Source organism: Gossypium hirsutum, chromosome D12, assembly GCF_007990345.1.
Source record: "Gossypium hirsutum isolate 1008001.06 chromosome D12, Gossypium_hirsutum_v2.1, whole genome shotgun sequence".
NCBI classification, from domain to species: domain Eukaryota; kingdom Viridiplantae; phylum Streptophyta; class Magnoliopsida; order Malvales; family Malvaceae; genus Gossypium; species Gossypium hirsutum.
In genome coordinates, this window is record NC_053448.1 from 47,539,236 (window position 1) to 47,611,324 (window position 72,089).

The following is a 72,089-nucleotide window of genomic DNA, read 5'->3' on the forward strand; positions in this document are numbered from 1 at the left end:
AACCTTATTTGAAATTGTGCATTAGAACCTTTTTATTTTTAAATGTTTTTCCTTAGTTTTTAACCCTTAGTTTTTGATCATTTTTAAACAAAAAATATTTTCCATCACCAAAGTGTTTGAACATTAATTTTATAAATATTCTTTTTTACAATCCCTTTGGGTACGATAACTCGACATTTACTTGTCACTTTATTACTTGTTACGGTTGTGTACACTTGCACATTTTCGTCGTTCCAAGTTTTTGGCGCCATTGCCGAGAACTGTTTTAAAAAAAAAAGCTATTATTTGTGAATCTATTTTTACATTTTGGTTGATTTATTTTCCTGTTTAAATCTTTACTTACTTAATCTTTCTGTGATTATTTCAGGTGTTTATGAGTATTGACCAGATTATCGATTTACTCCCTGTGGATCCTGAAATAGAACGAACCTTTCGACAGCGAAGAAGACAAGCGAACCAGAGAAGGACCGAAGAGATAAACTTTGAGAATATGAATCAAGGAAATGGAGTAAAACTTGCTCAGAATCTAATCCTTATTGCTGATGATATGGATAAAGCTTTACGACAGTATGTTGTGCCAGTATTTAACGATCTTATGGGTATTAGGAGACCCAAAATCGAGGTACAACAATTCAAGCTGAAGCCGGTCATGTTTCAGATGCTTCAGACTATAGGTGAATTCCGTGGAATGCCTACTGAAGATCCTCATCTTCACTTAAGACTATTTATGGAAGTGAACGATTCTTTCAAGTTAGCCGGAGTACTCAAAGATACATTACGACTGAAGCTGTTCCCATAGTTGCTAAGGGACAGAGTTCGTGCCTGGTTGAACTAATTGCCACCGAACTCCATTTCTACATGGCAAGAGTTAGCCGAAAGATTCCTCATGAAGTATTTCCCACCGAGCAAGAATGCCAAGTTGAGGAATGAAATCACTGCCTTCCAACAAATGGATGATGAGTCCCTGTATGAGGCATGGGAAAGGTACAAAGAGTTATTATGAAAGTGCCATCATCATGGAATCCCACATTGCATTCAACTTGGGACATTCTATAATGGTCTCAACGCTCACACGAGGATGGTAGTGGACGCCTCTGCTAATGGTACTCTCCTTTCTAAGTCTTATAATGAGGCTTACGAAATTATTGAGAGGATTGCCAGCAACAATTATCAATGGCCAACCAATCGAGCAGCGTCAGGAAAATGAGTCGCTGGAATACATGAAGTGGACACTCTCACTTCACTGGCATCTCAGGTATCTTCAATATCCTTAATGCTTAAGAATCTTACCACTAATGGGTCTAATAGTTTTGCAGCCCAACCACCTAACCAATTTGAGAATATAGCCTGTGTGTATTATAGGGAAGGATATTTGCTTGAAAAATGTCCATCGAACCCCGAATCCGTATATTACATGGGTAACCAAAACCAAAACCGAGGGAGGCAAGGACTACAATCAAATTTTATAACTCATCGTGGCGAAATCACCCGAATTTTTCCTGGAGTAACCAAGGGGATGGAACCAATAACACTTTCACCCAACCTAGACCAACTCAGCCGCCTAGTTTTTCCCAACAAGTTCAGAAACCAACCCAAGCGAAACCATCCAATAGCTTAGAGAATCTATTGAAGGCATACATGGCAAAAAACGACGCCACTCTAAGGAATTTGAAGAATCAAGTGGGCCAGCTTGCTACTGAACTTAGGAATCGACCACAAGATGCTCTACCTAGTGACACAAAGAATTTGAAAAATCTGGGGAAGGAACATTGTAAAGCGTTGACATTAAGGAGCGGAAAGACAGTAGAGCCTAACAATGTCGAAGTTGAAAAGGAGCCAGCTGACGCTCAAGATTCAGGAGAAGTTCAACCAAGTGTTGAAATCCTAGTTTCACCAGACAGAATCTGCAAAACACAACAAATTAACCTCAAGACCAGCTAATTCTAACCAACTAACAATGTCGTTAGATGCAGAATTACCGCCAAAGATGAATCAACCAGAATCAGTCTCAGTAATGAAGCCACCACCACCCTACCCTCAAAGACTTCAGAAATAGAAGCAGGAGATTCAATTCAAGAAGTTCTTTGATGTACTCAAGCAACTTCACATCAACATCTCGTTGGTTGAAGCACTTGAGAAAATACCGAACTACGTCAAGTTCATGAAAGATATCTTGTCTAAAAAATAAAGACTTAGAGAATTTGAGATAGTAGCTCTGACAAGGAATGCAGTGCATATCTTCAAGAAAAACTACCCCTAAAATTGAAGGATTTTGGATGTTTTACCATACCGTGCAAAATTGGAGCAACGTATTATGGTAATGCATTATGTGACTTAGGTACAAGTATCAACTTGATGTCTATGTCAATATTTAGGAAGTTGAGGATAGGAGAAGTTAGACCAACTACATTTAAACTTCAACTAGCAGATCGATCCTTAGCACATCTAGAAGGAAAAATTGAGGACTTATTGGTACGTGTAGATAAGTTTATCTTTCCTGCTGAATTTGTAATTCTATATTTTGAAGTAGACAAAGAAGTACCAATCAGCCTAGGAAGATCGTTCCTAGCAACTGGAAGGACCTTTATTGATGTGCAGAAGGGCGAGCTCACTGTGCGTGTTTAGGATGATCAGGTAACATTTAACGTCTTTAAGTCTATGCGATTTCCTGACACAATGGATGATTGCTCTACAGTGTCCGATTTAAATGATTTAATACTAGAGAAGGAACTCAACTGTGTTGAGGACCTACTGGAAAGAATTTTGACATTGGATCCTCTAAATGATGAAGATGAGGATAAATACTTAGCTCCGCTAGAAGCTAATCAAAAGGGATTTAATCTGCAATCCCATTTTGAATATTTAGAGTTAGAAAAGAGAGACTATTCCCAACCAAAAGCGTTGATCGAGAAGCCACCTAAATTAGAACTCAAGGTATTACCTTCTTATTTAAAATACGTTTATTTAGGTAACGCTTCTACTTTGCCTATGATTATTTCAGCAGAATTGACCACTACACAAGAAGAAAAGTTTATCTTAGTTTTAAAACAATTGAAGAAGGCCATCAGATGGACCATAGCCGATATTCGTGGCATTAGTCCATTTATATGCATATACAAGATTATCCTGGAAGATGGGAAAAAAGGGACGATCGATGGACAACGGAGACCGAATCCCATCATGAAGGATGTAGTAAAAAAAGAGATCATCAAGTGGTTAGATGCGGGTATCATCTATCCCATCTCAAACAGTTCATGGGTAAGCCCGGTCCAGTGCATGCCAAAAAAAAGAGGTATCACGGTCGTAGAGAACAAGAACAACGAGTTGATACCGATTAGAACGGTTACAGGATAGAGAATCTGCATCGATTATTAGAAGCTGAACAAGGCGACTAGGAAAGATCACTTCCCTTTGCCGTTCTTGGACTAGATGCTGGATAGACTCGCAAGACGAGATTACTACTGTTTTCTCGATGGATACTCAGGGTATAATCAGATTACAGTAGCACCGAAAGATCAACACAAAACGACATTCACCTGCCCGTACGGTACGTTTGCATTTAGACGCATGCCATTTGGTTTATGTAATGTACCTGCTACATTTCAAAGATGTATGATGTCTATTTTTACTAACATGGTTGAGAGATATTTGGAAGTTTTTATGGATGATTTTTCAGTATTCGGAGATGCTTACGATGATTGCTTAGCCAATCTAACTAAGGTACTAAGGCAATGCGAAGAAACAAATCTCGTACTCAACTGGGAAAAGTGCCATTTTATGGTACGAGAAGGAGTTGTTCTAGGGCATCAGATAACGAGGTAGAAAAAGCAAAGGTAGATGTTATTGAGAAACTCCCACCTCTGACATCTATAAAGGGTGTTAGGAGTTTTTTGGGCCACGTCGATTTTTATCGAAGATTTATCAAGGACTTCTCCAAAGTTGCTAAACCCTTATGCAAATTATTGGAGAAGGAATTTATATTCAAGTTTGATGAGGAATGCTTAAAAGCCTTCAACGATTTGAAGAGTCGATTAGTCACGACACCCATAATCGTCACACCAGACTGAGATTTGCCATTTGAATTGATGTGTGACGCAAGTGACTTCGCAATTGGAGCTGTCTTAGCCTGCGAAGGAACAAAGTTTTTCATCCCATCTACTATGCAAGTCGAACCCTAACAGGAGCTCAATTGAATTATACGGTAACAGAAAAAGAGTTACCTGCTATTGTGTTTACTTTCGACAAGCTTCGATCTTATCTGGTACGTACCAAAGTGACTGTCTATACGGACCACTCGGCAATTAAGTATTTACTTGTGAAGAAAGACGCTAAGCCGAGGCTGATCCGATGGGTACTTCTACTTCAAGAGTTCGATCTAGAAATTCAAGATCGAAAGGGAGTCGAAAATCAAGTAGCAGATCACTTGTCCATATTGGAGCCACAAGAAGGGAATTCTCCTCTTATACCAATTCAGGAGACGTTTCCAGACGAACATATCCTGAAGGTAAATCATGTCCATAATACTCAATGGTTTGCTGATATTGCTAACTATTTAGCTTGTGGTTTGATGCTAATTGATAAAACGTATCAACAAAGGAAAAAGTTTCTTCACGATGTGAAGTATTATTTCTGGGAAGAGCCATATGTGTTTAAAAAGTGTGCAGATCAGATGATCAGGAGATGCGTGACAGAAGATGAAATACGAAATATTTTATACCACTGTCACTCAGCTCCAAGTGGGGGACACTTCGGAGGTACACGTACAGCGGCCAAAGTATTGCAAGCTGGATTCTTTTGGCCAACATTATTCAAGGATGCATATGCTTATGTGAAGAGTTGTGATCGATGTCAAAGGGTTAGAAATGTCACCAACAGAAATGAGATGCTTCGAACAGACATCATTAAGGTAGAGTTGTTCAATGTATGGGGTATTGACTTTCTTGGTCTTTTTCCTCCGTCTTGCTGTCACAAGTACATACTAGTAGCAGTAGACTATGTGTCTAAGTGGGTCGAGGTTGAGGCATATCCGACAAACAATGCTAAGGTTGTGATGAAGTTTCTGTAGAAGCATGTGTTCACAAGGTTTGGAACCCCAAGAGCTATCATCAGTGATGAAGGACCCCACTTTGTGAACTAATGGTTAAAATGGTTATTAGACAGGCACGGAGTGAAACATAAGGTTGCAACAGCTTACCATCCGCAGACGAATGGGCAAGCTGAACTGGCAAATAAGGAGATCAAAGGCATACTTGAGAAGGTAGTCTGCCCGAACCGACGAGATTGGTCCACAAGATTAGATGATGCTTTATGGGCTTACAGAACAACATACAAGACACCGTTAAGGATGTCACCCTATAGGTTGGTCTTTAGGAAAGCCTGCCATCTACCATTGGAGTTAGAGCACAAAGCTTACTAGGCTCTTCAACAGCTTAATTTGGATCTTAAGCTCGCGAAAGAGAAACGGATATTCCAACTCAATGAGTTAGAAGAGTTCCGAATGTTCTCATATGAAAATGCCAAATTACTTAAAGAAAGACTCAAGAAATGACATGACAACCACATTCGAGTTCGAAAATTTGAAGCAGGTCAGCAAGTCTTGTTATTCAATTCCAGATTGAGGTTCTTTCTAGGTAAGCTAAAATCACGTTGGTCCGATTCATTTACGATTCACCAAGTCTAGCCAGATGGAGTTGTTGAACTCCAAGGAAAGGGAGGTAATTTCCGAGTTAATGCTCAGTGCCTGAAACATTATTAGGGAGATAAAATTGAACGGGATAAAATCTCGTTCATTTTATCGGATACTTAATTTTTCATTTTTCTTTTTGAATAAATGATTTAGGGTATATTTTCGGGTAAATTATGTTTAAATAAATTCTGTCTAGGAGATTGGAACTTAAGCGGGACCATTTGTGACCCCTCCAAACTTTCCTGGGAATTTATTTTGACATAATTTTCCAAGAAATTATCCCCCAAATGGAAAAATAAATTTTTAGTTTCAAATAAAAGGGTCAATTTTGATCCAAGTTTTAATTTGCAACTCAATTTTAAATTTTCATTAAGTCTAGGGACTTAATTGAATTATTTTTAAAATTTAGTCACTCTTTTCGTAAATAATAAAAAAATTAGGTGCCTTTCTTTGTGAATATTTTCAAAAAGCATCTATAATAAATATCTTTAATATTACTAATAATTTGATGAACTTTAATATGTAATTATATTATTTATAATTTATATATTAATTTTTACCAACTTAGCTTAGAATTAGGATTAATTAGGAATTTTTTATTTCTGCACAATAAAATAAGAGATGGGAATCAAAAGTAAATATGGACAAGTAGTAAAGTCTAAAGTGTGGCAATAGGTATATACATGTCTAGGATTAGATCTAGGAAGAGCTTGGTACTTAAGCAGTCAAATTGACTCACCTCCTCTTTTCTGGAATCCTACCTGGTGTATAGTATCTATTCACTTTAAACAATGAGGACATTGTTCATTTTAAGTTGGAGGGACCGAAAATTGAATTTATTTCCACTCAGAATAATTTTTTTCTTTTAATTATGAATATGATATATTTTTGTTCAATAAATTTGAATTTTGTTAAGTATGCTAAATTTAAGTATGAATAAAGTTTGATTATTTCAATAAATTGTTATATTAGCTTAATAATGACATGAAATGTATTTCTAATAAAGCACGCAAATCATACCATAAAATTTTAGTTCTTTAGGAAAGTTAGGCATGCATGAAAGTTTATGTCTTTAGAATTAACTTAGTAGTATTTTGAGGTGAAATCCTAGGAAGCATGGAACATTGAAAATGATTTAGGCAACTGTTGTTTGGACCGTTTGAGCCTTTCAAGCCAACCATGATGAAATTTTTATCCTTTGAAACCCAATTTTGAGACTTTATGGCCTAATTTTATTTGAACCCTTACAAAGTTAGCCATCAGTTTTCTTAATTATCTTAAAAATGTCCCAAACACTAGACTCAGTACTATTCAGAGTATTCTTTGAAAATAATTTTGGGGGAGTTGCAAAGAAGTATGAAATGCTCTAAAAATTATAGTACATGCAGTAAAATACTCGAAAAAAAGCATATGTACTTGAAGTAAATTGTACTAAAGAGCATGTGAAAAGGAAAGAAAAGTTGATGTATTGAAGGTAATTATTTCGAAAGGTCCGATACAAGCTGAGTTTAGGGTTTTTTTAAACATAAAATTATCTATCTTTTACCTACCCCTAAGCCCAACCACGTTACAACCTTGTTAAAGACCTATTGATTTAAAGTTCCAATGTTACCTACATTAGTGGAGAGAAATTGCTCTGTTCAACATATGAAGACATTAGTTAAGCTTAATATTTGCAATTTAATTTTGAATAAGGGATTAAAATCAAAATTGGTAGGGATTAACATGTCTTTATTAAGAAACATTTAGTCTAATTTTGCTATTGTAGTAATTGTTGAGATTAATTTGAACGAATATATACTTGAGTAGCATAATTATCAAATTTCTTGTTTTTGAGCATAAGTATATTGATTTCATGATATTGGGAAGAATGTTGTTCTGAAGGAGTTTTCAAAAAGTGTTTCTGAGAAAATTCTTTTCAAATTTGTGCATTACTCGGGACGAGCAATGAATTAAGTTTGGGGGTGTGGAAACATGAAAATTTATGTGTTTTTACATGCCCTTTTTAACTTAAAATCATGCTATTTCGGTTAAATTCTTGTTGAAAAATAATTAAATATTATAAAATAATTAAATTATGTTAAAAATATGAAAATGATGAATTTAATTAATTTTATAGTTAATTTTGATTAATTTTGACTATTTTCGACAAATTCGCACAAAGGGCAAAAATTGGCTCGGCAGACAATGCTCAAAGAATAAAACCGAGAAGCAATTTAAAGCATCGAGGCAAATTTATTTCCAGCCTAAGATGGTCCAAAAATGTGTGTTAATTCATAATATAACTAATTTTAATTTATTCCCAATTTAAATTGGGATAAATAAATTATTATTAATTAATTATGGAAAAAAAAGGGTCTAGTTGAACCACATTGGTGGAACCGAATCTAGTGAACCGAACCAGCCACCAATTGGGCTGCCCAGAACCGTTTATATGCTGACCCAAATCAATATTTTAGTTGACTAAATAAGCTTGCAAAGAAGCCCTTGAAGAACTTTCAACCTTGCATTCAAACCCCTCCAAAAAATGTGGCTTTATGGATTTGCCCGAGGCTATTTTTGGCAAAGTTGAATCTCTCAACTTTGTCATGTGTGTGGCCAGCCAATGGGGGTCTCTTTGGCTGATGGAATTTGCTATTTTTAGCAGCCACAATCAGCTATAAAAGCCACCCCTTGGTGATCATTCAACTCATCCCTCACACTCTCATTCTCTCTTTTCATCTTCTTATTCTCCTCTCATTTTCTCTTCAAGTGCCGATTTCTTCTCTTGGGAAAGAGGACCTCATCAGCCATTGTTGAGGTTCAATTAAAGTGTTCATAAGCCACCTTGATAGCCGAGGACAACGGAGAATGAAGAACGGAGAAATCAGTTAAGCCACGGAGAAAAACCGGATTTGCTTCTTGTTCCCTATCTCTTAAAATTTCGTTGTTGTTTTCACAAACATGTTTATGAATATTTATGCTATTGAAATGGTTATTTTAATCAATCTAGCTTGAATTTAATCCATGTTGGGTTGATTATATTTTGCCTGCTTGAATTATTGAAATTGTGTTTGTACTGTTATAGGCCTCGGTAAGATGCTTGATTAAGTAAAAACATGCCTAAGTTATTCTTGCAATGTTAATTGTTAGATAACTAATGAATTAATTATTAAATCGTATTGAAATTTTAATTAGTCGACACAATACTTAATCAGTGCATGTTTATTCTTCTAAGGTAGCTGAAGTTAATTTAGCATTGTATTTGGCGATACATATGCCTTGCATAACTTGTAAGATTATTGTGATTAAACTGTTTCAATGTAGAAATACTCTGTTACCTCACTTGATCTTTTATATGCTTGTGAAGATTGATTAATCGCTTGGATTGACATTGAAAAATGTTCAAGAGATTGATTAATTTAATAAGTATGGATGAGTAGTAGTTAACAAAGTACCGAGTTGCCGTGAATTTGTTCGTAGCAGTATAAACATAAGTTTAATAATTGTAAGTTAAAGGAATGTAATTAATCCAACACAATTATATCATCTTGATTAAACCTTATTTGAAATTGTGCATTAGAACCTTTTTATTTTTAAATTTTTTTTCCTTAATTTTTAACCCTTAGTTTTTGATCATCTTTAAACCAAAATATTTTCCATCACCAAAGTGTTTTAACATTAATTTCATAAATATTCTTTTTTACAGTCCCTGTGGGTACGATAACTCAACATTTACTTGTCACTTTATTATTTGTTGCGATTGTGTACACTTGCACATTTTCGTCGTTCCACTTACCACCAATGATAACCCTTTGTTTAACTAATGTTAAGACGAGAACACTGAATTCACCAGTCTGAACCTCCCCCTACGCCCAAATCACAGAGAAAAAATATTACCACTTCAGTTGTTAAGAGATTCATGACAGAAACGAAGAGAAACACTTACCGAAACTAAGCGAGCATTAACCGTGTGCGAAAACGAAGGAAAATAAATGGATTAGGGAAAAATCAAGAAGAAGAAAAAGAAAGGAAAGATGGAAAAACTCAGAGAATTTCGGCAAGAGGAGAGGGAGAAGAATAGACGGCAGAATTTTTTTAGAAAATAGAGTCAAAATTCGATTATGGGAAAAAAATCCCGATAACCCCCAAAATCCCTTAATCTTCTCCTCTAATTCCCACTACACATCCACTACTCAGAATCCCCCTATTAAACAACTCTATCTCGAAATCTGAGCAAAAAAATAATACCCTTGCCTGCATAAGGATTCAAACACAAGACCTCCACCACAATATCATACCATTTAACCACTAGACCAGCAGACCTATTCTGATGTAATTTACCCAACAATCAAATAAAAGCCTACTAAACAAGAGTAAGGCCTAATTCATTCAAAATACCAAAACTTTCCCAAGCGAAGGCTTGAACTTGGGACCTCCTAAACACTCCCAGAATACATAACCACTAAAGCTAACAGATATTTGTGTCATATTTTCACAATAACGAAATTAGAAATTTTGGGGCATTACAACAACCCCTTACCACTCGAACCAGCAAGCTCATTCTAATATGAGTTTACTAAAGATAGAGTATAACCCAATCTACCAAGGGTAAGGCTAGGATTAGAAAAAATAACAAAATTTGCCAAAAATGAAACTTGAACCCAAGACTTCACACACACACCCAAAACACTTAATCACTAAAGCAGATACTCATTATGTCAGGTATTTATAGAAACATAAATAAGTTAAGCGGGGCGTTACAACATCATTCCAGTTTTGAGGCACTAGTGCCTCAATTTCTATTTTTACATTTCCATAATACTAGTAATTGGTCCACCTACTAATTATCTCGATGATCCATCGCATTTCGATGCTCTTCCTACAAAGCATCATTTCATGATCCCAAAGGCAACTTAATAGACTTTGGGTGGAGGGGTCTAGATAATTCTAAGGTCTAACCCTAGTTTTCTAACCATTGCCCAATACAAGGTCCGTTGACCTCGAATCATCCTCGAGTTTTCTTCGTGTAGATAAAGAAATTTTTCGAGTCAATCAGAAAACATCATGTGTCAAGTCGAAATTATCACGAGTAAAGCCAAAATTATCATGAATGAAAATGTTGACATTATACCTGTGTCATAATTATTTTTCTTTAATTAATTTAATTTAATTAAGAGATAAATATTAAAGATTTATATTATCACTAATTAAAAACAAAATAATTAAGTGATGATATCAATTATTATTTTATCCCTTTAAATTAATTAGAGATAAAATAATAAATAAAATAGTTTAAATTTTTGTAGAACAATTAAATGAAGCAGTTTAAATTTTTGTAGAACAATTAAATGAAGCAGTCAAATTCTACAATAGCTCTCTTTTATTCATGTAATTGACATTATAAAAAAGGGCACTCCAAGCCATTCTATAGATTCACTAGTTCAAGAAACCCATAAAATCTCTATAGAATTCTCTAAAGAAGCCCAAAAACTTAAAGATATTTCAAAGAACATCAAATTAGTTCTGAAGAGAACCCGCCTTCTAATCCAATTCAACTGTAGAGAAGAAGCCAAAAGTCATTTCTAAAGAAAGCCGCCTTTTGATCTAAAACAATTGAAAAAAGAAGGTTCATCCATTTCAAGAGCAAGTTGCCACGACACTTGAAGCAATTCACATCCGTCCAATACAAGTTAGATGACCTTTGAATCAAAGTCAAATTTAAGAAAATAATCAAAGGCGTTTTCTTTGTAAAGAAATTCAGAAATTACAACTTTTCTTTCAAAGTTATCAATAAATTTGACTCCAAATTTTTTAAGTCAACTTTCAACTCGAAATTTGTGTGTACATTTCTTAAGGAGACATCAAGCATCCACTTGAAATAAATTTGATCCAGAACTCGAAAAATATAGATTTGTTACTAAGCATATATTAATAATTAATATAATAATATAATAATATTTAAAATAAAAATAAAATATAAATAATGATAAATTTTAAATTATGAAAATGTATTTACAAATATCATATAATTATATTAATAATTTATTAATAATAGAAGTAATTAATAATAATTTTTATGTCAAATTATAAATCAAAATATATTTAGAAATTTAATCATAAATAAAAATATGTTTAACAAAATCATTATATATGTATAATAAATATAAAAATTAAAAAATATTTAATATTGTATATGTGAAATTATTTTTAATTATTAAATTATTTGCATACGTGAAATTGAAGAGAATGAATGCCTGATAACATGCCATTAAATGTTAGTATGAAATATTGAATGTAAGCATCGATTGATGATAAAAAGCATAATTTACTAAGTATATGTGCATAAGAACATGAAAATGGTACGGAGGATGGAGGAGTTCCATAGGAGACAATGACAGTTTAAGTCCACACCGAAAGTTAGTATTGCACAAAGTAGGGGGCAATGCATCCAAAAGGGATAAGTCGGGATGGTAGGTTGATAAACCACTTAACCGAGTCGATCAGGATAATAGTTATTGTAGTAAAAAGCCATCAAAATCAGGCAACCGGGATGGTAAGTTATTGTAATTAAAGTCATCGTCATAGATGACAAGTGAATGACCATCGTCACCGGAAATCAAACCTGGGACGATCAGTTTTTGATATGTGGGCTGTTGGTGTGTCAAGCAATGCTCGAGGGCAGTTACGATGGACGGGTAGGAAATTTGCATTCGTATTACGTCATAAATATATTCTGTATAGGCATTGATTTATTATATGTTCTTTATATTATGTTTAAATTGTTATTATGTTATAAATTAAATATTTTACCGTTTGAACGATTATATGTAGTGGTTTAATATTAGTCTCACGTTGAGTCGTTATAAACTCATTCTCCCTTTCTTTCCTCTCACGTAGCACAGAAAACTAAGGACTCAGAGTGGCATTGGAGGAACCTCAGATTAAGCAGCTTATTTTTGCTTTTAAAAGTTTCTTTAATCATTTTCTCTTTTGGGTTGTAACTATTAAGTTTTCCTCACTTTTATATATTAGGTTTAGGAATTTTTTAGCTTATTTATTTTAAGCATGATACTTAATTAAAACTCTGATATTTGCATTCTTTCGGTTTAGAAAACCATCACTTTAAATGTTTCCACTCCTTTGCAAAATACTTTAAATATTTGATAAGTCTTTTCCTTGAAAACCTTAAACATTTTTCAAAAACGCCACAATAATAATATTATAATTGAATTGTTAAGTAAAGTCGGTTTAAATTAATGAATGCTTTTCCTAAAAACAAAAGAGCGATTTTCCATACAAATCAACAAAAGTAAAAGAGAGGTTTTACAAGATCACTTCGGTGATCAAATGTAACGGTTTCGACTTAGTCGGAACTCCTAGGTCGGGTTGGGGGTGTTACAACCCTAACAGGTGGCCAAAAGTGAATGACCCCTTTTGCGGGTGGTTGGTCATGAATGACCAGTTGGATTCATGATCCATAAGTTGCCTCTCGTGCTACCACGTGTTCAAGTCAGGGTAGAGGTATAACAAAATTGAATTTCAAAAGATAATTTTGAGTAAAAAGTAGTTTAAAATCATGTAATAAAGCACGTACAAATACAATATCCATAATCTATCTATATATTTAAGTGTTTTGTTGAGTTTGTGTCACTTACTAGATTTCAACTTAGTTGTGGAGTAATAAAAAACCTTTTGTTTTTATAAGGCGTGATACCAAATATAGCCCTCAACGTTTACATTTTTTTCCAACTTGGCCCTTATTATTTTTTAAGCTAAATTTGTTTTTTAACCTTTTAAAGAGTTGAATTTGACCCTTAATCTTTCAAAAAAGAGTTGAAGAATTATTTTTTTTATTAGATGACTGACTAAAACGTTAAATTTTTAAACATGGCAACCCGCATGACAATCCACATGTACTTCAATTATTTGTTCAATGTTTTTATAAATTTTAAATTATTTGTTGATGTGGCATATAAGACAAATAATGCCATGTCTACATGGACTACTACGTGGGTTGCTATGCCAACATCGTTAAAAATTAAAGTTTTAATTATGTTAAAAAAGTAATTTAACTCTTTTTGAAAAGTTAAGGGTCAAATTTAGCTCAAAAAAGAATAAGAGCCAAATTGAAAAAAGATGCAAACGGTGATGGCTAAATTTGACATTATGCCTCTTTATAAAGTAACAAATATTATTTTGAGGGTAGTATTGCCCTTTTATATAAAACTACATGCGTATGATGAAATCCAAACTTAAGACTTCATTTATAAACTCAACTTTACCATTTCAATTAAATCCACATTTGATATTTATTTTAATTCTTTTTTTATAAATTTATTATATAATATTTTTCCACACTCAAGTGTCCCATAATAAAATTTTATTTTGGATTTTGAAATATTTATATTTAAGTTAAATAAATTATAAGAAATACACACTCTAAATGTGTATATATTGAAATATACATAGATACATTAAATATACACTAAAAATATAAGCTATAAAACAAATTGACACAAATATATATTAAGTAAATTTTTAAACTTAAAATATATCTTTAAAAATTAACTAAGGTTGACAATATTAAAATAATTTTACAGTAAATTATTAAATTTAAAAAATAAATTTATATTTTTCAAATATCATTACTTTTATTTCAAATAATTAATTAATTCAAACAAAATTAAAATTATAAAATATTATAATATCAATACACACAAAAAAGAACTCGTGCATCGCACGATATTTCAAACTAGTTTATAATATATATCTTTGAATTCTGTAACAAATAAAATTTATTCAATTCTTCAACTTCATTTTCCCAACATTGCATTAAAAAATTGTAAAAATTAGGAATCACCTGTAAATTTCTTGAGTTACTAAATTTTTGAGGGAAGAAGTGATTTTTTTTTATCCTTATTTTTGTATTTGTTTTACTTCCATTAGATTTTAGAATATTTTTGTTTACATTTTCTTGAAAAATGAAAAATTTAGGAAATAATTTTTGAAAAAAAAATTAAAAGTGATTACTATAATTTTTTATTTTTCTTTATCATATTTCTATTATCAAAATTAGTGTGTGAAACCAAGCTAATCCTAATGAGATCAGAAGGGTTAATCAGTATTATGAGAATCTTCATTGAAATATTAGGTCCAAACAATTCTATAAAATCACCACAATAATCCATTTTTGGATCCTTTGTATAGCTTCAGCAATAATTGTAAAATATCAGAAACCCCATTTCACAATTGTTTATAATAAGCAAAAGAAAAGATTAAAAAAAATCTTTATTTTGAGTTTTCATTGAAGATCAATACAATATTGTTACCCTAAGTTGAAAACATATTAAAAACTAATCAATAGAAAGATTAAACAGAATGTACAAGAAATACCTATTACCAAAATAAAAGTATAGGGGCTAGTTTTAACAAATAGAAAACATAGAAAAAAAAGTATGTTAAAATAAATGGAGAAGGGAGAAAAATAGAGGGAGAAGTAGAAGATAATGAAAAATAAAGAAAAAAAGTTAAAAATATAAAAGGAAAAATTAAATTGCTCAAAACAAAAAATATATAGGGGCCAAATGTATAATTTTGCCTAAAATTTTCGTTTAAAATGATGATTTAGCATGCTACATCAGCACGTTAACGACAATTAATGGCTCAATGACTAAAATGTGACATTTCAAACATAAATGACTAAAACATATACTGAAATAACCACAACCGACTATTTTAATAGTTTACTTAAATAATATATAAATATAGGGTTGCGCCACTGGAAAAAAAAACCCTCTTCCAAGGCATACTATTTCTTCTTCTCCGAAAAACCTATCCTTGTGACTCTTTTCTTTTGTCTTTCAACTTTCAATCCGGAAAAACCATGCTCCACCCTAACCATAAACCTACGATCAAATTCCTCTGCAGTTACCGGGGTAAAATCCTTCCACGTTATCCTGACCGTAAACTCTATTATCATGGTGGCGAAACCCGTGTACTCGTCGTTGATCGCTCTATTTCCTTCTGTGGTCAGTATTCTTTTTAGTATTTTAGCTGCCAAGATTTTTTTTTTTCTGAAAAGAAATAATTAAGAATCCAAATTGTGTAATGTGGTGCAGAGTTGTCGTTGAAGATGGGGGAGATGTGTGGAACATCGGTGAGTTTACGTTGTCAGTTGCCAACAGAAGACTTGGACGCGCTGGTTTCGATTACTTCCGATGAAGAACTCGCCTACCTCATCGAGGAATACGATCGGTTGGCATCGCCTGCATCCTTTTTAAAGATACGAGCTTTCCTTGGGATGCCAAAATCAATTTCTCTATCATCCTCGTCCTTATCGTTATCATCCACTTCATCTTCAAATTCATCTTCATCGTCATCAACTCCCCGTTCTTCCTGCGGACGTCATATCCCCGGACTCCCCCCGTCGCTTTCCCTCTTTGCTCCTCCAAGAAATCAACCACAAACAATATTCCTTGGTATGTTTATCGTGTTCATCATGGCAACCATATTCAGATTTACGTTAGAACTGGAAACACTGGCAATTGCAATAGCAGGAACGCAGCATCATAAACTGTTCACCTATTTTGAATTGGCGAAGACCAATTAGAAGATCAGTTTTATCCATTGAAGAAGAAGAACCAAAAAACGCTAATCTTTCTGATGTATTTGAAACTGTAGATAGTTTAATGTCTGCTGTTGATGGCCAGTAATGAATTTTTCACCAGTTTTGTTTTGGATTGCATCCCAAAAAACCCAATTTTTATTTATTTATGGGGAGTTGTTTTTTTTTTCATGTAATGTTTATTGTCTGGTTCAATCAACCTCACAGTTTGCTTACAGCTTCCCCAATTTTTTTTTTAGTTAAATTCGTTCAAGTGCCATTGAACAACAGCTTCAAGATATTGCATGTCACGTTCCTTTCCCTTGTCCCACGCGTGTGAAACTTTATTTTTTCCTGACTTCTTTTGATTTTAATTTTCAACTTTCCAATTATATTTTTTTATACATGGAATGGTTTTGTTTGATTGTGATTTCGTTGCTTTGATTTATGATTTTGCAGGTCAATTAAGATATTTATTGGGGCTGAATGAATGAACACCAACACGCTTTGAATGATTCGAGGTATATAGCGATGGGTGAAGGGAAGCTAAGTTGCTTTTACTTTATAAATTCTCCTTTTTGGGTGTCTTATTACTACTTTGTAGATATAAGTTTATCTATATTTTCTTATATATCTAAAATTTTATTCACTTGTTCTTTAAAACAATACATGTACTTGTTTACTTCAGCAAAAAAAATTAGTAATATTACAGTAGCTGAAATAATACTAATTAATTATCAGTGTTAATTAAAAAGTTATTTTTAATCCTAACAATATCAAGCACTAATTCGATTTTCCTTAACAACATTTAATAATAGGAAAACAAGTTTAGGGTTTTCTTTAATTTAGGTCTAAAAAGCTAATAAGAGTTATTTTAAAGTGTATATATATATAAATATGATAATTTTTAATACCATTTAAGTTGAACTAGTATTATTTTATAAAAGAAAGATAAACTCGTATTATAGGAAAATTTCCTAGATTGGAGTTGTTTTCCTAGCTGATTAAGTAATCAAAATCATCTCCAACTCCAAATTAAAGGCCTTAGATGTTCACATAGGAGATGATGAGCCCTAAATTACTTGTGTGATAAACAGATTCTCTGGTTTCTGACTCTTATACTACTAGATATTGTGATTTGGGTACCCTTCTTTTCTTTTTCCTTTTTGTGTTAAATGTTTGATATTTTGATCATGTCGATGTTAAGTTATGGGTCATGGCTAGCTCCTAGTCAGTGATTTTCGCTCTTGACGAGATTCGATATACAAATTGCGAAGGGTCAAAGCAGCATGGAAGCAATGGCTATTTCAAATACCACACAAAGTTCCAAGTGGCAATCCCAATAAATTATGAGAGGGCGATAGGAAGGAATTTATTGAACATGTTGTGGAGGGAAAGCCATTATCCATACGATTGCGATAGCAGTAATTATATTTGCAATAATAATAAATGCATCTGCAACTGGGAGGTGAAGCCAAAAATGAAAGAATATATGGAAAGCAAAAGAAAAGCGTTCACTTCAATCCAAGAGAAATTAAAAAAAGAAAAAAGAAAAAAAAGAGAGGTTGCAGACTATAGGAGTGTGTGATATTTGATTCAAAGGGTCTCCACCCCACTCACATATCATTCAAAAAGCAAGCTTCGCTTTCCTGTCCTATGCAATGCAATGTTGGAGAGAAAAGGAGGATTTATTTCACAAAATTAAAATGGAATTAACAAAGGAAAGTAATATATATGTGTGTGGAAGGGATCTAGTTTGATAATAATCGTCATCATGTGGGGGATGAACACAAATTGATGATGAGGAAGCTGACTGTTGTAGCAATACATCCACTAAAAGATTACCGCAGTATCCAGGAAGTATAACATTATTGAAAATAATAATCATGAATCTCTATCATCAAACTTTAAAACGAATATAAAAAATAAAAAAAAATTTTTGGCTGGTAACTAAATCCTACTACCCCATTTATATAATTTGTTTGTTAAATTTAATTTTATTATTAAAATCATCTTTTATATAAAGAGTTATCTCCCGTTTACAATGATTACTGTCGAAAACGTTTTTTGAGTTAGACTTTTTTATTAAAAAAAAAACAAACAAAAATGGAGTCACCACTAATCACTTTTAGGAGGTGTGATCGGGTCACCTCATAATTTGATCATTTTAATAAGAGGTTTGATTATTAAAACAATGTTTTTCGGTCTACAAATATCCAAAAAATAGGTTCGAGAGTCGGTTACGCACGAGGAAGGATTAACACCCTCATTACGCCCACAATTGGTACCGAGTTAATTACTTGATATCTTTAGTGTCGAGAAATTGAAATTTTGAAAAGAGTTTAAAACACGACCCCACTTTGCATGACGTTATTCTTAATTAAAACCACTTGAATAAATCAAAATGTATATAAAAAAGACTCTCTTATCTCGAGGTAACAGAAGATCACATCTCGTAAGTTAGGACATGACATCTTGAATCCTCGAAAATAAGCTTGCTCTCTATTTAATTACTATTTAAATCTCATGTGTTTCAATTTCAAAAGGGATGTCCGGTTATCTAGGTTCAAGGAGAAAGTCGAACCTCGTAAGTTAGGGCACGACTTCTCAAATCTCCAAATACGGGACATTGCGTTAATTTCAAAATTTCTTTCATTAAACAATAATGAATGTAACATTTAAACAATGTATATTTATCTTATTTTGGGGTATAGTATAAAAGCGGCCAATTACATTTAAACATAATGCATGATGTAGTGATTATAAAATGGCTATACGGGTAGAATATTAGAATGATATATAATAAATGAATAAGGAAATGCTATGATAATATCAATATAATTATAACAATAATAAGAATATTAATCCATGGTATAAAATAAATAAAGTAATAAAAATAAAAGAAATAAAAATGCTAGATGCTTTATGACAAATATAAACATAAGTATTGTGAGAATGATAAAAGAAATGACAAAATAGTAAAAATAAGATAAAAAATAATATAATAACAATAATAATAAATGAGAAAAAATGTACAAATAGAGAAATGTAACAATCTTGTTTTTACATATATATATATATATATAAATAAGCAAGTAAATAAATAAATGGATAAATAAATAAATAATAGTAATAAGAATGATGATAAGAATAAAAATAATACGGACAACAAGTGCATAAATAAAGAAAATGTAAACATTATAATCTTTAAATGTATGAAATGGGTAAAAGATAATCAATAAATAAATATATAAAATCTATAAAGGGTTGAAATTAAATAAATAAAGGTTAAACCGCAATTTAGACGAAATTAAGGGATAGATTGTAAAAATAAAAAAAGAAAGGGTAGAATGAAGGGCTGAAATAAAATGGCGCCAAGGTACGGGGACTAGATGTGAAATTATTCCCAACCCCACAAACGCGCCGTTTAATGATGGACTGAAACGAAACAAAATCAACATCACAGGGTAAAAAATTTAAAAAAAAAAAAGAAAAAAGAAATAGGACTAAATTGAAACTGGCCGTAAAAGCGAAAGGACCGAAAGCATAAATATCCCCTCCAAGCGAAAACCCGCGGATCCTAAGGGATGGATCTAGTTAGGCCGCGGGTAGAGCCACGGGTCGCGTCAAAACAACACCGTTTTGGCGTCTGAAATGAAACCCCAAAACGACGCCGTTTTGCATGGGTTATATAAGTAAAAAAGTTAGAAAAAGAAAATCATTTTACCTTTTTTTTTTTTAAAAAAAAACCACTTTCTCTCATTTTTCTCTCAACCCTCCCATGTCCGGCCATCAGGTCCGGCGAGGCCAACAGTGGTCGCCGGCGACGGGCTTTGTCGTTTCTTGATGGCCAAAAATCATAAAAAATAACCCTCTTTATTCTTTCGACCCTCCCAAACCCAGATATGGGTTTTTCTTTTAAAAAATCGTTAAAATAGTCGAAATCCTTAGAGAACCTTTCGATTTTCTAAGTTTCAAAAACCCCTATGCTCGAAAGATGTCATCTTTCATCGGAGATGACTGTCCTCAGCCACTTACGACAGCAAAACGCGAAAAACCAAGTAGGTTTTCCACCCTTTTTATTTATTTATGTTTTATTTATAAAATAGATTCGTAAAAAATAAAATAAAAGAAAAAAATCACCGTTTTTAAGTTTTGAGTTCTGTTCTTTTATTACTCGTGTGTGTAAAAAAATCCATGGTGTTTAGCTCTTATCGCCGATTTTACATATTATTTTTTTCTTTTTCTTTCTCTATTTTGCTACTGTTTTTGCGTGTTTTCGTTCATTGTCCTCATCTCTCGCTTTTTTCGTCTTTCTCTTTTTTCCAGGTGGTGGCAGAGGGCGACGTCAACGGCGGTGGTGGCAGATGGGGTGTCAGCCAGCACGCCTGCCGACGTGGCAAGGCTGCGGCACGAACAGGGGCTAGGGTTTTTGATTTACTAAAAATGTTTAAGTGTTTTGGGCCACTGGGTCGTTAGGGTTTTCTTTTATTTTGGGCATTTGGGCTTCTTGTAACACCCCTAACCTGTATACGTCGATAAATTAGGGTTACGAGGTGTTACCTAACAAAACACAACTTAACACAGACATTCAGTAGAATTCAAAAATTTTACATCTATGTTAAATTAGTAAAATATTAAGTAAGTATAATTATAAATTCTACTTTAACCTTTTATAACAAAACATAACATTTCTGTTCAGTTAAACCATAAGAAAAATAAGCTAATTTCGTATGGCTATTAATTTTATATATACAGTACATTAAAGTAAGACTCCCAAAATATTATCTAGCCTATACATGTCATAAGTTAGAATTTAAACATTTCAATACCGAGACAGTAGATAGAGTGATGATCTTCGCTAACGATCCCCGAGTCTGCAGCTTGATTTTTATCTATAAAACAAATGGACAAAAACAATCAAAGTAAGCTTTTATAGCTTAGTAAGTTTATAGCACATCTAAAATACATATAAACTAACATATGTATAAACATTATATGCTATAAATCAAGTTACAAACATAATCATTAATTGCATATACTGATTGTTAGTTTACTTATCATTTGCATTTCATCGAATGCATATCTATGATCTTTCAAATACATATGTCAAAAGCTTATATTGTTACTTATCAACTACATGAGCCGAATGCACATCTATACTTATAATCCACATATGCCGAATGCATACATATATTCAACAATTTTCATAACAACCAATATATGTGCCTACTAACTAAACACAAAGATCCAAATGTTTATATGCTCATCAAATACATATAAACAAATGTTCATATACTTATCCATTACATATAACCAAAATCATATATATATATCAAATGCATATAATCACTTAATTTAACAGATTCACCGGCACTTAGCTTGCTAGGCTTATAGCCTGATTCAGATCACCGGCACTTAGCCTGCTAGACGTATAGTCTGAATAATTTCACTGGCAATAAATCCGATTGGTACTGAGCTTTAACAAAAGAATCTCAATTCACAGAAGTTGTATCTCATATTTGTATATAAAATCCACATAAAATTCAGCTCAATATTCATAACTTATATCTTTAAAACACATGGATATATGTAAATCCCAATAATCAAATCTAACTTAAATAATTCAATAATTCAACCGAAACACATTTATATATATAACCTCATACTTTAGATTCCACTACTAATATCATAAGATTTAACTTATAATATACTATGTACTTTTAACATTTGAATTCCGTATATATCTATATAATTTCATACTTTCAATTCGAATTTTATACTTTTAAATTTAACTCAACAAAAATAAAATTGATATACATACACATATACTAATTTAATAAATTAAATAGCTAATAGACTTACCTCGGATATCAGCGGACACGATCGACTATTGAACTACTTTCGTTTTTCCCCGATCCAAATCCGTTTTCTTCGTTTCTCGATCTAAACATATTCAAATTTAACATTTTTATTCATCAAAACATTCAATTAAATCCAAAAATACATAAATGGGCAAATTACCATTTTACCCCTGACATTTTACACTTTTTGCAATTTAGTCCTTTTTACACAAAACACAAAATACACAAAATTTGCCCACACTAAGCTAGGGCCGAATGTTCCTATACGTCATACAACTCCACACATTTCTTTTATTTCACATTTTAGTCCCTCAAAAATTTATTTTCACAATTTAACCCTATATATTCAGTTTCACAAAAAATTCAAAGACAAAACATATTAATCTAACACCTATATTTCATATTTCATCAACTAATATCATAAAACTCAAACATTCATCAATGGCATATTCCAAAATCATCATCAATTCACAAAATTGAAACATGGGTTTTGAAGAACACAAAGCAACGATTCCAAAAACATAAAAATTATCAAAAACCGAACAAAGAACTAACCTCAATTAAGCTTCAATATTGCCGAATAGAACTATGTTTTCTTTCTTTTTCTCTTGTTTAGTTTCGGCTAAGGAAGAAAAATAATAACCATGGCTTCGTTTAATTTTATTATAACATATATATTAACAATTTATTAGTTTACTAACTTAACCTTTACTATAAAATATATATAACATATAATTCAAGGTCTTTCTTAACCATTGTCACCCACTACCAATAAAATGGTCTAATTGCCACATAAAGCCTCCATTTTATAAAGTCAACAACAATTAAGTACTTTCTTATTTAACCATCAAATTTTCATTTTACGCGATTAAGCCCTTTTTATCGAATTCAACATTCAAACGATTAAATTTTCACACGAATTTTTCACACCTATAACTTAACATATAATAGACACTAAAAATAATATTAAAATATTTTTTGTTTTAGATTTGTAGTCCCGAAACCACTATTCCGATTAGGGTCAAAACCGAATTGTTACACTTCTTTTGTAATTGGGCTTGGATAGTTATTTTTTGTTTTTTGTTTTGGTTTGGTTTGGGCCCCGGGTAAAAATGGCCTGTTACAGCTGCCTCTCTTTGCTCGTTGTCGTGTAACGGGAATGGACCAAAGACGTTAAAAAAAGGCCAATTTTTTCTGGTCTTACCGAATCTCGACTTCTTTGGTGTTTCTCTTTTTCAAGTAGCCTCATTGCAACCCATTGCAACTTCAGGGGTATAGGAATTGTAATTTTAATCTACTCCACTGCAACTTCAAGGAGATAAGATTTGTAGCTTGTAGCTTTAATCTATTCCACTGCAACTTTAGGGAGATAAAATTTGTAACTTGTAGCTTTAATCTGTTCCACTGCAAATTTAGAGAAATAAGATTTGCGATCTTCAATCTGCTCCACTGTAACTTCAGGGAGATAAGATTCGTAACTTGTAGCTTTAATCTGTTCCACTGCAACTTCAGGGAAATAAGATTTGCTATCTTCAATCTACTTCGTTGCAACTTCAGGTAGATAAGATTTGTATCTTTAATCTGCTCCACTGCAACTTCAAGGAGATAAGATTTACTATCTTCAATCTGCTCCACTTCAACCTTAGGGAGAAGAGATTTGTAGTTTTAATCTGCTCTATTGCAACTTCAGGGGGATAAGATTTGTGGCTTTAATCTGCTCCACTACAACTTCAGGGAGATAAGATTCTCCACGATGACTTTAATCTATCCTACTACAACTTTAGGGGTATAAAATTTGTGGTTTCATTGATCTAATACCCCGTTCTCTAGGGAACACGACCTGTAGAATCCATTTTGTGGGCCGATATTTATGCCAAGCGATTAGGATGTCATGATCAAAATGAATCAAATGCTCCTAACTAGATGTGTATGAATGATGTTTGCATGAATGCAAAATGTTATTTTTTTCAAAAATGATCCCCTTTTAATGCTTAGGTTGACATTGTTCGTTGTTTATCAAGGTTCTATCACTAACGCATTACCCTGCCTTTTTGTTCAGCTGGTATCTTTGACAGAAAATCTAAGGAAATAATCACAATTTACACTATTCGTTCTCAAACCTTTCCAACTCTTAGATTTGATTAGTTCTGACTAAACCTGTCTATGGGCCGGGCCCGGAAAAATTTTCGGCCCGCCTCCTAGGCTCGGGCCCGGCCCGGCCCAACCTAAAATATGGGCCTGAAATTTTACCCAGGCCCGGCTCGGGAAAAATATCATAAACCCGAGCCCGGCCCGGCCCATTTTTTAATAAATATTAAAAAAATATTTTAAAAATAAAAAAATATTTTAAAAGTATTTTAAAATTAAAAATAAAAAAATATATTTATTATATTCGAGTCGGGCTGGGCCGAGCCCAGGCCAAAAAAGTGGTGCCCGAGGCCCGACCCGTTTTTTAAACGGGCCTCATTTTTTTGCCCAAGCCCATATTTCAGGCGGGCCGTCGGGCTGTTGACAGGTCTAGTTCTGACTAGTGGTCCCGTTTTAGGTCATTGTACGTTTTAGAAAACTTTCAGAGCAATATGCAAGAAATCTTTTTACTTGAATATTATTAGTCCGTTAATCGTTATTTCAACGAAAAATGCTTGAAAAAGATTGTAACAATAGATAATGTTAAAATTTATTAGGAGCAAAGCTCGAAATGAATAGATTAATCAAAATAGCAAACGTTGTTAAAATACAAAATGAATAAGATGAAACTAGGTGCCCCAGATATCGTAGCATGAGTTTCTCCACACTAACTTTTCGGGGACCCTTTTAAGCCTGATATGTGTTTAGGAGATCTAGAGTACTTCGTTGATGCCTCAAGATGTAACGTTCTTCCCTCTGAGAAGACCCAACTATCACATGTTCAATCCAAATTTGAGCTGCCCTTTCTTGGGTTTTCAATTCAAAACCCATTTGGTCTCAAGGTGCCCTTTGCGAGTTTTCATATTGGTCTCTCATCTCCTCTTTTTTTTATTTTAGGTGAAGTATTTCTTGACTGAATCTGAATTCACTGGATTAGGCAAGTTTTTACCATCCATCTCGGTCAAAATCAGCGCTCCTTCAGAAAATGTCTTCTTTACCACATAAGGTCCTTTCCAATTTGACATCCACTTTCCTCTAAAGTCCTTTTGTATGCGAAGGATATTTTTCAATACCAGGTCTCCTTCATAAAATTCTCTTGGGCGAACCTTCTTGTCATAAGCTCACATCATTCATTTTTGGTACATCTGACCATGATGGATAGCCCTTAGCCTTTTTTTTCGATCAAGTTCAACTGATCATATCGAGATTAGATCCATTCTGCTTCATCTAACTTTAGTTCTAACAAAAATCAGAGGGAAGGAATCTCGACTTCAATGGGAAAAATCGCCTCCATTCCATAAACCAATGAGAAAGCCATTGCCCCGGTAGATGTCCTAACAGACGTTCGATAAGCATAGAGAGCAAATGGTAACTTCTCATACCAATCTTTATAAGTCCGAGTTATTTTTTTCACGATCTTTTTAATATTCTTATTGGCTGCCTCGACTGCATCTTTCATTTTTGGGCGATATGGTGACGAGTAGTGGTGTTTGATTTTGAACTAACTGTAGATTTCTGATATCGTGTTATTGTTCAAATTCAATGCATTGTCAGATATAATCATTTTTGGCATTCTATACCGACATATGATTTCTTTCTTCAAGAATTTGATAATTGTCGTCTTTGTGACATTGGCATAAGAAACGACTTCTACTCACTTAGTGAAGTAGTCAACGACCACAAAGATGAATCGATGCCTGTTGGAAGATTTTGGCGAGGTCGGCCCAATGACATTCATGCCTTAAATAGAGAAAGGCCATGGAGAAGTCATAACATGAAGAGGTGAATGAGGCACATGAATTTTGTCTCCTTAAATTTGGCACTTATAGGATTTCATGGCATAACTGATACAATTTCCTTCCATGGTGGACCAATAATATCCAAATCTCATGATCTGCCCAGCTATTGTAAAACCATTAGCATGTGTTCCGCAAATACCCTCATGGACTTATTCTAAGAGTTCGTAGCCTCAACAGCATCCACACATCTTAATAGCACTTGATCTTTTCTTCTTTCGTATAGAATTTCCCCATCTAAGACATAGTCACTGGCCAATCTTCTCAACGTCCTTTTATCATTCTCAGTTTCTTGGTCAGGGTATTCATGATTCTTCACATATCGCCGTATATCATGGTATCAAGGGTGATCGTCCTTTTCTTCTTCCTCTATGTTGTAACAATGAGTCAGAGCCTCATAAATACTCATATGGATAGATTTTACATCCTCTTATTTGTTCACTTTGATCATGGAAGCTAAAGAAGCCAAGGCATCAGTCATTTGGTTTTCACCTCGCGGGAGGCAGCAGAATGTGATGTCATCAAACTCCTCAATTAATTGAAGAACTAGCCTTCAATAATTGATCAATTTGGAGTCTCTCATCTCCCATTCACCTTTGAGTTGATATATCACTAGTGCATAATCCTTATATACCTCCGGTACTTTGATCTTAGGTTCCATGGCTACATGGATACCCATGATACATGCTTCGTATTCTGTCATATTGTTTGTACAATCAAAATCCAATTTACTAGTAAAGGGATAATGATCTCTATTTGGGGATACCAAGACTACCCCGATTCCATTACCTATAGCGTTTGACACTCCGTCAAAATTTAGTTTCCAATGATGTCTTTCTTGAGCATCTTCTTCAGTGGTCGCAACATACATCAGATTTTCGTTTGGGAAATTAAAGTTCAAAGGCTCGTAATTTTCTAGAGATCTACTGGCTAAAATATCTGCTATTGCACTCCCTTTTATTGCCTTTTAGTTTACATAAATATATCAAATTCAGAAAGCAAAATTTACCATCGGGACATTCTTCCATTCAGAGCAGTCGACTCCATCATGTATTTTAGACGGTCTATTTTTGAGATGAGCCAAGTTGTGTGGTACAACATGTACTATCTCAGTCTTCGGGTAGTCTAGATCAAGGTGCAACACAACTTCTCGATTGGCGAATATTTTGTCTCACATTCAATGAATTTCTAACTGAGATAGTGTATCGCTATTTCTTTTCTTCCTGACTAATCATGTTGACCAGACATGCATCCCATAGAATTCCCGAATACTGTCTAGTAAAATATCAGTGACTTATCTGGGCTAGGTGGCATCAGTACTGAGGCATTGGACAAGTAATGTTTGACCTTGTCAAAAGTCTTCTGGCACTCCTCATCCCAAATGCCTAGATTGTGTTTCTTAAAGAGACGGAATATGGGGTTGTATTTCTTAGTTAGTTGTGAAATGAGCCGGGCGATGTAATTTAGTCTTCCAAAAAAACCTCGAACTTCTTTTTGAGTGCGCGGTGGAGGCAACCCCTGTATAGCCTTAACTTTATTTGGGTCGATCTTGATCCCCTTTTCACTGACTACAAATCCTAGAAATTTTTCTGACCTATCCCCGAAGGTATATTTTGCTGGATTGAGCTTTAGTTGGAATTTTCTCAACCTCAAGAACAATTTCTTCAGGACTTGTATGTGCTCTTTTTCTGTTCGGGACATTGCGATCATATTATCGACATAAACCTCGATTTTCTTGTGCATCATATCATGAAACAAAGTTACCATAGCTCTTTGATACGTCGCTCTCGCATTTTTCAATCTGAATGGCATCACTTTATAGCAAAATGTTCCCCACATGGTTATGAATGTAGTCTTTTCCACATCTTCAAGATGTATCTTTATCTGGTTGTAACCGGAGAAACCATCCATGAAGGAGAACAGTGGATAACCTACTGTGTTGTCCACTAAGGTGTCGATGTGAGGTAACAGGAAATTTTCCTTCGGGATAGCTTTGTTTAAATCCCTGTAGTCTACACACATTCGCACTTCCCACCTTTCTTAGATACGGGGACTATATTAGCTACTCACTCCAAGTATTTAACCACTTGTAGGAAACTAGCGTTGAATTGCTTGTTGACCTCTTTTTTTATTTTCAGCAAGACGGCGGGCCTTATCCTTCGGAGCTTCTATTGAACTGGCTTGCACTCTTCCCTTATGGGGAGCTGGTGTACCACGATATCAGCACTTAGCCCAGGCATACTTTGATATGACCATGCGAAGACATCTTTGAAGTCTTGGAGTAACTCAATGAGGTCTCGCTTTTTCTTCGCGGTGATACAAGCTCTAATCTTCACATCTTTCTCTTCTCCTAAGCTCACAATTTCTACCGACTCTTTGTAAGGTAGGATAAATAATGAGAGAATGATAAAAGAAATGATAAAATAGTAAAAATAAGATAAAAAATAATATAATAACAATGATAATAAATGAGTAAAAATGTACAAATAGAGAAATGTAACAATCTTATTTTTAAATATATATAATGTACAAGCCCAATTTAGCCCGGGCCCCCAAATTAAACCTAACCCATCAGACCCAAATAAATCAAACCCACCCTAAACTAAACCTAACCTATCAGACCCAAATACAACTAGGGGTGTGCATAATTCGGGTAAAATCGAAAAAATTTGGTTAACAGACCGAAACTAAACCTAACCTATCAGACCCAAATACAACTAGGGGTATGCACAATTCGAGTAAAATCGAAAAAATTTGGTTAACCGACCGAATTCGGTTAATCGGTCGGTTAACCGAATTTTTCGGTCAGGGGTCGGTTAATTTTTTTATGATTTTTCGGTTAACAGTTAATTCGGTTCGAAACCGGTCGGTTAACCGAAAATTTTCGGTTAACCGAAAAATTATAAATAAAATTATCCAACCTAGCCCAAACTCAATTACCCAACCCAATTACCCAACCCAATAAAACTAAAACTAAAGTTTACCCAATTACCCAATCCAATAAAACTAAAACTAAAAGACAACCCAATTTACTAAAGTCTAAAACCCAATTTACTATAATAATTTATAAATTTTTTAAATTTTAAAAATAAAAGATAAAAAAATTCAGGTAATTCGGGTATTTTTCGGTAATTCGGTTAATTCGGGTAATTCGGGTAATTCGGGTAATTTTTAACCAAAAATAAAAAATACATAATTTTTAGTTAATTCGGTTAACCGACCTTATTAACCGAAAAAATTTCGGTTCGGTTAATTTTTTTTAAAAAAAATCGGTTCGGTTAACAGTTAAAATTTTTAGAAGGTCGGTTAATTCGGTTATAGTAATTTCGGGTCGGTTAACCGGTCGGTTAACCGAATGAACACCCCTAAATACAACCCAACAAAATTAAACCCAACACATTGGCCCAATTATCTAAACCCTAATGGCCCAAACCCATAACAGAAAAAAACAAAGAATTTTCGATGCACCTAGGTCTACTGGTCACCCACTTGCCCTGCCAGCTGCCACCGCCACAGTCACATCATCGTCCCCCACTCGCACTGCCTTTACCTGCAAAACAACAAACAACGCGCAACAACAGAGAAGAAGACGACAATCAAATAATGATAATAAATAACCTTAGTTTGGCTATAAAAGCGAAAAAAATGAAAACTTTGTACTTCTTCGACAAGTTTAATACAAAAAAAAGAGGAATACAAAAAAGGCTTGACCTTTAGATATTTTTAAGGTGATTTCTTTTATTTTTGTTTTTTTTCAAAATAATAAAGTAAAAGTAAATCTTTTTACCTTTCTCGCCGTCGCCGGAGTGTTCGAGGGGCCGATGGAGTGCGTCGGAAGAAAAAAGGGAAACTTCTCGACTTTCTGCCGTTGTGTACGGCGGCCGATGGCCGGATTCTGGGCAGTGCTCGGAGAGGAAGCATAGAGAGAGATTTTGGGATTTTTGTAAAGAGGGAGGGAAGAAATGAAATTTTGTTGAAAATTTTTTGCTTAAATAGCATTGTGAAAAGACGTCGTTTCACCCAGGCCCCAAACACCCCAAAATGGCGTCGTTTAAACCTATATCAGATTGACCCGACTCGAAACGCTTAGGATCCGCGTGTTTCTGGACAAAAGGGGTTATTTGCGCCCCTAGTCCTACCGGTTTTGAGGCTGTTTACAATTGGGTCCTCTTCCTCATTTTATTCTCGATTTCTCCCCTAAAATTTTGTTTTATTTTCAATTTAGCCTTTTTTTTGTTATTTTAGTTATTTTCTTATTAAAGTAAATAAATTTATCATTATTATTATTTCGTTACTATTTCTATTTTTATTACCATTATTATTGTTATTATTACTCTTATTTATTTATTTACTACTATTATTCGTTTATTAATGTATGATTATTTATTATTTTTCTTAGTTATTATTATTATCACCATGTATTTATATATACTTTTTGATCCCAAGCTTCATTATATATATGTACATACACACATGTTTATCTTTTTATGTTTTACATTTCTAAAATACATATATACATACATATTTTATAACCCAGACATATACATATATATATCTTTTGTATTTTATAATTTCGAAATACATATACACATATATTTTTAATATACATACATGTGTACATTTTACATTTCATATGTTTTACATATTTTATAACTTTAAAATACATTTATATACATGCATATGTATTTTATGATAGGTATATATATATGTACATACTTTTATATATATTATTATAAATGTATTTACACACTCATATATTTTTATACATTTCATAATTTTTATATACACATATATATAAATACATATTTCAATTCATATACATATATATATACATATTTACCTATATTTTTATACTTCATAACTTTAAATATATATACATATGTATTCTTCTTATTTTTATAATTTTATGTATATACACATACATATATATTTTATAATTTTTTATTTATTTCCTTTATGGTTTCGTTGTTTTGTGCGGTGTTTACTTTTTTTATTTACCCATTTTTATTCAAATAGTTTATCTGCTTATTCTCTTGCATGATTAATTCATCTTTTATCTTTTATTTACTGATGTTCGCGCTATTTACGCTTGTATCATCATATTTGTTATTATTTTGCTATGCATATTAACACCATACATCAAAAGGAAATTTTTTTTAAATAAGGCAATATTTTACATTTGGAAATTCGAGAAAGCGTGCCCTAATGTGCCGGGTTTCGATTTCTCGTTTGACCAAATAGCCAAATATCCTCTTAAAACTTCAAAGTATGGGTTTTTGAAACCATAAGGTGATCTTGGTTTCGAGGGTTTAAAGTATTGTATCCTAACATGCTGGATGTGATATTCCTTCAGCACAAGAGAATCTTAAATTTCAATCCATCTTATTCGAGTTTTTTTTAAGGATTGTATTTTTAAAACTCTTCAAAGTTTTCAATCTTCGACACTAAGACACTAATTAATCAACTAGGTACCAATTTTGGGCGTTACGAGGGTGCTAATCCTTGCTCGTACGTAACCGACTCCCGAACCTGTTTTTCTGAATTTCGTGGACCAAAATCGTTATTTTAATAAAATCAAATCGTTTATTAAAAACAACCACTTTTCGAGGTGATCCGATCACACCTCATCAAAAAGGATTGGTGGCAACTCCCGTTTTCGTTTTCGTTTTCAAAATCCAAGTCGACCCCGTTTTGTCAAAAAAAATTGTGTCAACACATAAAAATAAGCAAGTAAATAAATAAATGGATAAATAAATAAATGATAATAAGAATGATGATAAGAATAAAAATAATACGGACAACAAGTGCATAAATAAAGAAAATGTAAATATTATAATCTTTAAATGTATAAAAAGAGTAAAAGATAATAAATAAATAAATAAAATAATATATATAATTAATAAAGTGTTGAAATTAAATAAATAAGGGTTAAACCACAATTTAGACGAAATTAAGGGATAGATTGTAAAAATAAAAAAGAAAGGGTAGAATGAAGGGCTAAAATAAAATGCGCGCCAAGGGACGAGGACTAGATGGGAAGTTATTCCCAGTCCCACAAACGCGCCGTTTAATGATGGACTGAAATGAAACAAAATCAACATCGCGGGGTAAAAAATTAAAAAAAAAGGAAAAAAGAAATAGGACTAAATTGAAACTGGCCATAAAAGCGGAAGGACCAAAAGCATAAATATCACCTCTAGGCGAAAACACGCCGATCCTAGGGGATGGATTGGGTTGGGCTGCGATTCGCGTCAAAACAATGCCGTTTTGACGTCTGAAATGAAATCCCAAAACGACGGCGTTTTCCATGGGCTATATAAGTAAAAAAGCTAGAAAAAGAAAATCATTTTACCTGTTTTTTTTTTAAACCTTAGCTTTCTCTCATTTTTCTCTCATCCCTCCCATGTCCAGCCATCAGGTTCGGCAAGGCCCACGGCGGCCGACGGTCGTTGGCGACAGGCTTTGCCGTTTTTCGGTGGCCGAAAATTACAAAAAATAACTCTTTTTATCCTTTCGACCCTCCCAAATCTAGATTTGGAGTTTTTTTAAAAAAAAATTGTCGAAATAGCCAAAATCCTTAGAGAATGGTTCTCTAAGTTTCAAAAACCCTTATGCCCGAAAGATGTGATCTTTCATTGGAGATGGCTGTCCTCAGCCACTTACGGGGGCAAAACGCGAAGAACCCGGTAGGTTTTCCACCCCTTTTTTATTTATTTATATTTTATTTATAAAATAGATTCGTAAAAATAAAATAAAAGAAAAGAAATCACCTTTTTGAAGTTTTGAGTTCTATTCTTTTATTACTCTTGTGTGTGTAAAAAAATACGTGTCTGGCTCTTATAGTCGATTTTACATATTGTTTTTTTTCTTTTTATTTCTCTATTTTGCTACTATTTTTGCGAGTTTTCGTTCATTGTCCTCTTCTCTTGCTTTTTGTCGTCTTTCTCTTTTTTGAAGGTGGTGGCAGATGGGGTGTCAGACAGCATGCCTGCCGATGTGGCGAGGCTGCGGCGCAAAAAGGGGTTAAGGTTTCTAATTTACTAAAAATGTTTAAGTGTTTTGGGCCACTGGGCCGTTAAGATTTTCTTTTATTTTGGGCCATTTGGACTTCTTTTGTAATTGGACTTGGACAATTAATGTTTGTTTTTATTTTTATTCGGTTCAGTTTGGGCCCCGGTAAAAATGGCCTGTTACAATTACTATCCCAATTTCCGAAATCATCAAATTTGCACTCTTTGTTCACAGATGGTAACCAAAGTGCAAATCAATGAGAATCTTTAAAAAAAGGAACAGTATGTTACCTTTGGATCATGCCATGTTGAATTCTTGAGTTTAAAATTGTGGTAAATTTTAACCTAGGTTAGATTTACAGAATTGAGAGAAGAGATGTAAAGGTAAAGGAAAAGGTATCTAATATGTATTAAATATCAAATATAATAGATCAAATGGAAGAAGATTAAGAAGTCTTGCCTCCCTCTTCTTTCTCTCTTTAAGAGTGCAAGTTTTTATCATGTTTGAGTGCATGTTTATATATTGCTAGTCAATTTGTTTTTTGAGCTTCATTTTATTCCCAATGAAGTATTGGGATTCGAATTTCGAATCCTGTTAATACGGGAAAATGAAGAGATTGAGTTGGTCATCAACTCGGATGAGATTCAAAGAAAGGATATTGGTTATGATCTTTGTCTTGTAGGTAAGTTCTTAGGGGAATGAATAATCAATTTTGCAGTCATGGAAAGAAGTCTCTTATCCCTGTGGAGAGCGATTCAAGGTGCTTGGATCAAACCAATTGGAGATGCAAGCCTTTATCTTATTCAATTTTTTGCATTGTTGATTTCAAGAAGATGATTGTCCTTGGTCTTTTAATAACTGCATATCACTCATTCATCGGTTATCTAAGGGAGAAAATCCGAAGAATGTTGATTTTTTTGCAAGCTTTTTTAGGTACATATTCAAGAGTTACCACCCAGGTTTGCATCTGAAAATTTGTAAATTTGGGATAGTTTCTTTGAAGTTTCATTTAGTTATGAACGGATTCCAGTAATCTACTATCTGATCAGTGGTAAATAATATATAAAAATTCAGTTAAAAAATAAATATTTATTACTTCAAAATAGTAACCGAGTGCACAATATTATTGTCAAGTAATAACCACAACGAAATAAATTCGTTAAAATATATTATGAAGATCGAACTCATTAGAAAGTGTGTAACTGATGTCAATTAATTAACTCGACGCACCAATTTACCAATTTACTAATATAAGTAAAAAGTCAATAAAGCAAGTAAATATAAATTGTGTGAAAATAAAAGCAATTAAAGTAAGCAAAAGAGTAGAATACTAATTGCGATTATTCAATCTTAATTCACGAATGTAGTGATTAAGGATCACTTTCAATTAATCATAACACAAATTATTAATTGACATGTCTTCCTAATTGTCTCCAAGTGGCATACTACAATTACTGGCTTCCCACTTGACTATCGTGACCGCCCACTACAGGTTATTGCTTGGAACCAATTTTAGATAACCTCTTATTAGATTGTTAGCATAGAGTGCGTGGGTGGCTCTTAATTCATTTTTTCTTAATGTTTTTCGTTAATCTGTCTCTCACCTAGTATTAACAACATGAGCACAAATCAAAAGAATTAAATTACAACTATCTTTTCTAAATCAATGTTTAATTCTATTTCTATTAATAAACCATTAGTTTAAAGGTTTCCCAACCATATAATCAGATTAGTTCATTGTAGATCTATAAGCGACATAAAAAATATGAAAATAAAGCATAGTAAAAGAGAAATAAATAAAGCTAAGTATAACTTAATATTAAATAGTTCTCCGCAAGGGAATTGAGACTATGAAACCAAAAATAAACTTAAGGAAAATATTTTCAAAACTAAAAATGACATTGTAAGGCCCAATATTTGCCTGGCCCATTTTTTAATAACAATAAAAACAAAATTATTAAAAGTCTAGCAGTCCATAATCATACAGACCAAATCGATACGGCCCAAACCTAAATTACCAACCCAAAATCAAACCCGAATACCCCTAGCCCAAAATCGAAGCGGCCCAACGCAAAATCAGAAGCTGGGAACCTTAGAAGCTCCCAGCGCCGTTTCCCCGCACGCGAGCCTCCAGCACCGCAGCCACCAGGACCTTCCCTGGCACGTGCACTACCCTCCACATCACCGTACGGCCTCCGTACACCTGCAGAAAACCAACAACACACAAAGAGCGCAAGCAAACAAGGAAATGCGGACAAAAAAAAACAAAAAAGAGCAAAAAAGGAAAGACATATTTGATTTTTTTTCTCTTTGTATTATTTTTATTCTGTATCTTTTCGGTATATAAACCGATTGAAAATAGAACAGAAGGGAGGACACGAATATTATAAAAAAATTCTGAAAAGCAATAGAAAAATAGTTTCTAAAGGTGATTTCTTTCGAGCTTTTTCTTCTTTTTTTCATATCGTCATTTCAGATATATTATTTTTAATAATAATAAATAAAAGAGAAAGTAAGGGTGGGATTTACCTACACGTCGGTACCGAATAAGTCCTCGTTCGCTTCGTCGTGATCGGAGCTCGAGCGAGGACAGTGGGGCGAGGACTGATGGAGCCTCCGAGCGGCGCGAAAGCTAGGGTTAAAACCCTAGCAGAGAGTTTAAGCCTTTTTTTAATTTTATTTTGGTTGATACAAATGTTTTTTTAACAGAAACTTGGTTTAAATAGTGCAATGATACGACGCCGTTTTGAGACAAGGGCACCAGCGCCAAAACGGCGCCATTCGGTCCCTTGACCCGCGCGGTGACCCGACTCAAGGGAAGGATCCGCACTTTTTTGGCTCAATGCTCTATTTGCGCTATAAGTCCCTATGTATTTGGGTGTTGTTGCGATTCAATTCTCTTTCTTTTTTAATTCGTACTGTGTATTTGACTTCGGTTTCATTTGAGTCCGCAGCAAAACAATGTCGTTTTCACTATTTGGTTTTGAATACCTGAATCTGTGTGTTTATTTGCTGTTTCGGTCCCTCGTTTTTTTATCGAATAAAAATTAATCCTTCCATTATTTATTATTTGCACCCCATATTTTGCTGTAGTTTCAATTTAATTCTTAACCTTTATTTTGATTATTTTAATATATATTTTTTAAAATCGTTTTATTTTCTATTTTTACATTACTTTACTTACATATTTTAAACTATTGTATATAGCACTTATTCTAAAATATAAATATATATATTCATATGTGTTATTTAGTTTAAATGATTTATATATATATAATTTAAAAATCCGATTATCTTTAAGTTGATTTATTTTAAAATTCCTCTTTTATATATTATATATAACTCATTATATGTTATTTCAACTTGTTTCGTAAATGATTTTTTATATATATATTATTTTTTTAGTTTCTTTATATACTAATTTTAAAGTTATCCTATACTATTTGCTTTAAATTGATTTATATTAGCTATTTAAAACTCGTTTACACGTACTATTTATTTTTTTTACTTATTTAAATTGTTTTCTATATCTATTTTTAAAACCCTATTTTACTATATGCTTGGTTTATTTTAAACTTTATACATGTATTATTCATTTTAGATTTTTTTTATATACAAATAATTCATTAATTATGATTTCCCTTCTTTCATATTTCTTAAGTTATTTTAAAAACTTGTACAATTTCATATGTGTTAATTTGTTTGGTGCTTTGATTGACCTTTAATTCATTAGCCTTTGAATGTTAGCATAATATATGATGTGAGATTATTACTCTTATATGCATTGTATTAATTATTTGTATTGATTGATTATTCCTGTTCATTAGTATATATTTTGGGCTTACGAGTTATTACTTCGCATTGTGCATTGAAATTCCATCGCGCTTCATTCGCTTAAAAAGTTACGTTCAATATGGTTTAAGTATCGAAATCGATTTATTCAAAAACTTTCAAAATAACGCAAATACTCGACATTTGGAATCTTCGAGAAGATTGAGCCCTAACGTATTGGGTTCTAATTTTCTTCGCCGGATCTAAATAATCGAGAATATTCTTTAATCAAAACACATAAATAAAAAGCTCATTCTCAGGAATTTGACGCGTTGTGTCCTAACGCATCGGATATGACATGTTGTTTTCTAGAGATGAGGATTTTTCTAACAAATAAAAATAACGGCAATATTCGATATTTAGGAATTTTGTGAAATTGAACCCTGACTTGCTGGGTTTTGATTTTCTCATTTGACCTAAATAATCAGATATCCTTCTCAAAATGCATAGGTTTTAAAAAATTAGAGGATAAGCTTAATTTTGAGGATTTGAAATGTTGCACTCTAACTTATTGAGTGTAACAATTTATTTCTTTGAAATAAGTGAACCTTACCATCCAATTCATTTTATTCAAGATAAAATGATCAAATTTTAAAATATTTTCAAAATTTTGACATTAAGATATTAAACAATCAATTCGGTACCAATTTTGGGCGTCACGAGGGTGCTAACCCTTCCTCGTGCGTAACCGACTCCCGAACCTATTTTCTCAAAATTCGCAGACCTAAAATTATATTTTGGTGAACCGGTCACACCTCGATAAAGGATCGGTGGCGACTCCCAATTTTTATTTTTAAGTCGACAACTAAATTTTTGTTTTTTCAAAAAATGGTTTCGACAGACATCACCATCTTCTATGAACTAAAAAACCACTTGTTTTACGGTAAAATCATGAGCTAAGGTGAAAAAATCACTTTGCCATAAGATTTAAAAATAGAAATTTGAGAGACCCATGTTATGAAATGATGGTTAAGGGTATTTATCGCTCTAGATGTGATATGAATTTGAGTCGCGATAGTCTCATTTATTATTCGGATTTTATCTTATTATTGTAATTAAAAAAAATATTTTGAGGTAAAGTCGCGATGCCATTAAGTCCACGTTGCAGCTTGGAAAGGCAATATGTATTGGTCAAACTTCAGCTTTTCTTTTTCGCTCTACTGCTTTCAAATATGTTTTTTCGACCCTCAAATTCACTTCATTGCCTACAAACATCTTGCAAAAGCCTATTAAATAAAGGTATGACTCTAAAATCCACCCTTACGTTTTCTTTTGTTTCAATCTCATCCTTAACATTGCAAAATTTTTTAAATAAGGCTAAATGGAAATAGTCGATCAAATTTTTTGTCCAACATGGCATGCCACCTCAGATGATGATGTGGTTGACGTGGCATGATATGTCAACGATGACGTGTCATTTAGATTACTTTTTTAAGAAAATTAAATACTTCTTAAAAAATAAAAAATGTATAAAAGTAAAATATATATATAAAAAATTGATAAAAAAATTAACGCAAATTTTCTATGTGGAACTTAAAGTAACATTACAATTTCAAAAAATGTCATAAATTTACGTTACTATATATTTGGCACTAAAATTTACCTTTCAAAATCTAATACTTGTTATAAAATAATGAACAAAGAGAAATAGAAGAACAAGGACAGTACATATTTTATTCATCAATATGGACATTTACAATGCTTCTCTAGAGTTTATATTTATAGACATAAGAAATATAAATTATATAAAATTCTACTCTTAATGAACATTAGAGTCCTTATGTATATCAAATTTCTTATCCTTATGGACACCCACTTTATAATAATATTTATAAAAATTTCCCTTGAATTTCCATTGATATATAATGTGCCTCATTAAAACCTTATTAAAATAAAAAAACCCGCCCGAAAAGAATCCTTAGTGAAGGAAAAAGAGTACACATATCTATAATACGCATAACATGCTGCCTTATTCAAAAATTTACCAAGAAAACCCAATAGGACAAAACATCAATTAAGAGAAAAAGAGTACAACGCGTATTTACTCCCCTTCATGACAATATCACATAATCTTAAATACTAGTTTTTCAAATCATAACTTGAAGGGATTTGCTAAACGTTTATATAATAATTCTTTTAAATGTCATAGGTGACGAAGAACTTTAGGGAAATATATTTTGATCTCTTCAGGAGTTTCAACAATGATCATTACAAACTTTGATAATGATCATTTTATAAAAATACATATATTCAAATCAAATCAATAAATATTTATGTAAAAGTATTGAACAATTTCCCAAGAATTTTTATATGCTTCTAGCATTCTAAATCCTTCAAAAATTGTAATATAAACTTCACTATATATTGATTTGTATAAAATGTTATAACAACAATCATTAGACGCATGTTAAATCGAACTGGTAGACTAATAATATATCTAAAAATAGGAGTGAGCAAAACTCAATTCGACTCGAAAAAAGAAAAAAAATTAAATTTTGAATTAAATGAATCGAGTTATTTGAGTCAACCCAAAATTATTTTCGAATTTCGAGTTTGAATCGAATTTAATTTTCGAATTCATATAACTCGAATAATTCAAATAAACCGAATACCAAGCTATAATATTTTACATTTTTACCCCAAACCCTCAAACCTTTTTACTTTCCCCCCAATACTTTTACACCCTCACACTTTCCCCCAAACTTTTACTCCCCTCCCCTCCCACCCCCCATCTACCCCAAACCCATTTTTCCCCCAAATTTTTTTGAATATTTTCCCTCCATTTACTTTCTCCCCAAAATTTTACTCTCCTAACCCTCAAAAGTTTTTATTTTCCCCCTAAACTTTTACTTTTCACCCTTTACCCCCAATTAAAAAATCATCCAAAAAAATTCCTAAACCTAAATAGTAATAATTTTATTTATATCTACTATTCATATTATTAAATTAAATTTCACATTATGTACTATTTATATTATTGAATTTTTTAATTATATTAAATCTAATTAAATTTTTGTTAAAATTGAATTATTGATGATGCCATAAAATATTCGTGTTAAAATTTTATGTTAGTATCAATTTCACATTTTATCTTCAAGATAACTTTTATTAAAAAATCACATTTTTTATGTTTAATATATTTTTAATTTCAAAATACATAGTGACAAAAATCAGAAGATAATTGAAGCAATTAAGCAAGCAAAGAAGTGAACCTGTATATAAAATATTAATAAATAAATTATAAGGAGATAAAAATTAATAACAAATTTGATCATGGTGGGCAAATTTGATTTCGGTGGGTGACAATGGTTACAATGACCCAAAGTCATTTTTTTAATTTAACTCGAATAAATATATTTCATTCAATTCTATTCGATTTCCATCTCACTCGACTCGATTCGAGAATATTTCAAATCGAGTTAGGATGATAAAATAGGAATCGTTAACTCGATTAACTCGAAATTTTTTCAATTTTCTATTAGAATTTTGTTAGCTTTGGTAACATGGTTGAAATTGGAGCTATCTAAACTTGATGTGAAGATGGCTTTCTCGCATAGTGATTTAGAAGAAAAAATCTATATGACTTAGCTAGAAGGATGCAAGGTTGCTAGTGGAGAAAATTAATTTTGTAAGTTAAAAAAATCATTGTATGGGTTGAACCAATCCCCAAGGAAGTGGTGTAAGCGATTTGATAACTTTATGAGAAGGCAAAAGTACACCAGAAGCAAATATGACCCTTGTGTGTATTTGCAAAAGCTACAAGATGGATCTTTCATTTATCTCCTCTTGTATGTTGATGATATGCTGATCACTTCAAAAAAGATGAATTAAAGGCTCAGCTGAATCGAGAGTTTTGTGAGGCCAATAAAATTCTCGACATGGAGTTACATAAAAACATAAAGTGAAACAAGATTTTTTTACTCAAAATAATATTTGAGAAAGATATTACAATATTTTGGTTTGAATAAAAAAAAACATTTAAGTGCCCCACCTTTTTTTTTTTCATTTAAAACTTAGTGCTCAATTATCTCCTAAGAGTAATGAAGAACAAGAATATATGTCAAAGGTTCCATGAGCTAATACAGTTGGGAGCCTGATGTATGAGATAATGTGTACTCAACCAGACATTTTACAATCAATTGTAGTTGTGAGTAGGTATATGCATAATCCTAATAAAATACATTGGCAAGCTGTGAAATGGTTTCTATGGTATATTCTGAAAACTATAGATGTTGGTTTGATCTTTGAGTAGGATAAAACGCTTGGTCAATGTTTAGTTGGATATGCTGATTCTGATTATGTTGGTGATTTGGATAAATATTAACCTACTACTGGGTATCTGTTTACTCTTACTAGAGCCTTAGTAGGTTGGAAGTTTACCTTCAGTCTACATTATCTTTGTCAGCTACAGAGATGGAGTATATGACAGTTTCTAAAGTTGTTAAAGAGGTTGTTTGGCTTAGTGGGTTGTTGGAAGACTTGGGAGTAGTTCAAAGTCACAATAGTTTTTACAATGACTGCTAGAGTACTATTCATGTAGTGAAAAACCAAGTTTACCATCCAATAACTAAGCACGTCAACGTAAGATATCACTCTGTGCTAGAAATCTTTGAAGAATGAAAGATTCTACTTCAGAAGATTACAACACTTGAAAACCTTGTAGATATGATTACCAAGGTGGTAACAACAATCAAAACCTTGTAGATATGATTACCAAGTTCGAACACCTTTGGGTGTATGACATTCGAAAGCACGTTTGGAGGCACTTTTGAAGATGACTTCACAAAGTTTAAGAAGTGGAATACACTAAAGTTGAGTGGGATTGAAAATTTGTTGAGGGTGGAGATTTGTTGGTTATTGCCTCTTTTTTATCCCATATTGAAAGGGATTAAAAGGTTGGCGTTCCTCAAGTAATATATAAAAGAAGGCTTTAAGCCTTCACTTAGCATTATCCCCAACCATTTTGTTATCTCCCACTTCCATTGGTATACTTTGGTATACAATTGAGAAATCCTTAGTTTGTAAATTGTTTTTGGAGGTAATGAAGTTTTCACTCAGTGTTAGTGCTTGAGGATGTAGGCAATTAGTTGAACCTTGTAAATTTGGTGTGTTCTCTTCTTTATTTATTTTATTTACATTTATTGATTTTTCTATCGCATTTTTTGATAGTAATTTGTCGAGTTAATTTATTGTGCTTAAATAGTTTCAATTTGCTTTCAGTGTTCTCAATTTAATTTTAGTGTTCAATATTGAAGCTACAGGCGTGTGGAATATTACCCAATGTCCCCAACAACTGCCATAGCTTTCCAAAAAAATCATTATCAATTAGAAAGCAATAAAGGATTCACCTACCTTGAATGAATGCAAACTAATTTCCACCAACAATCTCTTCAATATGATGTCGTATTAAGTCTATTAGCTAATATTTTGCTAAACACTCTCCACTAGACTTATTGGTCGATATTCATTTAGAGAAGGGGCATCACATTTTGATATCAGGGCAAGAAAAGATGCATATGATTTTATGACATGTTACTTATACATGAAATTGAAAGTCATTTGAATAATGTAATTAGGCATGCCGTAAGATTCCAGGGAACATGAACACAATATAAAAATAATTAAAATATAACACATCACAAAATAACGTCAACATAATACAAATTTACTGTGTCAAAATTTACTTAAGAAAAAAATTTTAAAATACAACAAAAAAATATGAATGCAACATGAAATCATGGATACATCAAAAACTCAAAATGTTAATATGAAAATTTATATAAATAATATATATAAGGTTAAAATTTAATACATTGCTAATGTATAGTTCTACACATAATAGTGAAACGGTTCCTTGTACATCATTAGAAATAAAGTTAAACTTAATTTTAATAATATATCATCATTTCATTTAGTTATTGTGTATATATCAATTAGAGGTGGGTATTTTTTAGTTTTAACCCAATTAATTTGGTTAATCGGTCAGTCATTAGATCTACTTCAATCGAGGATCAGTTAAATGTTTTTGAAATTTTCAATTATTGATTAAATTAGATTCGAAACTGAATTAACCAAAATTATTAATAATATATTATATTCCCAATATATTATAGATAAATCGAATATATTAGAGATAAGTCCAATACATTATATAAGCTCAATATATAAAAAATAATAGATTTATAAATACTCTTAGAATGGGCTTAAAAATATTATGAAAACTAAAAATATTTGAAAAAAACTAAAATTAAATTAAAAAGTCAACAAAAATAAAAAAAAATTAATCAAAGAAAAGTAAAAAATTAATGTTTTTAATTTAATGTTTTGTTATTATATTTTTAATTTAGTGTTGTTATTGTTGTTTTATTTCTTTTAAACTTCTTTGAATTAAAAAAAGAAAAAAATTGTCAGGGTTTTTTTTATGTTCTAAACTTGTTAGAATAAAAAAAAGTGCAAATTTCAATTAATTCAGTTAACTATTTGAATTAACAGAAATTAATTCAGTTGATCAATAAGTTTCAAAAACAATTTGATTCGATTAATAATTAAGAATTTTAAAAATTCGATAAATAATAGTATAATTTGATTGATTCGAACCGACCGCTTAAACATTTTTAACGTAAATACATCACAATAAAAATGATATAATATAATTATAATAAGTTACACCACATAATTACTTAGATGTTTCTTAAATGCAAAAAGGGAAATCAAGAAATTACTTGGGAGGTGGCAAGCTCATAGACAAACAATCAAATAATTTTCCTCATATGATTTGCCTAATAAAAAGTCTCAAGATATTGACGTAAGAAGAGAAAACAAGTATCTAGATATTTCTTTCTACTCTTACACGTATAAAAAGAAAAAAGAGGGAATCACATTTGAGATTAGAGTTAACAAATAAACTTAGGAAAATCAATCTTATGAATTAAGGGTGTATTTGTTTTACGAAAAATATTTATGAAAAATGTTTTTAATTTTTTTTGTTTGTTTCATGAAAAATGATTTGGTAAAAGGAAAAAAATTTCTAAGTCAATGGAAAATAAGGTTTTTTTTTCTGTAAATTGACTTACTCTTTTAAAAAACGTAAAATATTTTCTAAAAGAAAGCTCTTTTATGAGAAATTTTATTTGTATATAAAAACTAAATTTAATCAAGTCATATATTATTATATTAATAATATAGTTTTAAAATATTAATATTAATGTTCAATATTATTAAATGTATTAATTGAATTATTTATATTTAATATTTTAATAAATTATTTAATATTACAATTTTATTTTAATAGTAAAGTTTAACAATAATAATTTTAAATAATATTCTTAATATATTATTGAAAAATATTTATATTAATATATTAATAATAAATATATATTACAATTTACAAATATTTAATAATAAATGTTTAATAGTATAAATTTTGGATATTTTAATTATATAAATATAATAATTTGTTTAAATCATGCTTTACTTTGTTTATCCCTTCCAACTTTAATGCATTAATATCTACTATGATATATCTAATATATGTAATTTAAATTAAATTTTAATTAGGCATTGTTTATTATTAAGTTTATATATTATATTATTTATTATAAAATATTTTCTTACTATAAAATAAATTTTGATTGTTAAAAGAAAATTTCTACTATATAATTTTTTTAACAAATATATTTTGTTGTTTTACTAAGAACAAATTTTAGAAAATGATTTAAAAAAATTTGTCAAATATAAAATATTTTACACAAAACCATCCAAATATAAAAAAAAATAACTTCTTCATAAAATCAATCCATTTTCCATAAATCATTTTTCGAAAGCTATTTTCAATGAAACAAAAATAGCTTAAAGTAAATGTTGAGTTCCATCCTCTAAAAGATTTAAAAGAATTTAAAGGCTTAATCCACAAATTGATACCTATATTATGCTTGTTTTTCATCTTGATACTTTTTTTTGTCACAAGTGATACCTAAATTGCTTTCTTTTCCCAAGTTGGTACTTATGTTAATTTAATCATTAGTCAAACTGGTAGGTACATTTTTTTTTAAAAAGGCTTAACCTACATATTGGTCCATGATTATATCATTTTCCCCATTATAACACCTTTTTTTTTTGTGAGAAGTGAAACATAAATTATCTATTTTTCTCAAGTTAGTACATCTATTAGTTTAATCATTAGTCAAACTGTTAAGTTTATTTAAAAAAGATAACCAATTAAAAATTGTCACGTGGCATAAAAAGACAAAACAATGTATATTCCTTTTTTCTTTATATTTTTTTCTTTCTTCTTCCTTTCATCTCAGATTTCTTCTACAAGTGTGAGTATTTTCGGTTTCATGGTTTTTATCAAGATTTTTAGAACCGATTAGGCCACCAGTTCTCAGTTTGATTGGTTCTTCCAATTCAATCAACTAAATTATTAAAAATTTATAAAAAATAAAAATATTTAAAGATAGAGAAAAAAAATTGATTTAATCAATTTTTAGCTAGGTTCAACTAGTTTGTATCAATTCACAGGTTAATCGGTTCAACTCCTATTTTCGAACTGGTATCTTGATCGGTCTGATTCTAAAAACATTGTTTTGATTGACGAAATAACTTCTTTGATCTTGTTAGGTCGAGCAGCAGTGAAGTTCGAAACATAACTCATTGCCAGCGCCTCGACCTTAGGAGGGTGAACTTTAAGCATTGTTGGCATTGTCAAACATTATAAAGGAAGAAAGAAAAAAAAGAGAAGAAAAAAAGAGAGAAATAATGTAAAAGAAAATAAAAGAAAATTAAGGAATAAACGTATAGCTTTGGTTAAAGTTCTCTGGCACCGCCATGAGGTCGTGGAAGCTACCTAGGAACTAGAAGAAGCTATGAAAATACAATACCCAAACCTATTTTCTGGTAAGATTTTTCGATGGCGAAAATTCCATTAGGGGGAGAGTTGTAAGAACCCATTTTCAATAGTGTCGAAAACAGTGGTTTTGGGACCACGACTCCGACGAGTAAGTAAATATTTTAACATTTATTTAATGTCTATAGGGTTAATTTAAGGTAACATTAAATTTTCGTTAAGAAATTTTGAAGTTTAATTGGTTAATAGAAAAAAAAAGGACTAAATTGAAAAAGATGCAAAAGTAAGTTTCTATTAATTAAAGGTGTATATGCTTCGGGGAAAATTAGTATGTGGACTTAAATAGTAAATATACCAATTGATTTTATAATGGATTGTTTTGATGAGTAAATGCATGAAATTTGGTTAATTTTTAAAGGACAAATTGGTAATTTAGTATATTAATAACATAAATTAATAGAAAAAAAGAGTGGTCATCTTCTTGCTTGAGTATTTGTGAACCAAAAATTCTATGGGAGAGCATTGAAAGTTCAACCAAGCATATTCTTTGCATGCTTGTGTTTTTGAGATTAAGAAAAGAATCAATCAGATTTGAATTGGGGAAAGGCGAAAATCTCAAATTAGCTGTCAATTTAGTTGTAACAACCGTAGTGATCGAGCTAAGTTCATATAGAGATTAAAATTTTTCATTTGATGTTTTGAATTGAGTTTACTTATTGTAATATATTAGATTTACTTTGACTTGATGGGTATGATAATATTTCGAAATGTTGATGGTTAATTAGTCCCAATTAAATATTAAGAATTCTTAGGATACAAATTACATGTCATTAGGGATTTCATGTTTCAGGTGCTGGTCTTGAATATCCTATCGATGGCTGAGGTCTTGCATTTGTCGTGGATTCTCCATAGCTCGTGTGAACAGCATCGTGTAGCTAACATTCTGACCCACAGCTTGTGTGAGCATACCCATTTCACAGCTTGTGTGAGCACTATTGAAAAGAAAAGTTTACGGTTATATGGAAAGGCACACTATGTGTAAGCATTCCCGAGTATCCAATGTAATTCTAGATGGTTCAACGTGTAAGTAAAGGTTAATGGCAAGGCATGTATACAAATGTATAATTGTTCATAATCTTATGAAAAGGTAAATTTAATGAATACGAATGAATTGAAGGAAACTAAATAAGTATGTGATGAAAGGTATGTACATGGAAATTTACATATGATATGGTTGAACTTATATGTAATTTGTATGAACTTACTAACTTGTGAGTTTGGTGGTGTATATAGGAGTTTATTAAGCTTATGAGCATGGTAATGATGTTATGCATATTTTAAAAATTGAGTTTAAAAAGGGTAAGCTTATGTTTGAATTTATTCGAGCTTACTAAGTACTAGTTGCTTATGTAGTTATTTTTCTTCTGTTTCGTAGATCGTCAGAAGCTTGATCGGTTGAAGGCTTGTCAGAATTTTATCACACTATCTAGCAATCACTTTGGTAGTTTTTGAGTTATTTTGACTAAGGTTATAAATGGCATGTATAAGGCTTTTGTGTAATGATAGTTGTTGTTTATGCTAATTGACTATTATGGTATGGTTATGCTTTTGTGTATATAGTTGTTTGAACTTATAATGTTTAACAAGTGTGTATCTTTTAGTCTATTTTGAGCATATGATAATTATATGATTGTTCTATATTTATTTTGAAAGGTGGAGGGATTGACAATTGTTGTCATTAGGTAGCTAATTTATTATGTTATGTGATTAAAATATGACATCATAGTTTTGTGATAGAATGATTTTGACTTGGTATGAATTGGAGGTGCCTTTGAATGCCATGTTGGTTAGAATTGTTAGGTTGATTAAATTGGTATGTTTATGTGTGTTTGAAATGTATTTAGATCCATTGAATGTATGCTCAATTGAAGTAGATTGTTGGGAAAGGATTGATCTTAAAAATGACTTGATTTAGGGGTTAATTATGGAGCAAACGACTTAAGACACAGGTTGTCATACAACCTGGCTACACAGTCGTGTGTCACTTTTTATTTCAGGTGCAGGTATCAGACAGTCTAAGACACGATCGTGTGTATTAAGTTAGTGAGTTACACGGTCTAGTACACGGCCTGAGACACAGCCGTGTGACACAAGTCAAAGAGTTACACAGCCTACGACATAGTCGGGTGGCCTAAATTAGTGAGTTGACACGGGCTGGGACGCGGCCGTGTGTCCCATTGTTCAAATACTACACGGTCTGGGCTATGTCATACGGCCGTGTAATCCCTATTTTCTAAATTTTTTATTTTTCCTCAGACTTTCTTTCTAAATTGTTTTAAATTAGTCCTGATTTGATCCCAAACTATTTTTAGGGCTTCAAAAGCTCGATTTAAGGCCCAAATGTGTATGTTTGTTGGGTTTGTAATGAGTTTTAATTAATTAATATTAAATAGCATTATTAAACTGTTTTGATGTTAACTGTTCTAATTTTTACGGTAATGCTCCATAACCTTAGACCGACAACAGAAACGAGTTAAGGGTATTACAATGGGTCTCTAGCAAGCTTCTCTGCACACAAAATACCTTCTTCCCAAAGGCTATAAAATCCTTATCTTGAGGAGTTTGTTAATCGAAAATCACTAATTTTTAAAGTTCCTTTTTCGAACAAGTTTGATGCATTGATAATTTTTTTGTTCAAGGGGAATCAATCTAAAAAAGGTTATCAACTAAAAAGCAAGTCAACTTATTATAGTAGTCGTCCTCTTGAAAGCAAGAGTTTGTTAAAGATTCCTTCCTTAAAACATGAAAACGATCCCACTAATTTAAACCAAATCTTTCACTGGATAAGAAAATTTTATATCCCACTGATTAAGTGCTACAAATTATCTAGTTTTCAAAAAAATTAAGATAATTTCTATATTTGTTGCAAACAAACTACTGGAAATATTAGTTAATTCAGTTCATAAGTTTACAAGTCACATGCAATGAGAATTGCAATGTGGTAAAATTCTGCATGTCACTTGTAATGTTGTAACACTCTCGGATGATCGAATATGCTTTATTCGTTGATGCAATATGGTCTTTGTTTTTTTTGTTTTGTTTATTTATTAGTATATTGCATTTTAGTTCTAGTTTCTGGTGTTTGGGTGTTGGTTTTAATGGGAGATGATGGTGGGAGAGGTTTAGGGTTGTCCAATGATGCTTGAGTCTGTCAAAGGGGCAAAACTTATGGCTTTGGTGGTGGTGAATTGTCAAGGAGAGTATAAGGAAGTGGTATGGTGATGGTTTAGGTATGGGTTATGGTGATGGACTAGTTTTGTGTCGTGATTAATGGCTTAATGGTGATGGTGACTGATGGAGGTATGCTAAGAGTGGCTAATATGGGTGGCAAGGTATGATGGTTTTCGAAGGATGGGTTATGTAGTGGTTAATAGCTTTTGTTATGGGGAAAGGATTGTATGAAATAGTGACATTACGTCATATGTATCTATTTTTAATGTCATATCAGTATTTTCATCTTGAATTTCAGTATTTTCATTTTGAAAAAATTAAATCTAAATAAAAATCTTAAAATTTAGGATGAAATTACTAATATAATATTAAACTATTGAAAAAGGATAATATTCATGTTTCATACCATCATTTCCCTTTATTATGGGTGAGAGGTGCGCAAAACTCGGGGTAGGCAATGGTGTAGGTGTGTTGACATGAGTTTGTGTGACGAGGGTGATCTGTAGATAGTGGCTGAAGTTGCGTATAGATCTTGGTGAGAGAGGTTGGAGATCAATATTTACATAGGTAGCTCTGTTGTGCATGGTGCACAAGTGGTTGCTGTGCACTATGTGTATGTGTGCTTTGAAGGACATGACGGGAAAATCGAGGCATTCTATACAGTGCATGGTGAGGGCATGGTCAAGATAAGGGTAATAGTAGGTGGGTACGAGTGTAGTACTATGGTGGTAAAAAAAAATTGGTTTGGGAGGCTTGCAAAAAATGAAAATGGGGAAATTAAAATACAAATGAAATTACAACAACCTGAATTTGGAATTGTAATTGAAGTTGCATTTAGACCAAAAAAAGGCCGAAATAAACCAATAACTTATATATATAAAAACTCGACCGAGATGAGAGTTTAGGTCAAAGGCAGAATTAAATATAAAATGAAACATATGCCAAATAAAACAAGATTACAAAATCATGAAGATATATAAATTAAAATATAAAAGGTTAGTTATGATTTTCGACTTGATAAGATTGTAATTATAACCAATTAGTACATGTCTGGTTCATTCATCTGGGAAAATATCGATGTTTAGAATATCAATTATAATGCAAGTAATTTATATTTGATAGAGTGAAAGTATATAATTTTATACGCAATTAAGTGTGCCTATACTTATTATAACTAGGTTAAATACTTGGGAAGAAAAAGAAAAAAAAAAACCAAGTAGATGAGTGCTTGGCGTAAGATGTGATGAGTGATAAATCATTGAAGGGGCTGTCTGTAAAAAGCTGGTAGCTCCATTGATGATCGTATTTTCTCGGGGCACTGACAGAACCTCGGCTTGTCGTTGAAAGTGTAGTTTCTCTCCTTATCCCGATCTGCATGCTTGGCGTTTCCTCTCATCTCCTCCCCTCTCAATCTCCATATAATAAAATTACTCTCTCCGATGCTACCTTTCACACTATTATTGTGAAAGCAACTACTGGTTTAACCACTTGCATGAAATGAAATGACAAATCATTGGAGGAGACATTACTTAATTGAATCGCTAAATCCAACATGATAACCAAATACCATGCATAGGTAAGGTAGGTAGGTAGGTAGGTATGTACCTCTATGAAAACTGCACCCACATGATGTCTGGAGAGAGTGTGTGTCATTTTACAATTTGAAAACTGGGGTAACCCTGGCCATCCATGTCGCCCTTTATTTATTATTAAAGATTGGACTCTTCATACCCCCCGCTCCAAGCCACCAGGGTCTCATCAAATTCATAATAAATTATTATTAAAAAACGTTTTCGTGTATTTCTTTTCCTTCTTTTGGACGTTTTCATGATGCATCTAATTTTAACATATCAGCTGATTGGATTCGGTCGGAACCCATTAGTACATACCTAAGATTTTGAGTTCATCAATTTTGCATGTGACATTTATTTCTTTAAAGTTCAACTTTTTTGGGTTTAATTTATTATTGTCAAATTAGATTCCATTCATACCTTTAAACTAATTTATTTTTATTGTAAACTAATCATTATCATAAGTTTAAACTAGGATAATTCATCTTCCTACCTTTCATTCAAAAGGAAAATCGATATTTATTGACTACTATGTGTGACTGAGTCTAATGTCAGAGGTGAAAGGAAGGGGCACATCAAAAAATTACTTATATAGTCTCTTTAGTTTTTAGAAAATTACAAATTAATATAATAATAAAATGACTTTTGGGTTCATTGCGAGATAGAATCCTAAATAGTGTAATTTACATAAGATACATTCACCCTTGTTAAACGATGAATTACTTTAGTAGCAAATTTATCGGTCCACTAAAATGACATCTCTTGAAAAGATGTTTTAGTCGCTAGAAACTCATTAACTAACATACCAAATTCAAAGTTACCAAGAGTATTCTCCTTGAAAGTTTTAATAATGTTTTTCTATCTTTTCATATTTTTATAAAAAAATAAAATGGTAGAATTAAAAAACATTATTTAAAATAGGGTTAATATTTGGTACTCTAGTATCGTAATATTTTAACTTGACAAAGAGAGTTATAAATTTGTCATGTGTCTCATTTATCTTATATATAAATATATATATTCCCTATATACATTTGTCGTCACCCATTTTTATTTGTGGAGTTTTTAAGTTCTACTTGTAGTGTATCAAATATTTTCCCTTTAAAACAATTTATAAATAAAAGATTGTATCTTGACTTGTATGGAGTGATAGTTAAAGCTATTGTTAGATACTCATTTGACACGGGTTTAAATCATATGACTCCTATCCTCTACTCCCAATATTATATAGAGAAAAAGGATAAAATATTATACTCGAGATGAATGAATGTAAATCTGATATAATCTAGTTATTAATGACGACAACCCTTGATTTTGGGATGTAAAATAGAATAATATTGTGAGGCTGAATATGATTATGTGAACAGAGAACACGTGTTTAAAATTGATTTGTTGTTGTAAATGTTAGGTTGGGTTATATTTAGGAGATGTTTAGGTTTTTTAATCCCATATCGTATCATCACCTTGGTTTTGTTGCAGAAATTGAGAGTAAGGTTAGCTGAGTGAAATTTAGATTAAGAGGAAGAAAAAGTGATAGTCGCAGAAGGGTTGTCCGTTACAAGTACGAATATTGAGAGTACTAAAATGCTTTAATTATCGCATTATTTCTCATGAATCAAAAACTACCTCCAGAGAATGCATAGAAAACTATACAGAGGTACTATCACTCATTATTTATGACCAAGCATTTTATGCACTGTAGCCCACTATTCAAATTCAGGGAATATTTATCCTTCATTATTTTTGTTTCTGGGTAAATTACTCACCCAATTATTAATTATGAAAATTTATAATATAGTAATCTAATTATTATTTAATTTTTTTTAGTCATTAAACTATGAAATGTTATAAAATAGTCACCCAATTATTAGTAAATTTCTTTTTTATTCACCAACTCATTAATGATCGCAGTTTTTAAAACGGTGTAATAACAACTTTGAGTCTCAACATTTATACATTGTGTCAATTTAGTCTTAATTTTTAAAAATCTAACCTTCAACATTTACACATTGTGTAATATATATATATATTTTTGTATTTTTGCTTTCCTTATAACTCTTTCACTTAAAAAGCTAAAAAAATAAAAATAAATACATCAACTAAATTTAATTGAAAATATATAAAAAATTAAAACACCCAAAAATCTAATATAATATTTATTTATATTTTTATTTACGTTTTCTTATAGTTTTAATTATAAACTTATTATTTGCCTTTTTTTATTTTCAGAGTATTTTGGTAGTTTAATTAACCGAAGTACGGGCACCTACTCATCCCATTAAATTCAACTAGAAGGTTTATTTTAATAGAAATATTTTTTTTACAATTAGGTACATGGATGAAATTGTTAAAGATTAACCTCAAACTTTAATGCCACAAACATAATATTTTTGTGAATAGATTAAGAGATTGTTGACCAGTAACAACTTTAATAATAATAATAATAATAATAATAATAATAATATATTGTTATTTGACTATACTAAACTAAATTATATTTAGTCTTTTTATTTTTTAAAAGAAAACACTATGAACTATTAATAATAAGAATACAAATCCATATCATATAATACAAGCCATAAATAGGACATTAAAATTTGATGCATCAACACATGTTTGCAGAATAATCCCAAAAGATGAGAAAAACAAATTGCCAATAACCGCAACACTAGAAGAATTCAAAAACAAAATAAAGATGCATTGTAGAAATAGAACGTCGATAATGACAATATATCGCAAATAAAAAAAATAAAAATAAAGAACACATGGATTTTTACTGGAAACTCTTTCGGGAAAAAAAACCATGAACAGAGGGGAAGAGAATTCACTATGTCAAATTCGACTGATTGCAAGGGGAAGAAAATTCACTAGGTTGAAAAACCTAATTCTAATCAAAGTCAAATATATTATGCTAATAAATGCTAAATATGTTATACTCATAAATACTAAATCTTCTAGAAAGAAGATATAATTTTTTAACTTGACTTACAAGCAATCTCTTAGAATTTGGGTCACACAACTCTAACAATCTCCACCCTGACACGAATTCTCAACGAATAAGGTCTTCACCTCTTCCATAAAACCCCTTAAGGGTTTAACTTCAACAATGAACACCAACCAAGTTCAAGCAATGCTCAAACTTGGTTATAGGAAGTGACTTAGTCATCATATTTGTAGGATTTTCATGAGTATCAATTTTGTTCACAATAATATCACCACGAGCAATAATATCACGAACAAAATGATACCGAACATCAATGTGTTTTGTTCTCTCATGAAACATTTGATCTTTTGTAAGGAATATGGCACTCTGACTGTCACAAAATACTGTACTGAATTGAAGGTCTTCATTGAGTTCATTAAAGAGTCCCTTCAACCAAATGGCTACAAGCCTCAGTAATCGCCATGTATTCAGCTTCAATGGTAGACAAAACAACTGTAGTTTTCAAAGTGGCTTTCCAACTAATTGCACAACCTCCGATTTTAAAGACATAACTTGTGAGAGATCTTCTTCTATCAAGGTCTCCAGTAAAATCAGCATCAACGTACCCAATGACTCCATCTCTAGTTCTTCCAAATTGTAAACAAACATCAGTAGTACCTCGTAAGTGTATTAAAATCCACTAAACTGCTTTCCAATGTTTTTTACCGAGATTCGCCATGTATATGCTAACTGCACTCACTACATATGATAAATCTGGACATGAACAAACCATAGCATACATGAGAGATCTCACTGCACTAGAGTATGAAACATGTGACATGTACTCAATCTCATCATCTGATTGTGGAGACAAAGCCGATGAAAGTTTGAAATGGGCTGCTAAAGGAGTACTAACAGGCTTAGCACTCTGCATACTAAACTTGCAAAGAACTTTCTCAATGTACCCCTTCTGACTTAGGTACAATTTACTTGCTTTTCTATCTCTGAAAATCTTCATACCAAGTATCTTCTTTGCTGGTCTCAAATCTTTCATATCAAATTCTTCACTTAGTTGGGCTTTGACCTTTCTTATCTCTCCTTTATCTTTTGCTACTATCAACATGTCATCAACATAAATGAGTAGATACACAAAAGAACCATCACTGTTTTTCTTAAAGTAAACACAACTATCAAAATCACTTCTTTTGAAATCATGAGAAGTCATAAAGGAATCAAACCTTTTGTACCACTGTCTTGGTGACTGTTTCAAACCATAAAGGGACTTTTTCAACAGGCAAACATAGTCTTTTTTTTGAGACTGTAAAACCCTCTAGTTGTTGCATGTAAATATCCTCCTCAAGTTCTCCACGCAAAAATATAGTTTTTACATCTAACTGCTCAAGCTCCAAATCATGTATGGCCACAATACCAAGCAAAGCTCGAATCAAACTATGCTTCACAACTGGGGAGAACACATCTGTGAAGTCCACTCTTGGAGTTTGACTGCAACCCTTTGTAACAAGTCTTACTTTATATATGGGTTCTTCAACTCCTGAAGTCCCTTTTTTCTTTTTAAATACCCATTTACAACGAATAACCTTTTTACCTTTAGGAAGTTTCACAAGATCCCATGTTTTGTTTTTGTGGAATGATTCCATCTCCTCTTGCATAACAAACATCCACTTTTCTAAGTCTTCAGAACTAATAACCTCAGAATAATTAGATGGCTCTTGGTTTGCATCTATATCTTTAGCCACATTTAAAGCATAAGCAACTAGATCAACCTCAGCATACTTCTTTGGAGGTTTAATTTCTCTTCTAGTTCTGTTTTTGGCGATAGAGTATTGTGGTAAAGAAACAACTCTATTTTGAATTTTTGTATTGGCTTGAGGAGTCGACTCTATTGTAGATTCTGGATTAATCTGATGCTTCACCTGCTTTTGATTTTCTTTATTGGAAGATTCTTTAAGAGATAAGTTAGGTAGCATAGTAGTTTCATCAAAAACAACATCTCTGCTAATCACAACTTTTCTATTTTCAGGACACCATAACTTATACCCTTTTACACAAGCTTTATAACCAAGAAAAACACATTTAATGGATCTCGGTTCCAATTTTCCATTATCAATATGAGCATACGCAGGACACCCAAAGATCTTTAAATCAGAATAGTTAGTAGGATTACCAGACCATACCTCTTGTGGAGTATTTTTCTCAATGGCAACGGATGGAGATCGGTTGATCAAAAAATATGTAGTAGAGGCTGCTTCGGCCCAAAACAACTTTGGTAAGTTAGCGTTTGACAATATACATTGAACCTTCTCCAGGATCGTTCTGTTCATTCGTTCTGCAACGCTGTTTTACTGTGGAGTATAACGACTGTCAAGTGTCTCACGATCCCTTTTGACTTGCACAATTTATTAAACTCATCAGAACAGAACTCTAAGCCATTTTCTGTGTAGAGGTATTTTATTTGTTTTCCTGTTTGTTTTTCAATCATAGTTTTCTAAGACTTAAATGTAAAAAACACATCACTTTTCTGCTTTAGGAAGAACTCCCAAACTTTTCTATAAAAACCATCAATAAAAGTTAGCATATAATTAGTTTCACCTCTCGAAGGCACTCTGGATGGCTCCCATAGATTAGAATGAATATACTCTAACGTTTCCTTCGTGTTATGGACTCCTCTAGTGAATCAAACTCTCTTTTGCTTCACAAAAACGCGGTCCTCATAGAACTTTAGTTTGTAAATTCCTTGCCCATCAAAAAGTCCTCTTTTGCTTAATTTTGTCATGCCATTCTCACTCAGATGCCCTAGGCGCATATGCCAAAGTTTAGTAATAACATCATCTGACAAGAAAGAGGAAGCGATAGCTGCATCACCAATAACAGTAGAACCCTACAAAACATATAACTTTGCAGTCTTTCTCTACCATTTCATCATAATGAGGGAACTTTTGGAAATATTCAAAATCGCACTTTCAGTTGTGTATCTATACCCTTTTGAATCAATAGTACTCAACGAAATTAAATTTCTCTTCAATTCTGGAACATGTCGCATGTCACTAAGTGTTCTAACAACATCATCAAACATTTTAATTTTAATCGTTCTAACACGTGTAATTTTACACTAAACATTATTTCCCATCAAAACTACACCTTTAGACACTGTTTTGTAAATTGTAAACCAATATCGATTGGGACTCATATAGAAGGTGCAGTCTGAATCAAGGATCCACTCCTCGCTCACTTTAGAATTGTTGACAGAAGCGACTAGAAGTTCACCATCGCTGTAGTCTTCTACAACATTAGCTTCACAGAAATTTTCTGGTTTTTTCCCCTTTTGATCTTGTTCTGTAGCTTATAACACTCAGATTTAATGTGTTCTTTCTTCTTGCAGAAGTTACAAGTTTTACCTCTATTTGAAGACTTCGATCTACCCTTAGATTTACTGCGAGGATTCCATTCCTGTGTCCTTCCACGATCATCATCAACATTTCGTTCTTGTCTCCCACGAACAATGAGACTCTCTCTATTAGAGTCGGGTTTAACCACAAGATGCTTCATCTTATCATACGAGGTCAAAGAATTGTAAACCTCATCAATTTTGAGAGACTCGCGGCTATATAAAATCCTGTCTCTAAAGGTTGTGTAAAACGGGGGCAACGAACAAAGTAGAATCAACCCTAGATCTTCCTTATCATACTGAACCTCTATGGCCTTCAAGTTTGAAAGAATTTCTTTAAACACTGTTAAATGTTCGTGCACAGACGCGCCTTCCTCCAAACGATGAGCATAAATACGTTGTTTCATATGCAACTTGCTGATTAGAGTTTTCGACATACATATTTGTTCCAGCCTCTTCCATAATGCAGCGGCAGTCTTCTCTTTCATCACATCCTGCAAAATTTCGTTAGACAAATGCAAATGTAATTGTGTTAACGTCTTTCGATCCCTACGTTTCTTCTCTTCATCTGTTAATGTCGAAGACATCTTATCTATCCCTAGCAAGGCATCCTCCAAATCCATCTGCGCAAGAACTACTTGCATCTTAATCTGTCACAACACAAATCTAGTGTTGCGATCCAACAGCAGAATTTCATACTTCAAAGACATCATTACCGTGATCAAGATGAACAACTCGAAAGCTCTGATACCAATTTATAAAAATAGAACATCGATAATGATAATATATTACAAAGAAAAGAGAAATAAAAATAAAGAACACACCGATTTTTACATGGAAACCCTTTCGGGAAAAAAACCACGGGCAGAGGAGAAGAAAATTCACTATGTCAAATTCGAATAATTACAAAAGTAATTTTGACTGCATCTATTTATAGGTTGAAAAACCTAATTCTAATCAAAGTAAAATATATTATGCTAATAAATGTTAAATATATTATATTCATAAATACTAAACCTTCTAGAAAGAAGATATATTTTGTTTAACTTAACTTGCAATCAATCTCTTAGAATTTGTGTCACACAACTCTAACATTCATCACCTTGATTAAATTACTAAAGATTGCATTCTAGCCCCACCATAATCAGACCAACCTGACGATAAACTCCAACTAACCAAGAAACCATTACAAAGAGCCCCCAAGAGACCTACCGCATCAGTGACGCAAAAAGGAAATTTTTAGATGGTCTATCCTCCTCCTCATATTGTTTTCCAATTTTATAAATATTATCACTATGCTCTATCATAGTAATACTCTTTGATGGCACTCTTACCTTGGCAAATTTCATACATATGTCAAAACATTACTAAAAATTAAAAGCTAAAAATTAACACAACCATTGGTTTAAGAGAGAACAATAGGACAAACTAAACACCACAAAAGTGTGGACAAAACCACAAAAATCTAAACTAAATTAAAAAGAAAAAAATTAGAGAATACTATTAAAGAAGTTGCAATCAACAACTTAGCTCAAAGATTAGCACCACCGTTGATAAAGAAAAATTTTAATTTGAAAAAATTGAACAATTAAAGATTTTTTTAATATAAAAATAGAGAATCTTGTAAGTAATTTTAAATTAACCTCTCTAAAAATTTATATTAATTATTGAATTAATATACTAAGTCTTTTACATAGAAGAAAAATTAAATCCAAAACCATTACAAAAATTATACATAATAAAACTCCTTATTGAGGTTTGTGTTACTAGTTAATTGGTATCAACTTAGTTAATAAAAGTACAGAAATATTAAAATTATTAACTTTATAAAAATAAAGAATGTATTATTGACTGAACCAATTCATATGAGAAAATATCAAAATACCCTTCAATATACAATTACAAAGTAAACTATATTATTGTAAGGGTGTTTTTATCTTTTTATATTTTTATATAAAATCAATAAAATTTAATCATGATGAAATTTAAACCCATGGCACGATGAATTTTAATCATTTAACTATACCATTTCAACCAAAGGTCCATTTAATTTGAGATAAATCTCGAAGCTACACATGAACTTTGATCGAATGTTCAATTTGATGCATGAACTCTAACTTGGTACAACTATACACATGAAACTTTGATTGGGATACAAATGTATATGTGAAACTTTAATTTTAATTCAATTATACACATTTAAATAAATAATCATGTTGATATATTTTTATATTGGATAAATATAGTTATTTGTGTATGCAATATGTAAACTTAAAATGCTTATATATCAATAATTGTGTTAGTAGTTTGTGAAATTTGAATCAAATCAAAATTTCATATATAACATTGCACATAGAACCAAAGTTCACGTGTAGTTTCGGGAGTATCCCATTTAATTTCTATATAAACTTTTAATAGATATGTCTCTTATACAAATTATTTTCATCCACTCTGTGGATGTATCCTTGATTGAGTTAGTGTCAAAGTTAACTAAGCACCATCTCGATAAGATAAATGATTAAATTATCCTTTTATATAGTGAAATTAAATCCATAACACCAATATCCGTAAAACCTCAATCTTATTACATTAACCAAATTTTCGTTTCAATCTTTATATAAATTTTAGTATTTTTTTTAAATGTATTATAATCTAATAATGCTTAAAATTGTTTATGGATTATTGCTCATTTAGTAAAAGGTTTTGCTTTCCAACTCTCAATCCAAGATATTTTTTCATATTTTCTATCTTTTATTTAAAAAGATATTTCGGTATCAAAATTAAATAAAATATTTTAATAAAAATAAATTTCAATAAGATTTAGACTCTAAACACCCGACTCAAATTTATAGAAATAAATAAAATGGTTGTAACTCTGTCATATGTCATAACAACATTTATTTTTATATTTAAACCCTTTTCTATTATACTATTTGCTATCCTATGGACAGATAAATACTTATAGCAATTAAATTAAATTAAATTAAATGACAAATGTTTGCATTAGATATAAATTGTTTTAAGTTAAAATATGGTTATGATCTCCTATATTATGTTTAAATTTAGGATTTAGTATTTATACTTGTTCCTCTGCATAATATTATTAGTTAGTCGAAATAGTTGACATCCTTTCTTGTTCTGGTTGAAATAGATTCTTTTTGTGTGTTAGAAATAGATTCTTTTTGTGGGTTAGAAAAGTATTTTTAAGAGAAATTGACGTCATCATTAATCACAACGTTTAAAGATGCTAACTATTTGGACTAACTAATATCATTGTAAAAATAAAGAACCAAAATGAAAGGCTAAATTCCAAACTTGAGCATAGTAAAGGGATTGAAACTATACTTTTGCCATTATCTTAAAATGACATAAATAAGAGAAAAAGGAGAGGTGTCATTAGTTAGTTGAAATAATTAACTTCCTATGTGGATTTTTTCAAACACACTTATTCCGACTCATCTTTCCAAATTAACTTTTTTTTTTGTTAGAATGGTATTTAAAAAAAATCTATGTAACAAATTTAATTAAAATAGATAACAATATTAATTATTTGAATTAATTAATAACATTATAAAAATATAGTGACCAACTTATATTTAAAATTCAAATATATATAAAAATAAAATTCAAATTTAAACCAAAATGATATTTAATCAAATTCCTATATATATAAAAAAGGCTAACGGAGACTTGTCTACAAAGAAGTTATTTTAAGCTTTCTTTTTATATAGAGTCCTAATTTCAACATTTTGGAAGGGACAAAATAGAAATTATTTTGTTTTATGAAGTTAAAGTGTAATTTTATTATATATTAATTTATAATTTCTCTATTTATAGGATGATGTGGGTTCAAGTGCGTTGAAACACGTTATCCTCCTACTTATGAGTTGGGGAGGAACTATGAGTAGTTCTAGGCATTGTATAACGAAAAACAGATATGATCAGAATCTATAAGAAAATTATTCAAAAAAGTAAACTAAATTTAAAAAAAAAATCATTTCTAGAACGCCAAAATCCCTACCTACCCCCTTCAGATGGCGTAAACAATTTTCATCCTAATTTTCCAGGGGAATAACTATTAATCTTGTTAAAACAAACACAAGGCTTTAAAGATTTATAGCGATACATTTATGTTATGGGTGGAAATTTTTGTATAAAATTTATACTAAAAGTAGAATAATTTGGTAGAATTGAAAAAAATTGAGGTTTTAAAAATTATAATGGCTTGTGTTCGGATTTATATAACATATAAAAAGAAAAAAATATCCTCAATAATATTTATTACATTGTAAAGTAATAAGTTTTTAGTAATTTTAAAACTAAGTTGATATCCAATTAACTTGTAATATCAACTTAGTCAAACACACCTATACTACTAGATTATTGTATACTCACAATGTAGATAAAAAAAAAACATAATTCTATAACTAATATACTTACAAATGAAATAATATAAAAAAAAATGAGATATTAGTTGAAATGGCAAAATAGATATGTTTAAACCCAATGTTTGGATTAAGCTCAAATCCCATTATATTTGTATTATTTTTCTTTTTTCAATGTAAAATATATAAAAAGATAAATTCACTTTCAAAATTATATAATTTATTTTGTAAAGTAACAGTATTTTAGTGATTATCCAATTGAGTTAGTGTTTGGTTAACATATGACACCAATTTAATTAAGGGCTTAATATATAGCATTCATACTACATTAGATCATGACATATTATTTAAAATCATTAAAATTATTTTAAAAAGTATAAAAATTATATATTTTTTAAATATTAGAATATTAATTAAATGTTGACATGTTATTCATGTGGCAATCCATGTGTATGCTATGTCAGCAAAGTTAACAAAAGTTAACTTTTCCATCTATGTTCGGGTAATTTGACAAAAAATGCAAGTTTAAGGGCTTAAAGAGGCCAAAAATAAATGGAGGGTTAAATTTTTTTTTTTTGTAAAATTGGAGGACCAAAAAAGTCATTATGCTTTACAAATATATATTTTAAATTTCTTTCACCCTCATAGTTGGTGTGATGTAATCTAACAAATATATGAATTTCTTGACTAAATTTGTATCATGAGTCAACCAACCACCAAATTAGTTAAGAAAAGTCCAAAATATATCTTTTTGAACTTCCAAAATGTCATTTTTAAAGGACAACAAGTTAATATTATTATAAAGGTAGTTACGCCTTTTAATAGTTTATATAAAATCTTTAAAATAATCTATTAAAAAATATATAATATTAAGGTTTGAATTTTAGAGTTTACTTGGTTGGGTGGTAAAGTATAGACATGCGAGGAAAGAAATTAAATTTGAAGTGTGTTTGGTAGGAAAGAAAAATAAAAGAAAAGAAACTAGGAGAGATCACCATTTTTCATCCAAATGTAGAAAAATCAATCTTTCCAATTTGGAAGGATGAGAGGAGATAAGATGTGAGAGAAATGTATGCTAGTTGAAAATTACACAGTTTCAATTTTTTTTCTTCATTTTTTAACTTTACCACGCAATGAATAAAAATAAAACTATTTTCTCTTTCTATATTTCCACTTTTCTTAGCAAACGAAAGAAAAATTATAATTTTCATGATTTTTGTTTTCTACCCCTTCATTTTTTCTTCCTTTAATCTCATTTATTTATTCTTTATTTTTTAAATTATTAATTAAGGTCATCTGGTGTCTTTAATCTCACTTTTCAAATTAAAAAACTTCATCACTAATATAGGAATTAATTATTCGAAATATACTTGATTTTTATTTTTTTTCCCAAATAGTGTGACCTAATCTAGATATATATAAAGGCATTTACCGAAAGGATTCCACTTCTCTCGGCTCTTTCGACATGAGTTGAAGGTGAGGCTTGTGATATTTTTGAAAATATGCCTATAAGATTTGAACACATATGCAAAGGTTGAATTTGATGTTTTCTTTTTCTTTTGTTTTAATATGCATAATTTATTTTTATCAGTCGTATATATTAATAATATTATTGATTGAGTTGGTGTCACGAGTTAACTCGACACTAACTCACAATTGATGATAATACTATGATAAATAATTGTAGTGCATTTAATACTATCTGATGTATTTATGTGTTTAAAATTCGTTATACTCATAATTTAACCTAATTTTTTTTATTTTAATAAATACACATTTAATGTATCATTATGATTAATTAATTTCAAACTATATGTTTAATTGTTTATTGTATGTTAATTTTAGACACACATCTATATTCTAAATTCTTGGTTTTTACATGCATACGTATAAGATAATTTCTAGTAACACTTTAAAGGGTTATATTATAAATCTCCCCACCTAGTTTGTCAAATTTATGAGTGCGATACTTTTGCTTTAAAAATATTTAATATAGTACTTATACTACCAAACTACACTAACACTGTTAAATATTAATTATAATGTATCTTTATTGATTGAGTTTTAACTCGATTGGCATCGACATTATTATTAGTGCAGGAGGATGTGGATTCGAGTGCGCTGAAACGCATTATCCTCCTATTTAAGGGTCGGGGAGGGACTATGGGTAGTTCTAAGCATTATATATAAAAAAGAGCAGATATAATAATAACCTATAATGATATTAATGTTAAAAAAGTTACAATATATCTTTGCCCAATCAGGTATTGACAAGTTACAACACATTATTTATTCAGAAACGAACCTACAATATTTTTCAAAAAAAATTTAAAAGAATAAAACTTATTTTTAATTATAAAACATTTAAACAATGATATAATACTTTGAAGAATTAAAAATTAAAAATATTTTAAAATAATACAGTTTTTCAATATAATTCAATATATCTAATATTTAAAAAGTAATTTTATTCTTTTTATTTTTTTAAAGAAAAAGATTTACGTGTTAATTTCTAAATTAAGCAGGGGCTATCATATATAGGTATTGTCACTTATACTTCAGACCCCCTACTTTAAAGCATTTTATTAGATAAGATGGTATGATTTGAAGGAGATGAGATAATATGATATACGGGTGCAGACCAAATATAAAAAATATATATTATAATATATGATACAATACAAAAGAAAGTGATGTGAAAATCTATCTATATAGATCAAATTTTTATGCAAAAACATAAAATACTTAAAAGACAACTTAGACTGTGAGACATTGAGATGTGAATGAAAAAAATTGTACCATATATATATTACATTAAAAAATTATGTTGACTTGCACTCAAATCTTATACAATGTGCTGATTTTATAAAAATAAATAATAATTAAATTGTGAAGGGAGAATTTGTACTTATTTCTCAACTAAGTTAATGTTGGTTTAATTATTGAAAATTTGAATTAAAATGAGATTCATACACTAATCCTATTGTAAGAGTAGAGACAGCTGGAAAGTGTGCAGGAAGAAGGTGTGAAAAAATTTAGGATTAAAAGGGGAAAAAAACCGTTGCAATTTCCGTTGAGAAGAGTTTATGCACCCCGCTCTGATCAGCATTTATTATAAATACAAGCCTATGCTCCACCAGTCCACAATCCACGTTTTCTACTTTCAGGCTAATAACCCCAAGACACACGGCTCCTTTTCTTTCCTTTCCCTCCTTTTTTATTCCTCGGATAATTCTGTGTGCTGAAGACCTTCAAGATTTTAGTTTACCCAATGGAAGAAGTAGTTAGGAGACTCAATGGCATCCCTCATGTGCCTGACCCTCACCCTCACTCCATCCTCAATCCAATACAGTGTTCCGCTTCCACCACTGCCGTTCCCACCAACACCACCACCACGTCAAAAAAGCGCTTTCTCAAAGAAAATGGTGGCCCTGGTGGGACCATAAAGTACCGTGGGGTTCGCCGCAGGCCATGGGGCCGTTACGCTGCTGAGATTCGTGACCCAAAGTCCAAGGAGAGGCGGTGGCTTGGGACTTTTGACACGGCCGAGGAAGCTGCTTGTGCCTATGACTGTGCTGCTCGAGCTATGCGTGGAATGAAGGCTCGAACCAATTTTGTTTACCCTGTCACTGACCCTCACTCCCCCAACGGCCCTTTTCTTCCTCCCTTCAACTTCTCTAACCCTTCACAGCTATCCATCGGGGATCTTAACCGCACCCGTTATCAGTTTGGGCACTCTTCAAATCGGCCATTGTTTGCTAAACCTCCTCACTCTCTGGTTCACCACCTTCCATTTATCAATGGAACATCTTCGTCTTCATTATCTTCTTCTTTCCCGACTCCAAGCGTTTTGCCTGCCACTACTTTCTTCAATTCCTCGCCCAGTTCTTCTCTATGGTTAAGCGACAACAGCACTGGTCCTTTTACCGCATCTACTATGACTCTTCCTCTTAAGGATAAGAATTCAAGTGTTGCCACTGTTGTGCCTGCCCCTGCCATCTCAACTTGTCAAGCTGATGATATGGGAATGGGATTATTCTTCCCACAGGGGCCTTCTGATTCTGGGTTGTTGGAGGAGATAATTCAAGGATTCTTACCAAATCCCACCTCAGGGAACTCAGGCCTTGTTTGTTCTACAACCTCAAACTGCACCCAACATTCCATCGTTTCACCACCCACTGAAATGTCCTTCACTGGGTTGAATTTGAAGGAGATTAAGAACGAGAGTTTAGGTTTTTATATGGACTACCATCCGCAGTTGGAGAGTTTGAATGGAATTGCAAATTCTCAAGTGGTGCCAAACAGTAATGAGATACCACTTGGCCATCTACAGCTGGGTCAAGACAGCATGCCGGATGATATCTTTCAGTAGCCGGATTCCGTTACCGCCTTACCTGCTAGGGTTCAAAATTCTTGAGCCATTGCAATGCATGCATTAGGTGAAAATCAGCAAGCCAAGTTGTAGCTCTCTTCCGTTCAGGGTTTTTGATTTTTTTTTCTACTATAATTATATGTGTCGTCTGTTTTAGGATATAACTTAATGTTATTTGAATTGGAATGATATGAAAATAACTTCAAAAAATACAATGTCAGGTAATTGAGACTTTGAATGAAAATAAGATTGATAATTTCTAGTTTTGTAACACGTAATGTAATGATATTTAGCAGAAGCAAGGCCTGAGTCATGATGTTTTTCAATCTGGTCGATCGATCTATATAGATGTATAGCTTAAACTGCGTTGACCATGGAACTCAAAAGCCTGTACATTTGTCCAGCTTTAAACAATAAAAAGGCAGTGGATAAGGATTTCTCTGGACATTCCTTTCTACTGTTTCCTTCTGAGCTTCGTAAACCGTATATAAATTTATAAATTGTTGAGGCCAAATAAAAAGTTTTTTAATTTAAAAAAAATTCAATCTTAGTTAAAAAATTAAAATTAAATCTTTTTAACTTTTTATTTAAAAATTTAATCTAATTTTTAATATTTTTAATATTTTTTTGTCAAAATTTGCCAACTTTGCAAAATTGATTAGACTGTTCTTGTATAACGTTATATATAATTGACAAAAAATAAACTAGTTAACATATTTTGACAAAAATTACAAGCAACAATAATGGTTAGACTAGAATTTTTAAATTGAACAAGGAGGATTAAATTTTAAATTTTTATAGGGGCTAAATCTCAAATTCTAGATAAATATAAGGATTAATAGCATATTTTAACTTACAAAACCTTAAATTAAATTATTAAATATTTTAAGGGTAAAAGCGTGTTTTTATTTGGGTCACTCAAGTTTAAAATTTTCTCTTTTAGAACGCTGTCGAAATTTAATTTTTTGGCTACTTATCCATTAAATCACGGACAAAATGCTAACATGGTCATTTTTTATTGGCATAATAATAAATTTAGCTCGCCTATTTTTACAAATCCTATCAATTTGGTCTTAATTCTAAAAAATTCAACAAACTTATCCCCCAAGGTCACAAATTAAAAATTAAAAAATCATTTAAAAGTTTTATTTTTCGATAAAAATACATAAGATTTTATAAAAATAAAAAATATAAATAAATACCCAATTTTCTCTTTTTCTAACATGATATTTATTTATTCTTATAATTTTATAAATAAAATAATTTTTTAAAACCCACAAAAAATACGTAAATTGATTTGAACTTTTCTTATTTTTATTTTATAAATAATAATTTATCATACGTTGGGCCTTATTTCTCAGTTCTTGTCAAATTTGTTAAGTGTATTGCCTTCGTCCACAATCATTGACACCATTAACCCTTATTTCAAACTCCTAATTCCACATCCTCTGTCATCATGCCATCAATTTATGAATTGGTTGTGGAGCTGCCGTCATGACCTTCTACCTTGTAGGTCTGAAGATCTCATCCTTCCCTGTATATCCTGAATCATACTCACCCTCAAACACAACCTCAAACGCAACAAATTACTTTTAAGCAACAACTTAAAGACATTGATTCTTTTCATTTTTTTACCTCAAGTTGAACTTTTGACCCAACTTAAATATTGGGGTTGTCAGTGTTGAAAAAAAAGAAGTTGAATATGCTTAAGTCTTATTCACGATTATTTTTCTTAAATTGTTTTATTTATAAAATTTTTATTTTAATAAATAATGTCATGTTAGAAAATGAGAAGAAAATATATATTCATTTATTTATAAACGTTTTTATAATTTTGTATACATTTTTATAAAATCTTATGTATTTTTATCGAAAAATGAATGTTTAAATAATTTTTAAAGCTTTTATGTTTGAAATTTTAAGAATCAAGATTAAATTGACATAATGTGTAAAGCTGAGAGTTAAATTTGTTGAATTTTTAGAATTAAGACCAAATTAATAGAATCAATAAATATTTGAGGGCTATATTTGTTATTATGACAATGAAAAATGGTCGCCTCAGTACTCCATTAGTAATTTAATAGATAGGTGACTAAAATATTAAATTTTGATAATTTTAATAACTAATATAAAAAATTTAAAACTTGGATAATCAAAATAGAAACATAGATAACTATTTATTATTACTTTTTTAAGAAAAGTTGAAAAAGCAAATGGCACCAAGGACACCACCTGTCTCGCCTCTGGCTAATGAGAAGTTGACAACCTTTTCTTTTGTGTTATAGAAGTTTTGTTCTGAAGAGTGGATGCAAGGATGGGATCATCCAATTGCGCTTCAGATAGGAGGCAGTTTGGCAATCTTTGCATTAAATTACAGTACTCATCTATTTTATAGGGTTAATGTTTGGATCCACCCAGTTAATCAATGAACATTTGTTTATAAATAGAGCGGTTGATGCTGGGATCGGGTAAGACTCAAATATGGCAAGAGAAATCTTTGTGTTCATTTGCTACCTCAGCTCATATATAGCTCATGATAGTACTTCTCCTTAACAATATACTTGGACCTTAGTCGGAAGATTTAATTGGTATTGCTAGGTTCAGGTCTGCATGCAGGTCTTACATTTTCTACATCTACGTTATATAAGCCTTCTTTTTTTTTTTGAGAGAGAAAACAACGGAAATTCTTCCTTTTTTTTCTCATCCGATTCAATTCTAGGATTTTTCATCAATATCTTTTGTATCAACAATCGATACAATAAACATAAAAATGAACTTAAAGCAGATTATCGACTTTTAAATTTCATTTTACCTTTAAATCTTAAAACCTAGATATCGAGGTGTTGGATCATCATTCTTACTACAACTTAGTATCATGAAGCCAAACAGGGTCAGTACCTCATTGTTAATTAAAAACGTAATTATTACTTGGTTAGTGTGGTAGTGGAATGTTAGTTTTATTTTTGTTCATTAATGCTATCTATTAATTTATAATTAATACTCAAATTTAGTCTTATAAATTAATTCATGTAAATATATAATTTTAAAATGTTCTGTTTGTTTATTCGACAGAAAATATTTTTCAAAAAATAAATTTTAGAATATTTGCTAAATAACAAAAAAATATTTTACACACATTCAACCAAATATAGAAAAATATCATGTTTTTAAGAAAATCAATATATATATTTTTGGTGAAACAAACAAATAACCAAAGAGTACATCAGATTCAATTGATCAAACACTCCCCTAACTTTATCTTGAATAAGAACATCTGAGGTAGCATGAGGGCACTCATCATAAACTTAGAGACCTATCTTCTCCTCTGAGTTCAATTTAGCTAAACAGTCTGCAACACGGTTATCTTCTTGGGAATGTGTTGAATCAACCAACGCCCTTCCGTACTCATTATCTCTTGGACTCTCTTGAGGATTGTAATGCCCAAATCTCCCAATAAATTATCCTGTAGAGCTTGAACTACTTCCAAATTATCAGTATGAATCACAACTCTATTAAAACCATTATTAAGAGACATAATCATGCCATTCACAATACCCCTAAGTTTAGTCTCAAAGATGTTGCATTTTTCGAGAAATCGATTATAGCCGAAAATCAAATTCTTGTTCTGATCTAGCAGCACTCCACCAGCAGGCGCTGCTCTAGATCCTTGTTTAATCGCTCCATCAGTGAACAAGTATAACAGGTTCTCTGGCAAGGTGCTCGGAGGACTAGAAATATGGACATTTGACTTATCCCCATAAAGATTCCGCTCATACTGTTGTACCCATGAATAGGAAATTTTAACAATCTCATGAACACTCTAAGAAATGCCTTGGAAAATAAAAAAAAGGTTCTTATTCTTCCATAAGAGCCAAGTAATTATTCCAAAGAAAAGGATCACGCTATCTCTCTTCTAGACACTTTCATGGAACAACAAAGATTAGAGGTTAGCCAAGTCTGTAGATTCGTAGAAAATTTATTCTGTTGGTCATTTGGAACAACTTGCCTCCACAACTCCTTAGCTGCTGAACAATCACGTAACACATGCAGAATATCCTCTGTATCATGACTACAAAGTGGGCATGAACTATTGCTCCCAACTCCTCGTTGTACACGCTCCATGTTAATGAATAGTCATTGCTTAGAAACAAGGAAAAGAAGAAGTCCGACTCTCTATGGTCCCTGATACTTCCATGTAACTTTCTAGAGCTTATCTTTAGGGTTCCAAGAATTTTCTTTTAAAGACCAAAAGGCGCTTTTGATAGAAAAGGATCCAACCGTTGTACGTGTCCAAATAATCCTATCTGGCCCAGGTAAAGGATGAGTAGGGGGAATACTTACGATATACCTAACAATATCCTCTGACATCCAAAGACGAAAGAGATCCAAATTCCAAGAACCATCTTGCAACACCATCTCATTCAAGGACCAATCTAAAGATAGATTAGCATGGGCAAGAATATAACTTGCCAAGGAGCCCACTATCGGTATCCTTGAGTCCTTTCAACAACAAATACTATTGCCATTCCCAACAAACCAAGCTAGTTTCTCACGAAGTAGTGGCCATGGAAGTATGATCTTTTAAACCATACTTCGCTTGAAAGACCTGCACCCAGATAGCACTGATTTTAGTCAGTAAATTAAAACCAATCTTTATTAAGAATGAAGTATTTTGATCTCTCAAATGTCAAAACCCCAGGCCACCATGAGACCGAGGCTGGCAGATATTTTCCCAACCAACTAGTGCCATCTTCATGTGTCCTCCTGAGTGGCCCCAAATGAACTGTTGAACAATTTGTTCGATCTTTGCATTGAACAATTTGTTCGATCTCTGCACAAACTCCTTTAGGTATCATCATAGTCTGCATGAAATAGTTAGGGATTGAAAGAGGGATAGATTGAGCCAGTGTTACTCTTCCCGCCAAAGACAGCTTCCTAGCATCCTGGCTAAGCAAATTGGAGCATACCTTTTCCATCACAAAGCTTAAGGTACTATTAGTCACCTGTTCGTGGAAAAGAGGCACCCCCAAGTAAGAGCCAAAATTCTGGACTTTCTAGAATCCTAGTACCTCACTAATCTGATCGCTTAATTCTTCATCCACTCTTCTAGAAAAGAAAATACTGCTTTTCTGAGCACTGATCCTATGACCAGAAAAATCACAGAATTGTGCTAAGATATGTTTAAGTACCCAAGCTTGCTCCAACTCCGCTTGCAAAAAATGACCAAATCATCTGTAAAGAAAAAGTGAGATAAAATAGGACTTGAATTAGACAAGTGAATGGGAAACTAGTTACTAACAAAAATAGTTTGCAAAAATATTTTATGATAGCAAAAATGCAATTTCACCATTTTAATAGTCTATATCTTTATAATTTTTAAAGGATTAAATCAATTATTTATATTTTTAGGGGGCCAAAGTGCAATTTTACCTTTACTAATTTAAAATTTTAAAGGGCTTAAATGAAAAATTTTACATTTTAAGGGGGATCGGGGCCATTATCAGCCCCCTAGTTTCGCCCCTGAACTAAAAGTAGTTTGAAGTTGATTGAAGGTGATCAGAACTCAAAAAGGGCTTTGGAAAGCCAAAACAAAACAAATTAAAATAGTGTAGCGCAATGGCCATGCCTTGACACGAGTGTACCGATACAAGTCCTTGCCACTATTTACTTGGGCATTCTGTCTCACTTATTGTGATACCATGAGGGTCAAGTATTGAAACCACAACCCGAGACTAAAAATATAACTTAAAACTCACTTATTTTGATACTTAAAAGCTTAATACCAAAATTTCAAATTTAGGAGACTCAAAAATCAAGTTTAAACACTAAAAACACTACCGAACACCTCCGAACATAATAAACATAAAAGATGCTTAAAGAGAAGCCACATACATGAAAATTTTCTTCATAAAACATAATCAAATTGCATTGTCACCCATCAAAATATGCATCAAACATATCTAGCATGATAAGGCATTCATAAACCATTCAAAATGAGTAAGTTAAGCTTATAACATGGGAGAACTATATGTATGCATGCAACTCATGTGAAGCCATAACATCCATGGCTCTAAGGTCAACCAAATCATATTGAGAGGTAGAATTAATCAGCGTACATCACTATAAACTTTAATATTAAATTATAATTATTTCCAATTGACCAAAATGCTCTTGACATAAAATTATCATTTTGTCTTTGAACTCGTATCTTTACACGATTAAGTATAAAACTTTAAAAATAACTTAATATATTTTGTAATAACTTCCCAATAATCCCAATATTATTAAATATTTGAAAGAAGCATTAATTAATTAGTTTGCTAAAGTTGAAGATTCAATTTGAATTCTGTTAGGCCCAAACCCTAAATTCAGGTTCGAAATGGTTTTACGTTCATCACTGGATGTCCAAGGATTTTGCCCAAATTCAGCACCCCATCTTTTGTTCTTACCTTTTAA

The 72,089-nt window shown here is 31.7% G+C and overlaps 2 protein-coding genes and 1 non-coding gene across 4 annotated transcripts; 2 read left to right on the top strand and 1 right to left on the bottom strand.

The window, feature by feature from the left end:
- Positions 1-916: 916 nt before the first annotated feature.
- On the bottom strand, positions 917-1,023 carry LOC121224706 (small nucleolar RNA R71). The gene has a single exon (XR_005922451.1). It is a non-coding gene; the product is annotated as a small nucleolar RNA R71 (small nucleolar RNA).
- A 14,432-nt stretch (positions 1,024-15,455) lies between these two features.
- LOC107946242 (uncharacterized) lies at positions 15,456-16,985 on the top strand. 2 transcript variants are annotated; one of them, XM_016880482.2, is made up of 3 exons: positions 15,456-15,696; positions 15,787-16,146; positions 16,731-16,985. In XM_016880482.2, exons 1-3 carry the CDS (start codon positions 15,552-15,554, stop codon positions 16,763-16,765), a joined length of 540 nt encoding a protein of 179 aa, XP_016735971.1. In that variant the 5' UTR covers positions 15,456-15,551; the 3' UTR covers positions 16,766-16,985. The 2 variants fall into 2 exon arrangements, with proteins under 2 accessions (XP_016735971.1, XP_016735970.1); XM_016880481.2 differs by lacking the exon at positions 16,731-16,985 and having other exon boundaries at positions 15,787-16,629.
- A 47,547-nt stretch (positions 16,986-64,532) lies between these two features.
- LOC107943592 (ethylene-responsive transcription factor ESR2) lies at positions 64,533-65,633 on the top strand. Its single transcript, XM_016877364.1, has one exon. The coding sequence runs from the start codon at positions 64,533-64,535 to the stop codon at positions 65,631-65,633; it is 1,101 nt and encodes a 366-aa protein (XP_016732853.1).
- Positions 65,634-72,089: the final 6,456 nt, after the last annotated feature.

Bases quoted from the DNA above. Each gene is read 5' to 3' on its own strand.
- LOC107943592 (XM_016877364.1), top strand. From the start codon at position 64,533: ATGGAAGAAGTAGTTAGGAGACTCAATGGCATCCCTCATGTGCCTGAC.
- LOC107946242 (XM_016880481.2), top strand. From the start codon at position 15,552: ATGCTCCACCCTAACCATAAACCTACGATCAAATTCCTCTGCAGTTAC. The intron at 15,697-15,786 runs GTCAGTATTCTT...AATGTGGTGCAG, and splicing joins TCGCTCTATTTCCTTCTGTG to AGTTGTCGTTGAAGATGGGG.